This window comes from Numenius arquata, chromosome 5, assembly GCF_964106895.1.
Source record: "Numenius arquata chromosome 5, bNumArq3.hap1.1, whole genome shotgun sequence".
Lineage (NCBI taxonomy): Eukaryota > Metazoa > Chordata > Aves > Charadriiformes > Scolopacidae > Numenius > Numenius arquata.
In genome coordinates this window covers 34,317,919-34,374,276 of record NC_133580.1, presented here as the reverse complement: position 1 = coordinate 34,374,276, position 56,358 = coordinate 34,317,919, and the positions used below count along the sequence as shown (strand labels likewise).

At 40.1% G+C, this 56,358-nt stretch overlaps 1 protein-coding gene across 1 annotated transcript; it reads left to right on the top strand.

Annotated features, from left to right (window-relative positions):
* Nucleotides 1-7,759: 7,759 nt before the first annotated feature.
* On the top strand, nt 7,760-54,217 carry SMARCAD1 (SNF2 related chromatin remodeling ATPase with DExD box 1). Its single transcript, XM_074148320.1, has 23 exons — nt 7,760-8,036; nt 15,488-15,662; nt 18,869-19,046; nt 21,107-21,170; nt 25,590-25,678; nt 27,718-27,807; nt 28,467-28,551; nt 30,500-30,891; nt 39,973-40,175; nt 41,417-41,507; nt 43,175-43,274; nt 44,816-44,875; nt 45,060-45,135; nt 45,557-45,692; nt 46,775-46,912; nt 47,229-47,324; nt 47,942-48,059; nt 48,303-48,424; nt 49,601-49,789; nt 50,692-50,810; nt 52,355-52,537; nt 53,252-53,361; nt 53,670-54,217. The coding sequence occupies exons 1-23, from the start codon at nt 7,817-7,819 to the stop codon at nt 53,729-53,731; spliced, it is 3,096 nt and encodes a 1,031-aa protein (XP_074004421.1). The 5' UTR covers nt 7,760-7,816; the 3' UTR covers nt 53,732-54,217.
* Nucleotides 54,218-56,358: the final 2,141 nt, after the last annotated feature.

Below are 56,358 nucleotides of genomic sequence, written 5' to 3'. Positions count from 1 at the left end.
TAATAGGTAACCAAACTTCATTAACTCTACTGTTCCCAAATAAAGTTGTTTACCTTCTCACTGAGCCACCACAAAGTAAAACAATGGCATACAAATGCATGTAAGTCTTTGCAGGAGGAGGGCAGCATAGTGTGGAAGCACGGAAAGTTTTGCATATTAGGCTTGAGCACGCTGCCATTTCCATCTTTGGAGAAATAACCACCATCTTTACTGGTGCAGAATCCACTTATTCTATGATTAAGTACTGAATCATATTGCATATTTCTTCCAGAGCAGCATGCTGGAAAACACGTGACAATAAACCTCAAAATATGAAAAAAAAAACAACCAGTGGAAGTATCATAGATGCATAGTTTCTGACAAGACATAGCCATTTGAGAGCTGGTCAGTTTTTAACATACTTTTAGCTTGAATTCCAAGGTGGCGTTTGCCCAAGTGAATGAAATGGGTGACAAGCAGAGTGTCCTAAATTCTACAGTCAGTGTTCCCCTCTCTTGTTTCTTAATCAAATACATATAAAACCTAAAAGAGCAATTGACTACTTCAGAGAAGTGGAAGAAATTAAAATAACTAAGTTGTGTGTGGGTTTTTTTACAAGTAAAACAAACAAAAACCCATTTGTTTTCTGTAAGATTAATCTTGAAATAGTAATGCTTGAAATAAACTATGTCAAATAACCTCAGGTGAGAAAATAGATACTGGAATAACACTTTCCTAGTAAACATGAACCACGCTAGACACTTTTAAAGTAACTTCAGACATAAAAAAATGAGATTCACGTAAAGTAGTATCATAACAAAACCAGTCATATTACAAAACCAGTCTTATCCTCTTAGTCTTCCCCAAAGGGTGTTCTTTTTTATTGTCTGCTGAATAGAATAAGCTGTCTATTCAACGGACAATAAAAAGGAACACCCCCTTGGGTAAGAGAGAATAGAGACAGCGCTGGGACAGTTCCGACCTGAGGCCTTAGCCTGTAATCGCTGTGCAGCTCACACATCAAAATAGTTTGGATATTCATATATTTAGGTATGGTGAGGTTGCTACAGCAACGTCATGTACCACGTACAACTCCCATGGCTTTTCCAGCTGCAGCTGAACTAGTTTCAACATTTTATTAGATTTTTTTCCTTTCCTTTCCTTTCTTTTTTTTTTTAATTTCTAATCAAGTACAAACTCATCTGCATTTGACAGCTTGTCTTGTTCCTCACAATTTATAACAAAGCAGAAACACTTCCCACCAATCCAATCCAACCCAATTTGGGGGCAAGTCCCAACAGATGCGCTATGAGGATCTATCTGTGCCACAGACCTTGTTGATTTTATACCGCTCTACAACTTTGGTGTGTTCTCACATTCTACTTGATGTAGACTTTCCCCCCCTCGCTTTTTTTTTTTTTTTTAATACAAAACAGCACCCCTACCAATATTCCTTGAAGTGTCAGGGCACAAAAAGGGTGTAAATCAAAGGCGGAAGAACAGTAGTTGAAACAAAAGAGACTTGTTAGGAATGGCTATACGCACATTTTATCTTAGCTCCTTGTTTACTAATGAACAACAATTTTACTAGCACCTTATCAACTTGTAAAATGTAACATAAAATGCGACCCTTTGTATCTGGACAGATTTTAACTCCTATTATAAAACCCTTAAAACTGAATTTACTTCTACTACAGATAATGCAAATTCAATTTGCGTGAATTTCAAAAAGAGTAATTTTAGCCCAATATTTTTGTTTTCTTTTGCTCCTCTTGGTGTTTGGGCCATTATTATATATCACTGCTCTACAAACTTTCATAATTATCTCAGGAGGCCTACATACCATCTGGTATGCTCCTCTTTATCATCAGCATAGCAAGAAATCTGTAGTTTAAGTAAAAACACAACAAATTTAACAGCTGTAACGTTGCATGTAAAGCAATTCTGTATATAAATAGACTCTTTTCAAATTTCTGCTACCACTCTTCCAAAAAATCTCACAGATCAGCCTTCAGAACAATAGCAGACAGCAATCTGTCAGTTCTTCAGTAAGCATGAGCTGTCTAACCGGTGTCATTAGCACCTCAAAAAAGAAGTTTTGCCTGCCTTGCTTGCCAAGAATTCACGATAGCTTGTTAATAATACTAATACCTACCAATTACCTAGCCTTTTCAAGTTCAAAGTACTGTAAAAACCTTAAATAATCTGCTGTAGCATTTTCTAGGTTCATGCTAATTCCTGTTAACACAATGCTTTTACGATCTGACATGTTCTGAATTGAATCCCTTTAATTTTCACTGTTTTCTTAGCTTGTACTTGCTTTCTCTCAAGTCCTGGAATTCTTTTTTTTTTTTTTTTTTTTTTACCCCAAGACTGGTGGTCCTGACTGCCTTGTAGTGTCACAAATCAACTGACCTGAATGTACACTCCCATTTACACTTGTTTTCTCCAGTTTCATCTTTCTTTTCTCAACTCTCCTATTATTACTCTTTCAGCTTTTCAGCTTCACAGCCTATTCCTCCCTGAATAGTTACCATCGTTGTTTGACTGTGTCCTTGAAATCAGTCAAGCCATGTGGCTGTCCTGGTTTGAGGTAAAACAGAACCAATTTTCTGTGCAGTAATTCTGCTTTTCAGTTGGGCCTCTTCCAACTAACTAAACTCTGAAATTAACGGCATGTTCAGAAACTGTTCACTCTCGCAGTGATAAGACCTAATTATACCAAGGAATGGTATGCAGAGAGGCTCTTGCTTATACTTATTGCTATAACAACCAAGGTCAGGTAGCTTCCCTGTTTGCCCCGTTGGAGGGTCGGAAGCGGGAAAGCATAGAGGGGTCACACCTGTAGGGAGGAGTGGACAGGACAGGTGACCCAAAACTGACCAACAGGGTATTCCATCCCATCCGCATCACGCTCAGTATAAAAGCTGAGGGATCAAAGGGTCAACTCTCTTTCTTCAATGGCCAATGTCCGAGGAGGACCCTGTCTGTTCATCTGCCTTTGATCCTGATCCATGCGTTCCTGACTCCAGATCTGGATTCAGCTCCTGTCTGTCGTTGAGTCCAGTCTGGGGCTTTTCCCTGTGCCTGCTGGTGACATGATGATCATCCTGGGAGCTTGATATGGTTCTGTATATGCTGTACCCTTTTTTCTTTCCTTTTTTTTTTTTTTTAATTTTCTTCTTATTATTTATTATTTCATTATTTATTAATATTTTCATTAAAGTAGTTTAATTTTTTTCTAAAGTCACAAATCTCTATCTCTTCCTCTCCTCTCTTTTTTTTAGAGGGAGGGAGGGGCCATCTGTCATTCTGATTGGTCAATCCAGCCAAAACCACGACAGTGGCTTAACATCTATCACATATATTTTGTTATCCTCTCCTCATGAAAAGAGTAGTCTAAGTCTTGTTAGGATTCTTAAATTATGGATTTTTATACGTATTGCTGTAAGTTTGTCTGAGACAATCGCATCAGAGCTGTTAACATCAGTACTAACATTTTGCCAAGAAGCTGATGAGCTTTGTGATGGTTATCGGGTCCCAGGAAGGAGCTAAACCCACGTGCTCAAGTGAAAGCATCCTCATGGTTCATTCTTTTTCCTCCTGTAGCCCTCACCCAGCTTAGCTTCCAATGTACCTACAGACTGCTTTATTCCCAATTTGGGCAGGTAACTTGCCTCTCACATGAGTGGACTTTCAAGTTGGTAATAGCCCGATCCCGTGCTGACAGGCAGATCCCTCTCCCCTTTTCAGACTGACTTGCTGTTTGCATTATTTATCTTAGATATGAGTTGCAATGCAGAATTCTCCTATGAGAGCCCTAGACCAGTTGCCTTTTTATTTGTCAACAGTGTCTCTAGCCCAGGCACTCATCCTTCTCCAGCACAATGTAGCCCTCCTCAGAGGATAACCTCAGAGGATCTATGCAGCATCTACTGTTCCACCACCAGCCACATCTGCAAATCCACCTGTGCCTTGGCATCCACATCTGGGTGGGAAATCCGTCTTCCGTTCAATGTTCAGCTGCAACTTACTATTTGAATTTGGGATTAATACAATGCAGCTTCCAACCAATTTCCACTTATCTGCTATCCAAATACTAAATTAGTATTTGATTTGGAGGCAAGACATCTTCACTGAAGCTTGAGTTGGAAAGGGGTTCCTCAACATCTTTCTGCTCCTCAAAGCTTATCTGCCTGTTCAGTACTGAGTTTTATTTTCTTTCTCTAGCACAGGCCAAAACAGCAAAGTGTTCTGTGTTCTGCCGCAGCCCTGAGACTGGAGTTAAGAGGAGACACTACTGATAAATAAGAGGGATGGGTTTGCCACTTAGGTGTGTGAGATGGAAAAGCCCTTTGAAGGGGCAGGGGAAATGGAATCGGGCACAAATGAGTCAAACCAGCTGTTCATGCTGGTTGAACGCGGCTGCCAAGCACCACGATGTGTTGTAAAAGGCGCAGCGGCAAAGGGAGGACCAAACAACTTCCATGAGAGCCCCCTTCAGAAAACCAAACTTTATTCTAACAATGATGATGACGATGACAATTCAGCATGAAGTAGCTGAGACATAGATTTGCTGACTGCTGGCGCTAGAAACTAATTTTGATACAAAGAAATTTCCAGGTAGAGGAAATGTAGGTGTAGGTGGCATTTCTGGAAATACCTGGATCACCTCCAGCTTTCAGGCTGTAGCAAGTTTCTCAGACAACAGAGTCTGCCCTGCCTGCACGCAGCTTGGTCGTAAGTAAGTAATGCTGGCAGCGGCACAGCACCTAGCACAGCACCACCATGACCCTTCCTTGGGCATTTGTGCTACTGCAATTTAAATGGACAATAACGTCAAGGGTGAAGGAGCTCTCTGCAAGCCCGGTGCTACCGAGCTGGCGTGACAGATGAGGAAGTGGCTTTTTTTTTCTGTTTTTCTGTTAGCTAGCACAACCTTTCCAGAATGTTTTACAGCTGCTGCACCTGGCCCCCCACTATAATAATTATTCATTTCTGCCAGGCCTTGAAGCGCTTTACTTCACAGGTGGCCAGCAGGTGAAGGCCAGATGTGCAAAGGCAGTTTCGGTACCTCTCTGCCAGTTAACAGTATTTAAGGATGCCATTTCAGCCCTGGCAACATTCTCGGTGCGACGCCAGCTGACCCCACGGGCCTCTGCTTGTGCACGCTGCCCACCCACCGCTACCACACGGCGGTCAACCGAAACCCAGAACCTGTCCCCAGGTCCTGACCCAAGACTTCACGAGGAGGTGGCTTTCCATCTCTCCTGCTGAAGGGACACAGTCTTGTTTAATATCTTTATCGATGATCTGGCTAAGTGGATTGAGTGCACCCTCAGTAAGTTCGGAGACAACACTGAACTAGATGGGAGTGTTGATCTGCTTGAGCGTAGGAAGGCTCTACAGAGGGACCTGGACAGGCTGGATCGATGGGCCAAGGCCAATTGTATGAGGTTCAACAAGGCCAGATGCTGGGTCCTGCATTTCGGTCACAACAACCCCAGGCAACGCTACAGGCTTGGGGAAGAGTGGCTGGAAAGCTGCCCGGCAGAAAAGAACCTGGGGGTGTTGGTTCTTAACATGAGCCAGCAGTGTACCCAGGTGGCCAAGAAGGCCAACAGCATCCTGGCCTGTATCAGGAATAGCGTGGCCAGCAGGAGTAGGGCAGTGATGGTGCCTCTGTACTCGGCACTGGTGAGGCCTCACCTCGAGTGCTGTGTTCGGTTCTGGGCCCCTCACTACAGGAAGGACATTGAGCTGCTGGAGCGTGTCCAGAGGAGAGCCACCAAGCTGGTGAGGGGTCTAGAGAACAAGTCCTACGAGGAGAGGCTGAGGGAACTGGGCATGTTTAGTTTGGAGAAGAGGAGGCTGAGGGGGGACCTCATTGCCCTCTACAACTACCTGAAAGGAGGTTGTAGAGAGGTGGGTGTTGGCCTCTTCTCCCAAGGGAATAAAGACAGGGCCAGAGGAAATGCTCTGAAGTTGCAGCAGGGGAGGATTAGATTAGATATTAGGGAGAATTACTTTACTGAGAGGGTGGTCAGGCACTGGAACAGCCTGCCCAGGGAGGTGGTGGAGTCACCATCCCTGGAGGTATTTAAGGAACGTGTAGACATGGCACTTCAGGGCATGCTCTAGTGGCTGAGATTGTGGGGGTCTTTTGTGTGTATGGTTGGACCCGGTGATCTCAGAGGTCCTTTCCAACCACGAAGATTCTGTGATTCTGTGAATCCTGGGTGCATGCTGAGGAATATGAGCAGAAAACTGCCCTAAATCTTGTGTTTTATGGCTGCAGAGCTTTTCTGATGGTCTTGTCACAGTCCCCCACCTAAACTTTTTGACTCAGTGGGAGAAGAACACGCAATCACTCAGTATCACGATGGCATTCATGCAGTGCCAGGGGCTGGACAGAATCACAGAATGGTAGGGGTTGGAAGGGACCTTTGGAGATCATCTCGTTCAACTCCCTGCCAAAGGAGGTTCACCTAGAGCAGGCTGCACAGGAACGCATTGAGGCAGGTTTTGAATATCTCCAGAGGAGATTCCACAGCCTCTCTGGGCAGCCTGTTCCAGTGCTCTGGCACCCTCAAAGTAAGGAAGTTTTTCCTCATGTTGAGAGGGAATTTCCTGTGTTCCCGTTTGTGCCCATTGCCCCTTGCCCTGTCACTACTTAGAACAGCCTCACCTCATCCTCTTCACACCTGCCCCTTAGGTATTTATAAGCATTGATGAGGTCCCTTCTCAGTCTTCTCTTCTCCAGGCTAAACAGAGCCAGGTCTCTCAGCCTTTCCTGTCCCTTGACCATCTTTGTAGCCCTCTGCTGGACTCTCTCCAGAAGTTCCCTGTCCCTCTTAAACTGGGGGGCCCAGAACTGGACACAGTACTCCAGATGCGTCCTCACCAGGGCACAGCACAGGGGGAGAAGGACCTCCCTCGACCTGCAGATGCACTGTCAGGTGGCGGAGCTGCTGCCTAGGGTGGCGCAACCCCCGGACGGGGCAGGCCCAGCGGCCCTGACGGGATACCTGCCGCTGCTGCCCCGCCGGCTGAGGCCCCGCGGAGTGCCCACGCGTGGACGCCAGGCCTCCGCGGTCCCGGAGGCCTGAGGGGACCCTCAGTGACCACACGGGACCCCCCCTGAAGCCGGCGCGCCGCCGCCACCTCCTCCTCTTGCCCCCCGCGGGGCGCCCCACCCACGTGGAGAAGGAACCATCTCGCGCCAGTCGCGCGGGAAAAGGCGCGAAGGCGCAGGCGCTCGTGCGCCCCGTCCGGGCCAGCTGATTGGTGTGTGGGCGCTGACGTCATAACCGAGCGCCGACGCCACCGCGCAGCGGGTCTGAAGGGAGCGGGTCGTTGCCGCCGCCGCCGTCGTCGCCGCCATCGGGGAGCGTCGTGGTCCCCGTCGTCCGCCCGCTAGTCCCGCCTGCCCCGCCGCTGGGGGCCGGCCCGCCCAGCATCGCTGCTGCTTCTCTCTCCTCCCTCGCCCGCGGCCCCCGCGCCCCGCCGGTGTCGGCCCCGGTGCGCGACAGGTGCGTGTGGGGCCCGTCGCCGGGGTGCGGGGGGTGCAGGCCGCCGTATGTGGGGGAGAGGAGGAGGAGGAGGAAGAGGGGGTCCGTGGGAGCGGGCGGAAGGCGGTGGGCAGGTGCCGCCTCGCCGCCTGACAGCGTTGCTGGGCGCACGTTTCCCTGGGAACGGGGGGAGCCGGTCACTCGGCCGGCGTCTTTCCCAGCTGTGCCTGACGAGCCGCTTCCCTCCCTTTTCCTGGCTTTTCCCGCAGAAACCGCCCGGTCGAGCCCGCCAACTCTTCCGCGGCCGGGCGCGGTAGGCTCAGAACATGAGCCTCTACAACTTGGACCGCTTTCGCTTTGAGAGGAAGAGGAAAAACGCGGAGCTGCAGGGACCCGCATCTCCTCCGGCAGCCCCGGTGCGGGCAGCCAGCTCCGCTGCGGCGGGCGCGGCTGCGGCGGCTGCTGCTGCTGCAGGGGAGGAGGATGAAGCTACAGACGACGGCAGCAGGCCAGACACTCCAGCTTCGGATGTGACAGAGGTAGCAGGTGGGTCAGGTGTTCCGTACGTCACATAAGAACAGTGTAAGGGCTTCATTTCTAAAAATAAGCGTTGTCTTCTGTTTTGTTTTTGGGTTTTTTTTCCCCCTCTTTGCTTGTTTTACAAATGTTCTTTTCTGTATACGCATATTTCACAGGAATTTCCACAAAAATATCCTTATTTGTAGCAGTGCTTGCTCTGATTGAACCTGTGCATTTACAATCAAATAGGAAACCTGTTGATAACTAAAGCTGAAATGACTTTTTTCAGTCAGCTAAGCAAGCTACAATTTAAATGTTTAAAGTATGGTAGGCTTTCCTATTTCTGAATTATCTATACTGATACTTATTTTACACTAATACAGTACCTCAGGGATTTCAAAGGATAAAAAAACCCCACCTTTTAGTTGTCTGATAAATGCAACACTGCATAGACTTAACTTTTTTTCACTGGAGTCCTATGCTAATGCAATGTGGAATATCACTGATAGAACGGAAAAGAAAGAAAACTGTCTTTTCAGTTGGGCCTGGTCTTGTAAAGAGCTGAGAAGCCTGCTGCTGATTCTTGTAAGCCAATTGTGCTAATAGTTCTGTAGCAGTGTTTGTTCTTTTCTGGCAGTAGCTTGTGGTTTTCATGGAAATGTGAAAAACTTGCTTGTGTAGTAATTTATTAGTTTGTTTGGCTGGTACACTAGAGATGTGCTGTTTCTGGGTGGAATCACGGAATTGTCAGAGTTGGAAGGGACCTCTAGAGATCATCTAGTCCAACTCCCCTGCTAAAGCAGGATTGCCCAGAGCACATTACTCAGGCCTGCATCAAGGCGGGTCTTGAAAAATTCCAGAGAAGGGGACTCCACAACCTCCCTGGGCAGCCTATTCCATTGCTCTGTCACCCTCACTGTAAAGAAGTTTCTCCTCATATTTGAATAGAACTTCCTACGTTCCAGCTTGTACCCGTTACCCCTCGTCCTATTGCTGGAAACCACTGAAAAGAGTCCGGCTCCATCATCCTTCAACCCACCCTTTAGGTACTTCTAAACATAGATTAGGTCTCCCCTCAGCTGTCAACTGCATAATCCCATTCACCAGCAGCTTCTCTCTTACTGAAGCAGTAAGAATGGAAGATCATTGTTGCTGATTATTTTATACATTTCAGATATTCCATATAACTTCTGATACAGTTGTCAAGACACAAGTGTTATTGGAGAGATCAGACAGACTTTTGACTACGCATTTTGGCAGTAACGGAGCAACAATATCAGTTGGTGTTGTTTAACTATGTTTGTTTTGCGTACAACCTTTCCTTGGTGGAAGGCAGTTTATCATAGTACCTTACCTATGCAATAACAGAGAACCTTTCCGTGTACAGGGCGGTCTTCCTCTTTTAAAGGTGAGCCAGATTAATATTATAGCAGATTAGTATTTACTGTTACATAAATCTGGCTTTTGTGCAGGTTGACTGGTTTCAGTTGACTGGCGAGCTCTTGTGTTTACAATAGTAAATATCAATCAGTGCTTTATGTTTTAAAACAATATAATCTCTGAATCTTGGCTTCCGAGTTGCCAGTCTGGAGTCAAGTAGCCTGCCCACTAGCAGAGAAGATGTTTTGGTGGCAGGGAAAACTTAACAGAAGAAGCAAGCAACTGTTAGTTGTGGCTTCTGCATGTACGTGCTTTGTAATGGATTAGTGGATTGCATGAGAAAACTGGCACACCGGGGAAGTGCGCTTTGGAACAGATGTTGTCTTCCTGTTTGTGATAAGTCACTGTCTTGCGCGGTGTAGGAGGTCCAGAAAGCAGGTACCTTTCTGGAACTGTGAACACAGGTGTGAAGTACTGGATGGGGCTGCTTGTTTTGTGGTTTATTAGTCTTTGTGGTTTTTTTTTTTAAGGTATTATATTTTTTCCTTTAATATGCCTGTGGACTTGAGTTTGTCAGTAGAAGCGTCTAGGTAGGCCATAACTACTGAGGCCGACAAACTTTGGAGCTGCTTGTTTTTCAAAATACTGGGCTCCCATGGCTTGTATTCTACAGGGGTAGGACTGAGGAGGAGAAGGGATGTAACATCCAATTTAGAGGCACAAGTATGAGTTTAGATTTGAGGTAATAGAAGGAAAGATGAAGGGCAGCCTAAAGGAGGAACTGTTGTGGAAGGCTAAGTACTTGTGAGGAAAATAGAGGGAGATCACAGTAGCTACGCATAGAACAGGAGTAGAATAGAAGTGAAGACAAAATTACAGCAAGTGGTCGACTTAAATAAGAGTCCATAGACACTGATGCTAGTGTAGAATTGGGGTGCTAATAAACATTTAAAATTGAGATGTACTTATTAGTACTTTGCATTTACATAATGCTTCATCTTTCACAGATATTCAGTGTTTAAAGAAGATGGAGTGGTTTGGTGACTTTTTTCATTTATTTGGGCCTCGTTGTTATGTAACCCGTTTAAAGGAACTAATTAACCATTTAAAAAGTCAAATAACATTGTCTACATCTATAGAAGTTAATAAAACTTCTATAAAGTTAATATATAAAATATATAATCTTCTATAATAAAACAGAAAATAAAACACTCAGAATTTTGTCTGCAGGATATGAGGCACTTAATTGTAAAAGAGGAAACTAGATTTGATTAACGGATGCCTGTCCTCCTTGTTTCCTAATTAGTGACAAGACAGAAATTTTCTTGCTTTGGGTCAAATAAAACAGCTATTTGGTTTTTCTCTTGTATTATCATGGAAGAGGTACCGAGATGACTAGCTTATGGCACTGTGTGCTTTTGCTACTGCCAAATACGTAAGTGAAAGTATTGAGTTGTTTTGTACAAGAAGCAGTTTACACCAGGTTACCTTAAAATTACTTGCCGTAACGCTCAATAAATACTGTGAGGACAACAATTACTCTTATTTCTTCTGAAAACAAACACAGTGGATTCTCAAAATACTGGTATATGAAACTGGTGAAATAAGAGGAGAGTGTTCTTTATTTCACTTATACAAACAAAAAAAAATTATTAAATAGCTGATGACTTTTTTGTCCTGTTTCACTTGGTATCATGCAATCATGTTGTGTATATGTAAAAGAGTTTTTAAATTGGACATTTTCCTTCAGGAGAGTGGTTCAGTATCATTTCCTAGAGATTTCTGTTTTGTCAAGTGTCGTGAAATATGCACCTAATGAGAAGGTATGATTGTTTTAATTTCGTTCATCTTAGAAAAAATAGTCAGATGGTACCTGTTGTGTCATGAAACACTATTATCTTTTTAGCTAATTCTTTATTTTCCCAGAACAAACTAATATTGGTTGACTGTTCTGCACCCTGGGTATGTATTTATGTAATGCTGCTTGTTGCTTTGTGTCAGAATGTGCATACTTTACACTTTATTAAGCAATTTGTAGTATGATGACCAAAAGAATTGGTTGTCTTTGTACACTTGTGTATATTCAAAATTACACAGGCTTGCAGTGACTTTGCAGCCAAGTTATAGGTGGCAATTCTGAACACTACTGAACTGAGGGGCATAAACCAACTATGGGGGCAGTTATGAAATTATATCTGAAAGATACCTCTCTAAAGAGTTGGAAAAATGCACTGGAGTGGCTTACTACAGTTTTCTGTAAAAATTGGTATTATTTACTAAATGATACACACATTTGGTTTCTGTTAGTCTTTTAATATAACAGTGAAGATATCTTCTTAATTTTCAAATTAGGTGTATTTAATTATGTAAATAGCCTGGTGTACTAAGATAATGACATTCTAATTGTAGAAACGGAGCAGAACTGTATTAGAACTATACGAATTAGAATAATGATGATCATGAATTTCAAAATGCGATTTCTATTCAAAAAGCATGCTTACAAAGCCTCAGTGATGAACTGAAATAAAAGTGTGGATGAAATTGAACTGCTATATACAATCCTGTTGTTGATGGTTAATTTTGTTGATATCCTCTCTGTACTATTCAAATATGTAACACAAATGACTGCACTTTCAGATCCTGTCGTTGAGAGTGCCGCATGTTTGCTTGCACTGGGACTGTTCCTTTTGTTCTGATCTGTTGTCACTTTCTTTATGATCTGAGAAAGCAATGTCTTTTGCTTATGTTGCAGTTCATAGAGTATAATTCTACTGAAAACACTTCTGGAAAAAAGTAATGACTGCAGTACCTAGTGAACTTTTCTGAGGACTCATGGGAAGATATGTTGAAGTAATCATCATTTTAAAATGGTCTGTTTAAGAAGCAGCCTAGAGTAACACTGATGTTCAGGATTATTTTAGCAAGTGAAAAAGTCTTTCCTTTGAAAATTATATTAATATTAATTTATTAATATTAATTAGCATGTAGACTTGAGCAGCATGCATTTGATACTGCTTTCCACAAGTGAGTGGAAGTTACTTTTCATTTGACAATGTTTGCTGTGCAGTGTTTGTAAATGTGGTGAACCTCTAAGTATTACCTCAGTTTTGTTTTTATTTTGGAGAGAAGATGCTGGCTTTCTCCGAGTATGATGCATGGTTTGTGTAGAACGTTATATTTAGAATTATAGCTCTGCACTAGGTATATGCTTCCCAAAAGACTATAGTGAGTATGACTTTGGTTTTTTTTTTTAAATTTCAAGGTGAATTTTTTTCAAGAGCAGTTGAAGCTGTGTGTTTACTGACCAAACTGAAGAAAATATTTGCTCTATCATTATAAAAACAGTTGCATTTGAATACCTTCACCCATAACTTAACACTGTCTCCATAAATCATAGGCAGTTTGAGCCAGTTATTCTCATAGAGTCTCTTTGTCTGATAGCAAAAATCAGTTGCTGGGTTTTGACTTTGTTGTTTACATCTCTAGTTAGGGATACTTCTGTGTTTTCTTATTTCTGGCCTTAGAGTCAAACACTGGTCTTATGTTATGATGGCAGGCATTCCTTAGTAGTCCTTTTTAATCGCCTACTATCAGGAAATTCAGCCTCCAATAATAACATGCAGTGGCAATAACTGTTTAATCTGTTACTGCTCTGCAAGGTTAAAATTTGCTCTAAATATGAGGACTCCTTATTGCATATGTAATTTCTGCTCACCCTCTCCCTCCCCCCACTATTAATAAGGGATTCTGTGCAGTGGAATAGGTGGAGGAGGGGGAGAAGGAAGTAACTGCTTTTTTGAGGAGAATGCTCTTTCCTGGCAACTCAGCATTTCATAGATATAGGAGTTGTCATGAAGATTGGACAGTGATTGCTATTTAAAGTAAAAATAAAATGAGAAGTCACCGTGTGAAACAGTAAATACTCTTTTTATTTAAATCTAAACTTCTTCCAAGGCTTCTTGTAAAGAATAAAATTATTTTTAAGACCACATTATTTTTGTAAACTTTCCTTGTTGTTTGGTGTTGTCTTTTTTTAAAATCCACTAAGGGTGCTGCTTGGCAAAGCTGACATGAGTACCTGTCACTTGCGTGTCATGCTGCTTGCAGGAGGAATGGTTTGGAATATAGTCTAATCTACAAGGCAGAGATCATGAAAACTGGCTTGATCAAGTCTGTTAATTCAGTAGAAACGTGAACTTCTCCTGTTTCTTATAGACCTGTTTTGATATTTCCATTCACATCTTTCATGGATCTCATATTTCTGTCCTGTTGTAATAGCCCTTGCTTGACTAGCCCAACTTTATAACCTTCAGAATTTTCCTCCTTTATTTTCCTTTGTGAGAGAGGAACTGTTGAAATACATTTGCCCACATCTTTATGTTTAATAAAAAAAATTGATACGTTCCCAAAGGTCTCTCTCTCTCTCTTTTCCTGTATTCATCTTAGACAATTTTCAGATATAGTAAAGCAACCATGTCAAGGATATGTCTCCTTCCAAACATGGGTAGATAGAAGAAGGTATGACTGAGGAACTTTCTACTGCCAACATGTTGGTCTTGGTTGCAGGGAGGCCTGTTCTGCGACAGTATGTTACTGCTTCAGAACTAGTAGTTTTTAGGAAGGCTAAGTTTACACATGTATAGGCTGTTCAAGATAAGAAGATAACTTTTCAAAGTGAGACTTTTGCCTCTTGTCAAAATCATTACCCTAATCCTCTATCATCTTTTGAAAGTGATAGAAAAGGTTTAGATTTTTATGGTAACTTAATTAAAATTGAGGCCTTTTATAACAGACGAAGGAATTGGATACCGTGTAGCTCGCTTCTGCATTTGGGTATCAGGTGAATTGATTCTAGCTTCTTCTGTGTCTATTCTTTGCTGGCAAATCAGCTTTGAAAACTGACATTTTGCTCTGTAGTACTTGACTCAGCAAGTTTCTGTGTTAGTCAACCAAGGCAGAAGAAAGTACCTTTATTTCCAGATGAAATTATGGTTCCACAGTTAGGACCACTGGTGTTTGGATTATAGGCATGTAAGTTTTAAGAAAGAATTGATGCGCTAGCGGGGAGAGGATGCCCATGATGCTGTATTTGCATTAGGGCAAAGTCTAATAAAGTGTAGGCTTTTTGATTATGTTTTTGTGTTCTAATCCTCTCTCTGCTTTAGCTTCCAGACCTGTTTAGTATGTCAGGTTGTCTGTAGATTTCCCTGTGTGGTCATATTTTCCTCATCTAGATATATGCATGGAGTTGGTCTCAGGTGTAACTGACATTGAGGGACTTAGTCATGCATTTTTCATGACTAATTCGGGAATTATATGAATAGACTGGCTGCTTGTGCGTTTGGTTGTCTTATAAGCATGTTCAGAACTGAAAAATTATATGCGCTAAAGCATGCGTAGTGGGTCAATTTTGCAAGTGTCATTGGAGGTCGTGTATGACTTGATGTCTTCATGGTGCCATATCCTGATTATGTATAGATTCTGTATATCCTGATGGTTCATATATAACACAAAGCATGCTTCCATATGCTGAGTTTCCTTGTTAACAACCAACTGGAGCATAATGTGGAAAAGACTGGCTAAATAGATTATATTTCTATAGGAGTTGCAACTTACCTGTTAAGTTCCTTGATGCAGCTTCCTAATTTTCTGCAGTATAACACTGACATTCCCTTTCTGAAAAGCTATCAAGACAAGCGGATCATAAATCAGCCATCAGATACACCAGTATGTTTCTATCCATGTCCCCATCAGCCTGGAAGTATTTTAGAGGATTTTGCCGATTATTCCTTTTTCCAAAAATAAAAACATATTTATAAGTAGCTACGAACCTAAAATGCATGATCTCTTACACTTTGTGGTATAAAAATTGTTTGATGTAGAAGGGCTTAGGATCCTTTGCCAGGTAAGTTACCACTTTAAGGAATACAGCTTACAAGAATTTTCCGTGCATAGGGATGTGAGCTCTGTTTAAGTGGTTGCTGTGTATAAGAAAGAAATCATAGCTATCTGATTCTCTAAGTACAGATAAATATTTGAAGTCATAAGTCACAAGTCATTGTCTCCTGTGTTTTCTCCTATCGAAATGGCTTGCACAGGGTACTCCCCCATCCCAGAAACTCCTGAAGCCAAGAGGACAAGGAAACAATCTTATTTCAAGCATCGAAGAGGAGTACAGTTCCTAAACGTGTCATCAGACAGTGAAGATGAAGAACCAAGAAACTTCAGTGCTGCTAAAGAAAGCAGGGCTCCAAGGAGAGATGTGGTTGTAATGTATGCTTTAAGCTAGTTTCTGTAATGTTTGTGCAACTTGATGTCATGTTCTAAATTGAAATACTGAATTGAAAATCAAAGGCTAGGTTCTGGCTTACTGGTTTGTGATTTTCCTGCTCATAACTAAACTTTACTGGCTTTCCAGGGAAGAACCACCCAGCTCTTAAGCCTTTTTCTCAGAGAAGACACTTAAAAGGGAGGAGTTCTGTGATGTTGAGTGATTCATGTGATGTTCGTTATACTTTTGTACCTTTGTCCCTCTGAAATCCTTTTAATGGCACTTGAAAGCTTAACCATAAAATAGTTGCTCTATTAGTTTTAAAGTATATGGGAGTTGATTTTAGCTTGTTTCACTTTTTTTATGAAACCCTACTGGGCAGGAAATCAAGTAGAGCTTCAGTGTGTATTATAAGAGTTTTGAACTAAAGTTAGGTATTTGTTGCATGATGTGTTTCCCGTGCTTAGTGAAAACTTTTTCTTTAGTGATTTGGAAGTTTATATTTTTGAATAAGATGGAAGAGAAAAGAATAATGTGCAAGAGTCACTTGTGTGGGTGCTAATAAGGCAACATTGCGAGTGCAAGAGAGACAAGATGTAGACAGACATCTTGCACGACCAGTTGGAATAGTTTTAAGAAAGCTCTGCTATTTATTACCTGCTAGTTTTATGTCTGCGTGACTGAAATGTGGTAGTTGTCTGTGCCCCTTAAATGTTACTGTGTTAAGCAAAACAAGATGGCTTAACCTGCTTTTTTTGATAGCCTGTGGAAAATTTATGGTAATAGTAACCTTAACAGGTGTAGTCTCTTCTCAAATTTTCAGTCCTTACACAGAGCATGGAGTTACCGGAGCTTGTCAGCAGAATGAAATAATGCTTTTCTCTGCTGCTACTACCTGAAATTCTTGATTTATTTTTTTTTTAACACATGTTCTCCAAAGTTTCAGCTTGAGGCTGATACTTGGTAAGAAAGAAAAGTGATTAGTAGTTAGCAGTGCAGCTCCTGTTTCTGTCTATGGTTTACGTTGTAGATTGTGCAAGGATACAGAGACGGCAAGCTGGTTGCGTGCACCAAACTGGCCTGTGTGCAGTCCTGTGTAAATGTAGTTACATTGCTTTTGGGATCAGCCTGGTTTGGAAGCAGCACGAGGAGTTTTGTACCATGTGGGACTGACGCTAATAAGACATACAGGATCCAACTTGAAGAGCGCCAGATTGCTATTCCTAGACTGTATTCCAATTGCTGGGAATGAGAGATGGACAGCAAAGTGGCTTCTAGTAGGACTGATGAGCATAAGTGGCATCCTCTTGTACTCTTCATTATTCTTCTGTAGCCACTGGTCTCTTATGCACCAGGTACCCCAGTGCCCGACACTTTGGCACGGTGTGTTGGCTCAGGTGCTAACCGATATGTACTGAACCCACTAGGCTGTCTCACAAGTGGCGTTCTGGTTGAGCTAATAGGCAAATTGAGAGTGTGGCAGGAGTTAACTTGGACCTGACCAGGCTTACGAGCTCTGGCTTGTGCTGGATTTAGCCTGGCTTTGCACAGAATCAGTCAGTCGAGTGTCTTTACACTGTGCATTTTAGTGGACATGTTACCTAGTGTTTGTGGTTTTGTGAATTTTTTTTCTTTTTGCAGGGTATCCCAGGCCCCCTTATCCTGAATAAGGCATAGAGCAGAAAGCATGACTTTCCTAAAAGGAAAAGTGCCACAAGCTTCGCTACCAGAGTCACTGTCTGGACTCTGTTGGAAAAAAGCAGAACTCTAACATGAGGTTCTGTGGGTCAGTCATACTCATTTAGCACTTAAATGAGTGTTTCTTTATGCTTGATAAGAATGTGATTATACAGAGAGGAAAAGATTTATCATTTGTGCAGCTCTAGCTTTGTTGACCCGTGTCTAGATGTTAATCCCTGATGGGAAATGATAGGGTAATTGCAGTGTTACCATTTCCATTTGGATTGATTTTTCTATTTTAAATGCAGTTTATAAAGAAACTTCTTTCCTTATCAAGGCAAAAAGATTTGAAACATGCTAATAGAATTTTAGTATGCCACTCTAAAAAAATTCAGTGAAATTCAGTGAAATTTTTTTTTTTGAAGTGGATGCTGGATTCACCTTCTGAAGCTTACAACTAGACAGCTTAGTGGATTGTAGAGGAATTGGGCTTATTTTTTTGTTTTGACGATTTTTTTACTCTGAGAGTCACAACCACAGAGTCCATGTGGCTGTGTGTGCCTTTTAAACAGGATAAGGAGAAAAGGATTATTTGTTGCACAGTTGTTTCAAATTAGTGTATAGCTTCTATGTAAGTGGCACTTTACTACTTTTTTCAGAATTTATTGCAATTTTCCTGTTGCAACTGTTAACCAAAGATCTAGTGAGGAAAAACAGGTTTATTTTTTAACTATATCTGGGTAAAGAGACCTGCAAGCAATCCTTGTTGATGGTGAAGTCCTTATGAAATGGCAAACTCCATACAGTTCAGTGAATTTTTCATTCAGGGAAGGACATTTTTATGTGTCTGTGGAGGGCAGCAGGATGGGAGACCTGTGCTTACATTCGGTCTTGTCCGTGCTTCTCCTGCAGATTAGCTGTAATAATAAATCTTCCCGTAAATTCAGGACTTTGCTTTTTTTCAGGAATGTTCTTCCCATGTTTAAGATATTGCATAAGGATCTTTAAATTTTCCTTCTCAGTGAGCTGAGAACTGGGACAGAGTTGATACTACGCTTGGAAAGTTTTTACAAAGAGCTTATACACATCTGTTTATCTGTTGGGCAAATAAATACTGGCAAGACTGAGACAGACTTGATGGTCTGATGTAATTCAGGTAGCTGAAATGATGAAATGTATGAAGACGGTTAGTGCTAAATTGGCAAGTAACCTTTTATAAGCTCAATACAAGGGTAAGTCATGGTATTTCCCTTGTCTGTTCCTCCTTTCTTCTTCCCTTTGCTAAGCTGAAATGTGTTTACTGCAAACAGAACACTTAGTCGTATATGCTTTATTTTGTCCTGAATAGGAGGTATCACCTTGGGTACAAGTTGGTTCCGTGTTACTGAATGCATCTAAACACATTTTGTGCCATCCGGTTGTTTTTGGTTTACAATAATGTTCTGGTAGAGTAAAATATTCATGAGTTAAAAAAAAAAAAAAAAAAAAATTAATTCTTTTTCTCTCCCCTCTCCTCGTCTCATTGTAGCTCTGAACAGTCTGATGATGATGAACAGCCTGAAGGTGAACTACCCCAGTTGGCATACGTAAATGGTGGAGATCAGCTGCCACCTGTGAAGAAGGATGCGGAGGAAGACATCAGAGATGCAAAGCTGGAAACACTGAAGGAACTTTTTCCTGAAAGAAGTGACCAAGATTTACTACAAGTAATAATGCTCTGTTCTTTTGTTTTATTTTGATGACTGTTTTGTAGGCAGTATTCCTAAGCCTCTGGTTTTATTAGAGGGAACAGCCTTAATTCTTATTAGTAAAATGGTATATCAAAGTAATACAGTTTAGGGGGAACTACAGCCATGTAGTGTTTCCATATACACATGCATATGTACACTGACACTTGTGTATATATATATAAGAATATATAAATTTACACATGCACACTTTTTATGTATGTGTATATATATATAGCTTTAGATCAACTCAGCAACAGTGAATTCCACTGTGTAGAAAATTTGTCTGTTGCTTCTTTCTGTTGGGATGTTTAATCTTAGGTGACGTTTAATCTTAGTTATAGCTGTCTTGGTTGATAACTGTTGATAACTGCCATTGTTGGAGTGCAGCTTACTGATTAAATGCAGAAAGAGTGAAATCACTGACATCTTTTCCAGTAGATGAAACCCTTGGATTTATGAAATTTAACACTCAAAGCCTTTAGTACTTCTAGTGACACAAAAAGAGAGTGGGTTTGAACTTACTATAATTTATTCCGATTATGCTGAAATGTAAACCAGAGATACTCTTGGCCATTGTCCAATGTATGGACAAATCTACAGTAATGTTATGGTAACTTATTGCAGTAAAATATCTTCAGTACAGTAAAAGATATTTTTAGGAAGGTTACTTTTCAGGGCTAATATATATCTATTTTTTCATTAGCTTTGGTTTTCAAAGCTAAATGTGTTTAAATTAATCTGTTAAATTTCCTCAGTGTTAAAATATCATTAAAGAAATATAGAGATTTAACTGGTGCTCTTTGTTGGGTGGTTTTTTTTCCCCAGTGCATCAAGCTTTATGTTTAGGCTTTCTACTTTTAAGAAGAAAGAAGGGTTTGCAAATAACAGTTTTGGAATTTTTCTTCTGGATGATGTAATAAAATTTACATTGTAGATGGCCAGAATATATGAAGCTTTAGTTTTTGGCCACGTAGACTGCATTTAAACTAAAGATGTCATTGTAGCATAGAAACTAGCTAGAAATGACATGTGGTGTGTCTGCTGTTTTGTGACTTCAGTGGTGTTTTTAACTACGCAGTGGTGTGTAGTACTGATAGTATTTATTCTCGGGACAGTGTAGGATAGCTCCTGTATCAGCAGAACTTTGTAGTACGTGGAGGCTGTGCAAATTTTTGTCCACAGTTACATATCCACAACATTTTTTGAGGAAGATGAAGGAATATTAGGCAAATCTATTGTTCCTCCATGAAGGATCTGGAACAGTCTGTCCTGACAGTCTATGCAACTGATGAAAGCTATTAAGAAAAAACGAGCCTTTTGAAAACGAAGTTATGTGTTTATAGCAAAATTATAAGATGCTGTTTACAAATGTGGACAGATACTTGGGAAATGTGATTCCTCATAACTTCATTTTTTGTGTTTTTTCAGATTTGTAACCCTTAGTTCATTTGCTTCTGTTGCAGTTATCTCACCTGCAAAAAGCATTCTAAAAGTCTCATCATCCATTTAATTTGTAAAAATTATCTGGTTTGAGATTACACATGAATGGAGAAAGAATCTAGGACTACAAGAAAGTATAGATAGACTTTGAGGCATGTTCTAAATTTCATGCATGTACTTTCAGGAAACCGACCAACATAACATGACAGTATACAGACATTTTATGAGTTAAGAAGTTAGTTTTCTGGATTTTCTGGGGTTGTGATAGTAACATTGAATAGCTTTTTGTAAAAAAGCTTTTAAGTAAACCTGCACGGTATGTTTGTGAAGTAGGAAAAAAAGTGATAATAAACGAGACTGCATTAAAAATGTTTTCCAGTAGGTTTTTTGAAATGTTTCCAAATACAGCTTATATGGTCAGTTTAGCCAATTTGGTACCGGTTAATTTTGTCCTTGGATTTTATAATGCATGTATTTTTGGGATGTTTTTTAAAGTGTACTTCAATTGCGCTGATCTATCACTGTCTTCCTCTGTTCAACTGGATTAAATCTCACCACTTAGCAGTTGACTCTTTTTTTTTTTTGTGTGTGTGCAGTTGATAGAATCAACACGGTCAATGGATGAAGCAATAGCTGCTGGCTTGAAGTTCAATGATGGAGGTATGTTTAACAAAAAGAAAAATAAACCAACAAAAACAAACTTAAGAAGCTATAGCTAGTCCAGTGAAGTAAACTTGATTGGGAGGTATTTAAGAAGTGCTAAATGCATATGCTAAAAGTTATACTCTTGTTTGCTTATTATAATAACAGAAAACTGTAATTACGATCTTTGCAAGGGGAAAGATGAAAAGAGGATGCGGACCAAAATCCAGAAATAGAACAAAAAAGGGCAATTTGTTCTGTGAAGCTCAGGATTGCTTCACATGTGGGTCGTTAAGTGATTTCTGTTCTTGCTGGTTCCTTCATTGCCCAGAAGTTGAGGCAAATGGTAAAGGGTTAGCAATAGTAATTCTAAATGTTGTAGGTGAGAAATCCAGTGGTATGGAAAAAATATACTGGAGTACATAGCCATACGCAGTGTAGCCTTGTGTCAAGGCCTATCACAACTTTCTCTTCAGGTTGACTTCAAGACTTGCTTGTAATACTGAATAAGAATGATTAGTCTTAAATATTAGACAAATCCCCACAGTTCTGTAGCAAAACATCTCCCAAACCTTGCCTTTGAGCCCTCAGAGTTTATTTAGGGGTTTTTGTTCTGCATCTGAGCTTATAATCTCATGGTGTTATCAAAAAAAAAAAAACAAACAAAAAACTAAACAAAAAAACCAAACCAACCAACCAAACCAAAACCCCCAACCACACGAAAACAAACAAAAAAACCCCAGTACATGATGTGGGAGTATGTAGAGAGTGGTAAGCATATGAAAGGATCATCATTCTTGGCTTGGGGTTTGCTTCTTAACATCACCTAGGTCCAGGGTTAAATCTCTTGTCTTATATTAACCTTTTGACTGATTTACTATGGTTGGTGGGGGAAGAGTGGAAGGTTGTTATGAATATTAACATCATTATAAAAAGCTAATCCATTTCAGCAGTCTCCATCTGTTTGCAGTTCAGCTGTCCGTGGTTTTCCTGAGAGATCTTCATGGTTTAGATACAATGGAAAAAGCTATTTATGATCACTTTTGTCTAAAGTAGTTTTTAGTGTCTTTTCATGCAGTATCCTATGGATTTGGAATCGGTTTGTCTAGAAAGATCATGTGCTGAGAGAGAACGGTTTTACGCCCTTTGTAAAGTAAAAGATTTTTTTGCTAATTCAGTTCCCCCTATTGAACTTACCGTATTTTCATCTTCTGATTTTTATATGCAACTTCAAAGATTTTTAACAATTACCAGAAAGCTTTAAAACATCGGGCTAATCTTAATGAAGTGTTGCTTTTGTATTTTGTTTTGGGTTTTCTTACCCAGCCAGACCAACATTTGAGGTTATCACTGTGAGCGTGATCAAATTCTACAGATAGAACTTCTTGAATGCTGGCAATAGAAAACTAAAGCTGGCAGATTTTTGAGGAACACAGTTCTTCTGAGTGCTGCTGCTCCTGAAAAAACCCTTCCTGGAAGACTATAATTACTTTTCCAAGGGTTTTGATTAATATTAAACTAGTTTAAGCTAATATATGTCCTTAAACTTTGTTGCAGTTCACAGTGTTTGAACTAAACCACTTTGATTTCTGGTATGTAGGCCCTGCCTTTTGGCCATTTTTGTGTTGATCTAAGAATGCTGCTTCGTATCCTTTCAATATGAGCCCACAGAAAAAACTTCTTGGCAGCAAAGTTCTCGCTAATCACAGCTGTTATATAAAATATTCAGTTAGGAGTAAGCATGCCTGAAAGTGATGGTATAAATCACCTCATTTTGGACACATTTTTTAAAATGTGAGAGACATTACTGAACATCTGCTTACCTATGTCAATTTATGATACGCTCTACTTGTTGTGAAGTGTTAAGCATGTGAGAGGCCAGGGACAAGATACAGTTTTGTGAAGCACGGCTTTGCTAAAAACGTGTGGCCAGATCATCTTCAAATTTTTCTGTTCTTTCAGAGTGACAAGAACTTGTATTTATAGCTTAAATTCAGTAGTTGGATATAGCTAAAACAAGGAGCATTGCAGATGACTTATAGGTTTGAAGATTAGATGTGACACACTGAGAACATGTGTATGCATGAAAGATGTGAAGTTATGATAAAACCTGCTGCTTGCGGTTTGTTTCTGGTGGTGTTTTCTGTACATCGTGAAAACCATGAAAGCAGTGAGAGTGATTCTGAGCTGCAGCCTCATGCAAGCCTGTCTGATGGTCACTGCTTTTTGAACAGGCAAAAATGACTGTTTCTCTTGTAATGGTGGGGAAAGTCACAGTAATAAGGTTTTGTGTTTGGTTTTTTTTTTTTTTGTAGCAGTGGCAGCAGATAACAGTGGCAGTAGTTACAGATGCCTCTCTAAATTTTGAAACCCTGGAGCTGCTTTTCTCATTGCTTATTAATCATAAAATTTATAGAGAACAAGGATTCCTCTGGAAGGCCTGATGTGCCCTGACTCCTCTCCAAGGATGGTTCCCATCTAGCAGTAGTAGAGTTTCTTCATCGCCTCAGCTGTATGCTCCCTTAGAATAGGAAGGAATAATTAAGTGTACCTTGAAAAGTGGATGTCTTCAGGAAGTTGGGATTATATTTGTCATTTGCAGATGATAAATGGCATGGTTTCAGAAGACTACAGGTTGATTTCTAACTAATTATGTGTTGATAGGTTCCTGAGTCCATGGTTATCCAGATCCTTTGCTACAGTTTATTGCCTCTAAAATTGCTTGCAATTGGGCTTTCTTCAAAGACTATTGAGCTCAGCCCATGAGTTCAAAGCAGGAAGATCTTCAAAATACTCTTAAATAGAACCCATGTATTTTTTTAGGGCAAAGAGGTTTGAGGGATCACTATTCGTATTCAGAATTATCCATTCCAAATGTAGTTTTAATTGAACTGAACTTAAGCAGTAATAGTGTGAGGCCTCCACGTGCTTTACCCGACAAGCAGCCTGACAGCCCTTAACTTTGATATCAAGACAAACACACATTTCTCAGACTATTGCTTTTCCTTGTTTAAACAGTATTGTTTAAACAAGGTTCTTGGGCAGAAAGGTCAAGGTCTGAGTGGTGAAGGAGAGCCACCTCCCCTCCGTAGGCACATTCTCTGGATGCTTTGAACTGTGATGCTTGTATATATTTATGCCTATATATAGAAATACATAGATTTTGAAAAAAATCTTAGCAGTGTTTTCTGGTGTCTCTTGCCAGATCCTTCATTTGAGGAAGAATTACTGATGCTTTACTCTTCTGCCTTTGGGATGTTTTAATGATTTTTTTTTTTTTTTAATACTTGCATGTCACATCTCTGTTTGATGTTAATGAATCTAGCAGAAAATGTATTTAAAGAATTTCCACACAAAATGTCTTTTTGTGAAAAGATGTGGCTACTTCATTTTCCACAACTAAACTATTTTGATCATCCCGGCAGTCTTTTGGATTGGAGGGCAAGTGTGTGCGCGTGTGTGTGTGTGCGCGCACGCATGTGTGCGTTCTGGTTCCCTGGCCTCCTTTGTCAGTCTGGGCGGTGAGGTTGGCCTGAGATGCTGGTATCGGACATCAAAGCTCTACAGGCAGTTATTCTTCCGAAAAAGCATTTAACTTGCAGTACTATTTCAGATCGTGGACTAGGAATTTTTACAGTAATTTCGTCTGTTAACAGTTGCTGCTTCAAGCAAAGCTAATGTACAGAAATAGTGGTAATGTGTTCTTGCCTTCATGAGCTGCACGTGGCAGCAGTCAGACAATGCACCTCACTGGGCAGGTCTTAATGCTAAGATGATAGTATCTTGATAATCACTAGGGCCCAAAGATATTCAGAAAGTTCTGGCTCGTATGAACTATTTGTAGGTAATATGGTTATCACTGATATTTAGTTGTCACTGATTTAGTATGCATAGTTTTCTTTCAGACATTTGGACTTAATGTTGAAAACTGTTTGGTGGTAACCTCTGCGGTGTGTACCTGAGCCAGAAATCAGTCATCGGCACTTCCAGATTGGCAGTGATGCACATACTCCAACTCACAACTGGGGTTCAGCCTTGATTAAATACCAACTTTCCAAAAGCAGTCAGCTTGAATAAAAACAGACAGACATACTTTTATGCAACTTGTGTGTGAAACACTTGGCAATTATAAAAAAATAAGAAAAACCCCAAGCTATTTCAGTTGTTATATATGAGAGGCAATTACTTGATCAATTGCCGAACTACTAAAAAAACCTTAAAGGTAAATAAACATGTACTTTCAAGCAGCTGCTTTGCTTGATGTTTCAGTGTCTGTGGACTATAATAGGAAACTATTATGGAGATTGGTAAATATCTTGCGCAGTTAATAAGATGCAGTAAGTTAATAAGATAGTATTGGTTGAATGACCCTACTGTTTTGGGGTGAACTTAATGAAAGTAATTAATTCTTCTTTTCTGCCTTGATTCTTTTTAAAGCTGCCTCTCGTAAAAGGAAACTAGAAGATTCTCCCTCAGATTGCAAAAATAGAAATGAGCATTTCATGAAAAAGCCAAAAGCTAATCATGTAAGTACTGTTTTTTTTTTTCTCGTTGTGCATTGTAAAATAAGTGGAATTACCAGACTTGATCAATGACAGTGGTGTCATGAACTTGGTGTGTTTTATCAGCAAATTCAAATCTTGCCATCTGAATCGGTATTTTTCTGCTTTCTTCTCCGTGGCAGTTCTGAATGGAATTACCTGCTTTGTTCTTCAGGGTTTCTGGATTTGTATCCCAATAGCCTGTTCACTGCTTTCATGGAAGTGGTTGGTGGTAGGTAGCAGTGTGTGAGGCACTGAGTACCAGTCAGTTCTTGTGAACGTCAGTGGGAGTTAGAGGCTACAAATCACTTTGCCTCGTTAGGTCATGCCTTGTGCTTTCTCAAATAGGTGAAGTTTAATGTCAGTTGATGCTGTTCTTCTTCTGTGTTATAGAAATAATGTTATTTACATATATATTTGAAACTGACTTAGGGAAATCTTTAAAAGGAATGAATTGGTTACGTTTAAAGAAGTGATTACTCTGACCTCTGCTAATAAATAGGAACTATGTAATGATCCTGGTGCATTCAGGTTGGTATTTGGCAGATCTTGTGCCCAGTCCTACAGAGCTGTCATGAGGCCAGCTCCCAGGCATCCCAGTGGACATCCTTGAAAACCACTTATGGTAGAGAAAGGGAATTCTGCAGTAAGTACGGGAGGCTGGATGGAGGATGGTGACTGTCTTTGTGTTGAAATTTAAATGTTGTCATCGGTCAGAACAAAATGAAGAAAATGCAGAGTTTTCCATGAAAGCAAAAATAATACTATTCTGATATTCCTACTTCCTGGGGTGAGCTGTGAATTTTGTGTGGCAAGATGTGCTGGGGTTTGGGTTTGTTTCCCCTTGCTAAACCCCTGCGTTAGGTTACAAAGGAGACTTTACTGAATTATTACCTAGTCAGCCTAGCAAACAGTCCTTCATTAGAGCTGGCTTCATGCAGCAGATTTTTTTCTGTGCTTAACAGTTCCATTACAGTTAAAAAGGGAAGTATTGGGAAAAATAAAGCTGAAACATGGGTTGTTAGAATTTGTAATAGCCATTCGTTGTGAGAAAACCTGCAGGGTTTTATTTTTTTCCCCTCACTCCTGGTTTTCCTCTGGTTCCTAAGACTAGAGCATACTTTGTCAGCTATTGTATGTGCTGTAGCTGTACTCCTAATGATACCAAAGGCTCATTGAGGAAAGGAACAGTGTCCTCTGTTACTCAAGTGCTTCTGGGTGATCTGGTTTGTGCTTTTTCAGCAAATAGCATCATTCAGCAAAGTAAAAATTGATCAAACCTGTTGGCATCTCTGCTGTAGAAAAGTAGATCTGTAACCACTCTGCATTCAAAGCTCTTTGAAGAAACTTGCATAATTCTTTGTGGTGAATACATAACAGAGCAGCTTGTGGCATGTAGAAGTTTTGGCAGTCATTCATAAGAAACCTCCCTTTTTGCAGGCTGATAGTAGCTATTAGTGAAGCTATTGTTGAAAAGTGTTGCCAGCTTTTCATGTGACTCCATGGTGCTGCGACACAGTATTTATGGATTTTTTTTTTTCCCTTAAATCTTCATATAAACACAATATTTGACATGTTTATAGACTCTGGTGGGTTAAATACTGCTTCTTAGGTAATCTAAGCTAGCTGTTAGACTGGCTGTTAACCCTGCCATCTTCTGCCTTAAATATCATCCAGAGTAACTACTAACTCTTTATTTTAAAGACATACAAACTAGATAGTTCTAAATTTATTTATATTTGGTGTAGCTTTGCAATGTATGTGTTTATCAGGTAAAGAATGCCAGTATTTCATGACTGAAGACATTTTTTATGCTTATGAAAGTTTTGGTGTTATTTTGATCGTTGGCTATGTATGAGGAATGACTTCTGCAACTTGGATTTGTCTTAAGTGCCTTTGTCATTTGGAGTGGCTCTTTAAGGAAATGCAGTATTGTTTAGGTTTGATTGTTTTTAATATTTTTTTTCTGTTTCTATGCTTGTGATTTATATTAAACCTAATAGATTTCCTTTTTTTTAACATAGCTGGATGAGTCAGAACCCCAAAGACAATGGGAGAGGCAAGAGATGCTTGTGAAGAAGCTGCAAAATACATTCCCTGGATTGGATAAGGAGGTGAGCTCGTGTCTCCTGATGGCACTTCAGGTTTTGACTTCTTAAGAGAATTGGAGCTGTTGATAGTCCAAATGAAACAGTCCTTACACCAGCAGTGCTTTTGGAAGAAGCCCAGGGTAGGAAAGTCTTCGCTGTTGCTGCTTTTGGAATGTAACTTGCCCTAAACTGAGAGCAGTTGGATGTAATCAGGATGTATGGAACTTCTCATCCTACTTTTTTGGTCCCATGACAAGCCTGACATAGGCGCAAATTGGATGGCCTATTAAAAAAGTCCATGGGGAGATTATCCTTCCCACTCTCTCACACTTTTCTCCCCTGGCAACTAGATATACTGTGCGCTTTGTATTAGTTTAGTACCTGATGATATTCAGCAACGCATCAGGGCATTTTAATACTGTGCGTTATATTGTTGGAAGCAAAGCTTTTTTATGTGTGTTCTTGACCTTTTGAAAAGGGGAGTGCAACTCTACCTAAGCTTGAGTGTATAAGGATAAACTGAAGGTGTTTCTCCTTTTGATTTCCTTTATTTTGAATCATCTGATCTGCAGGCGTTTTCTTTGCTTTGTGCGATTAAAATTGTTAGTGCCTTAATGTTACTATGCACTGAAATTTAGTTTCTGCTTACCTTACCACAATACAAAATTTTTATCTTTTACTAGGAACTGAGAGATGTACTTCAGGAACATAACTGGGTGTTTCATGAAGCACTGGAGGCCCTGAAAGTATTTGCAGAAGATGATGAGGGTAAAGGCAGATTTATAATCCATTTTATCCCAAGATAAACCAGACAGAATCTTAATACAAATCTTTTCTAATGTCCAGCAATGACAGTCCTGACAGCACTATGCTTAGAAACTTGCACTGATACTTGAAATTAGTTTTATGGGGAGGATGATAGAAGGAAACTCAACTTTTCTGTATCTATAAGTGTCACGATTATTTCTTCTTTTGCTCTGTAAGTAGAGACAAATATCTTTGCCTTGCTAATACAGATTTACATGAGTTGTAATTACCTGTGAGTATATCTTAAAATATATTTTGAAATGTGTCAAAGCTGACACCTGCTTCCCTCCTGCTTGTTTAAAAATAAGTTTTATGTTTTAACTGGAGTAATTTGTAAATCTGTAATTGCAAATAACTGCATAAGTGACAGCTGACATATGCTATTTTTTCCTTTTAAAATACATTGTAGCAGAGAAAAATACTAGAAATGTGACTTAAATTATGCAACCAATTTATAAATACCAGTGCATTAACTGTGGTAGGGAGCAAGAACCATGATTCCATGTAAATCTGTGAGTTATAACTTAAATAGTACTTAATGAGTTGATTACTTTTCAGTGTGTTACGCAGCTGTCAGCTTAGTATATATTTTGCCTTATCAGCTATTTAAGTATTCTTGGAATAGGATAGTATTCTTAATTGGATTCTTTACAAGGGGAGAGAGCTATTATGTATGCATGAGGTTGGGTCCTTGCTGCTGCTTCTGAGAAGGCAGACATTGGGGTTGGAGTCAATCAGCAGCAAGCTGGGATTGGGCAGAAAAGAAAGCATGCTTTCTTCCAAAGAAGGAAGAAAAACCCATACAAGTAACTTCTGAAAAGGACTTGGCTCACACTCTGTTAAATAACCTCTATCTTTAAGACAGCAGGGTTATTTTAGTCAGAAATGCTTCAGTCTTCCGGTTTCTTTAATAAGTGCAAGTTTTTGTTGTCCCATCTCTAATACTTTACTGAGATGCATTAAAATGGGAAAATATATAACTTTCATGGTGAAAGTAGGCTTGTTTTCTGAAATCAGCAAAATTAATATCTCTGCAGTCTGGTGGAGTGGGACCAGTATCTCATCCCAGCTCTACATCATTAGTTCTTAACTATCTGCTCTTACCTCAGAGCTTCTGCAGCTCACGCTTATTACCGAGCATTCATCATCTGTGTTTTAAGACAGATATTTAAAACCCTCTGCTATTTGAACAGTGGATGTGCGAGCCAGTGCAGGCAGGACACAGGAACAACCACAAAACCACAGATCCAAGACAAAGAACGAATTTAATCTCAATACCTCATGGATCAGGGAATCTCTGAAGCAGCACCCGGGCTGAGGCAGGCAAGCAGGGGACCCAGGCACTGCGGAGCGAGAGAGAGTCCTTGTTAGCAAGGGAGTGAGAGAGCTCACACTTGCTGTTCTGGCCTGTATTTCAAGGATTCTGGCAGGCAGAGTTTTCCACTGTGCTTTGATCTCTTCAACAGCAGGGCAGGAATCTCAGGCGTGTTCGATAAGGTGCCTCTGAGTCCATCCCAGGCCTACGTTATCTAAGTGCAGATGTTCTCACTTGTTGAACACACAAAACTAAACAACAATTAGTGTGATATATGTGTTTTCCAGCACCCCATATGAGAGTCACTCGAGCATGTTTACGGTCCTCCTCGCCAATTTTCCGTTACTTTCCCACAGTATACAAATTAGCATTGCTCATCTTCTACTCACAGGTGGTACTATTTACACATTTTAAACAGACTTGCATGCTGTTTGCTCTTCTTTGCTCTTAGTTACACCTGCTATTGGGTTGTTGTGTATTACGTACTAGAATTGTGGTTTATATCTATACAGTTTTATTTTGGAAGAACAGTGGATTTAAATTCACCCTTAACCAGTATGCATTGACTTGTTGCCTTCTATATTGCATGCATAGGCATGGAATTTCCTCCCAAAAGTGAAGCTGCTGACTGGACTGAAGCCTCCGCCAAGAGCAGAAGTGAGGAGAATAAAGAGAAGCCAAAGCAGAAATCTTCCGGGAAAGAGCAGAACGGCTTTCAGAAAAAGGACAAAGGCAAAAAGAGTGTTTGGAATACTAAAAAAGAAACAGAAGACTTGGAGGATGAGTCAGCTTCTGAAGATGGTGGTAGCTCCCTTGACGAGGACTACAGCAGCGGCGACGAAGTGATGGAGGATGGCTACAAAGCGAAAATCCTCAGCTTCCTGCAGGATGCTTCCCCGAGCGAACTGACTTTGATTCCCCAGTGTTCTCAGAAAAAGGCTCAGAAGATAATAGCGCTCCGGCCCTTTAACAGCTGGGAGGCTCTGGTAGGTCTGCATTCTTCTCTTCCTATCCCCAGCCTGCCTAGAGTCAAGGTGGCTTCAGCCTAGGGAGGCTTAGATGGGTGGCCTTAGCCTGATTAGGCTAAAATGCTATGTTCCTCCTAAGCCAATAGCATTTCAAATAGTGTCATATGACCTGATTTCGAATGAATTAAGGGGTGATTTTCCTGGAAAACTCAAGCTGATTGGCTGACATTACTGTCACTCACTCTGTAGCACAGAAAGTTGGTTGATTTCACTGCAGAAGAAGAAATTAGAGCTTTCACTTGGGAAGGTGGTGTTTGTTAGCCTGTTCTGAGCTCTGGTAGCTGAAAACCCATGCAGCAGGCAAGAACGTGGCAGGACCTTTACTGCAGACACTTGAATAGAAGCAGCAGCAGCTTCCAGGGTAGCTCCATGATAGAAGGTGCCAGCATGGATATTTTCAGCTTCATACAAGAAACAATCATTGTCTTTTTTTCCTTTTGCCTTTTTTCTTTAATCTACTGCATGGGTTTGCTACCTGAGCAATGCAGCCATTTTTTTAGTGGAGTGAGCTGCTGTGTTTTTATTAATAAAAGGTAAAGCATCAGAAGGCTAAATCACAATCCATAGCAGAAGGGAACACGATATCTCTTGGTAAGTAGATTATCTACTGTCACTGGGATGTTACTTTCAAATGTTTCCCATGGTTTGTTTGTTGCCTTAACGTTTCTTGCAGTTTCAGTTAACTGCAAGACATCAGACCTGGTAAGAGCAACGTCCTGGTAAGAAATTTGAAGTGCATTACGGCAGATTTTCTTGGTTTAATGTATTAGCGCTTTGGATTTTAAAGCAGTAACTGTGCGTAGGCCCTCTGACAGACTAATTGTTATGTTTTTTCATCAGTATGTGTTCTGATGCCTCCCCCACTGATGTGTGCAAGATCCGCTTTTATTTTTCAGAGCAGAATAGAATTTCTCCAATATGTGTAAAACAATAACACTTATTATTCATTGTGTGAAATGTTTTACCACAAAACAGTAAGAGATACTAAACACCTTTTTTAAGGAAAACAAAATGATCTTTGTATGTCGTGTTGCAAAGGGGGGAGATAGAGGAGGATATTTGAAAAAAAATACAAGGTGCAGGTATGCTGCAAAAGAAATCCGTTTTGCCCCAAGCCTTTGGCTTCTCACAGAACATCTGTCATACGGCTATTCCTTTCTAAACTTGTTGGATTTTGCCTGAGCTTAATTCTTTGCAGAAATATTTGCTACAGGGCTGTTCTCCTTTTCTCTGTGTAAAATATTTAACAGAAAAAAAAAAAGCGCACTGCATGGGCCTGTTTGCGTTCAAAATTTGGCTTTCATAAAGATTGCTGCTGTCAGCAACCACATGTTTGTGTAGTATTGTGAATACTTGCCCAGAGTAGTAGTAGTGTGCAGCAGATTTTAGCAGATGTTTTGTATCAGCATGGATTTAATTGTTTATAAAGATCCAGTAACTCAGTGACCCAACGTTTTTCCTATTAATTAATGAGAGTGGTAGAATAATGGAGAGAGCTGATTCAGTTTCAGCATTAAAGAAATTGGCTCGTTTTTAAGGTCTCTTTTTACTGTAATGGTTTCTTTTGTAACACGATGCAAAGCACTAGAAATTGTTACCACTTGTTCATTACTAGAATTGAGGAAGGTCTTAAGTCTCTCAGTCTGAGATTAAGACTAAAGCCTACTTATTTGGAAATTGAACATCTTTTTCCAGGATAACGTAAATTAAAATGTTTTTTTTATTCTAGACAAGCTTTTTAAGTTGGGCTAAGATTTATTTTTTTTTTAGGTGGATTTAAACGAATTTCAAGCTTGTGAAATTATTAAGAATGCTTGAAAATACTTTTTCTATGGAGCAGATATTTAAGACAGATGTTTAACTTGATCTAGTAACACTTAAAATACACAGGAAAAAAATTTAACATAGTTCCTAAAAATTAAATTGAGAGAGCTTGCTCACAAGGATTAATGCCTCTGGCCATTTAGAAATGCCCATACTGTGGATCAAATACATTTTCCAGGAGGGTAGTTTTATCCAGTCTCCAGTGCTAGAGATGACTAGCTGGGAATGCCTCCTCTCACACGCTAACTTGCATAAAGAGTGCTCGGGGTATGTCCTTGAGGCTTTAGGTGTCTGTCTTCTCATTTGGAGAAGTGTTGCTTCTCTGTGTGAGGTCCTGTGGCCTCTCTCCAGGGTATGTTGTGTGCATAGGGAGAGTAGCAGGTAACAAAATAGATTAGGATGTGTGCTCCGAGAGAGCGCTTTTCTGAGTGTTTCTCTTATTCACAACTTAAAATTGCACATTGGTTTCTGAGGGCACACGGTTTGGAAGGGTGGTTCCAGGTGCCTGTGCTGTAGAAGCAAGCCCAAGCATGGAGCTGAGATAGAAGAGGAGGTGCGATGCCCAAATGGGAGATGCCAGAGCAGAAGTTCATGAGGAGCAGCTCTCCCTTGCTGGGAATTGGGGATTATAACGCAAGGGGAGCAGATGGGGATGCAGGGGTAGGCAAACTAAAGGGTGGTCAGCAGAAAGTGGGGCTCTGAGGGCTTGGAGGAGAGGAATGATGGAGCATCAAGAACATGGCTGGCTGTGGAGGGCAAGGCAAAGACAAGTGTTAGGTCGCTTTTGTGCAAGGGGCCAGTGTTGAGCGATGTTTTCCTCTCATGGTGCAGGCCTGCTCTATGCCTCCTCAGAGTGGACATGTGTTACTAAATGGACAGTGGTCAGAGGTACCTCCCCTCCTGGTGGTTTCTTTTCAACGTAGGCTTCCCACCATCCTCTCCTGTTTGCTCCGGGGTCCTGGTGACACCCTACTGGCACACACTGCGGGCTGGCAGACAGCAGGATGTCTTTCATTGGTGGAAGGACTTGTGGGCACCCATTGCCCTTCCTCCTCACCCTCACTCCTCTAAAAATCTCATTGGTGTTTAATTATATTTTAATAGTGCTCTCTTTTCCAGACTGTTGGAACTGGCCGGTGTTGGAAACGGCAGCTCTCAGCACTGTTTCCTCAGCAAACAGTCTGTAAACACGGTCACATAACGGCAATACCTGCCTGTGTTCCGTGCGTGCCGAGAAACAAGGGCAGAGCCAAGGCTGGCTCCCGAAGGAGCCCAGCTCAGTTTTTGGGGTCTGAGGAGGTGTTCTGTTCCTTGGCCTGTTGTGTGGGCCCAAGGCAATTTCATGCTGGCTCTGGTAAATGCAAGGATACAAACTGGAGGGAGTTTAATGCTATTCAGCTTCTTGTTTTTAAGGTTTAGAATTGTTAGCTGCTTGAATTTGCTTTTAGTGTAGTAACTTATGTACATATCTGAGATTTGCTGTATCCTCTCATTTCTGTCATTCGCGGTATTATTCTATCACAAAATAAGCCATCTCTTTTAGCATTTAAAGCCTTTATGTTAATTAAACAATGTCTATTGTTTTTAAAAATTACAAATTATTGAGAACACAAGTTACTGATGCAAAGTATTACGTAGGAATTCTGACATGGCATATATTTGGCTTATCACTTTTTAGGGGAATGGTAGAACTGAGCAGTCAAAGGTGGCCTTACTTGTCCGTCATGTTCTGTATACTGCAATAGCATATGAGTTAGGAGATACAAAGTCAAGGGAGGGTAGCTTCGGCTTTTTTATTATCTCACTTTGTTTGGCTGCACATGTGCAAACTGCTACAAAAAAACAAATTAGTGGGAAATCCAGAAACATCCTGCACCAAAGCAAACTGAAGGGAAGCAGCAAATGCATCAGGTTAGAAATGGGAACTGCTTAAAGTGGAACCGGGATTTGTTGGTTGCAGTTGAGGCTGACTTTCCCCCTTAAGCAGTAAAGTGAAATGCTAAATCACCACCAGCACTGTGGGGCACTGCTGCAGCCTGGGACTCCACTGGACCTTTCTTCCAAGCGTGCTGTTCAAGCTCATGGCTCAGTTGTCCATGCTGGTTTTGCATTTTTGGACCTTATTTGAAAAAAATGAACCTGGGAGGATGTCAGAACCTCTGGTAAACCAAAGGCCACCTGAGGATCTGCTTTGTGTTCTGCATGACTATGTAACATCGTGTGTTTCACGTGTAAACCAGTGGCTAAAGTTTTTCTTGTTGTAACTTGGAGATGAATGCTAATGTGCTGACATGAAACAATACAATTTCTGTTAATAACAGATGGCTTCATTTTCCACGCCCTTATTTACAGATTACAGGATTTATATTCATGCCAACCAAAGCTTTAGGCATCAAAACAAATGTTGAAATTTTTTAATCGCCTATTAAAAATCATGTTCATGTTCTTTACTTCTCTTTTTATTTCTGAATAGAGTTGTCTATTTAGAAAACTTCTTCGCAAGTGTTGACATGTGTGCCTTAGCCTGGTTTAACCTACGAGTGTTGGTAAGCTTCCTGGGTTTTGTTTAAAATGGAACAAAACCACAAACAAAACAAAACCCCCAAAACTGTAAGGGCAGGCTGTCAGTAGAGGGCATCACTCCATATTTTTTTTTTTTTTTTTGGAGTCAAAGCATAGCCTGCTTGTATACTTCAGCATTACTCTGCAATGTGGCAATATTGATCAGTTACTTAAAGCATAATAGCTGGATAATACGGCCCCCATGTTCTTACAGAATGTAGAAAAAAGGACTAGCCACTTGGGAGGAGTGTAGGAACATCATCAGAGTTTGCAGGAAAGCAACAGGAAGACCAAAGGCCACTTAGAATTAAACCTGGCAAGGGATGTCAAGGATAATAAAAAGGGCATCTTTTAAGTACATCGGTAGCAAAAGGAAGACTAGGGAAAATGTGGGCCCACTGCTTAATGAGGTGGGTGCCATGGTGATGGAGGATGCAGAGAAGGTGGAGTTACCAGATATCTTTGCTTTGGTCATTACTGCTAAGGCTGGTGCTCAGGAATACCAGATCCTGGAGGTAAGAGAAGAGAGCCTGGAGAAAGGAAGGCCTTCCCTTGGTCAAGGAGGATCAGGCTAGAGATCATTTAGGCAAACTTGACAACCACAAATGCATGGGCACTGATGGGATGCACCCATAAGTGCTGAGGGAGCTGGCAGATGTTATTGTGAAGCCACTCTCCATGATCTTTGAAAGGTCATGGAGAACAGGAGAGGTGCCTGAGGACTGGAGGAGCCAATGTGATGCCAGCCTTCAAAAAGTGCAAGAAGGAGGATCCAGAAAACTACAGGCCAGTCAGGCTCACCTCTATCTCTAGAAAGGTGATGGAACAACTCATCCTGGATGTCATCTCTAAGCATGTAGAGGCACAGAAGGTTGTCTGGGGTGGTCAACATGGATTTACCAAGGGGAAAATCATGCTTGAACAATCTGATAGCATTCTATGATGGCATGACTGGTTGGATAGATGAGGCAGTGGACATTGTCTACCTCAACTTCAGCAAGTCTTTTGACATTGTCTCCCATAACAGCCTCATAGGTAAGCTTAGGAAGTGTGGGTTAGATGAGTGGACAGTGAGGTGGATTGAGAACTGGCTGAGTGGCAGAGCTCCGAGGGTTGTGGTCAGCAGTGCAGAGCCCAGTTGGAGGCCTGTAACTAGCAGTGTTTCCCAGAGGTCAGTACTGGGTCCGGTCTTGTTCAATATATTCATCAATGACCTGGACTAGGGGACAGAGTGTACCCTCAGCAAGTTTGCTGATGCCACAAAACTGGGAGGAGTGGCTGACACACCACAAGGCTGTGCTGCTGTTCAATGAGACTTGGACAGGTTAGAGATAGAGAGTTGAGCGGAGAGGAACCTAATGAAGTTCAACAACGGCAAGTGTAGGGTTCTGCACCTAGGGAGGAATAACCCCATGCACCAGTCCAGGTTAGGGGTTGACCTGCTGGAAAGCAGCTCTGCAGAGAGGGACCTTGGAGTCCTGGTGGACAAAAGTTGACTATGAGCCAGCAATGTGCCCTTGTTGCCAAGAAGGCCAGTGGTCTCATGTGGCACATTAAAAAGAGCATGGCCAGCAGATTGAGGAAGGTTATCTTCCCCCTCTACTCTGCTCTTGTGAGGCCACATCTGGAGTACTGTGCCCAGTTCTGGGCTCCTCAGTTCAAGAAAGACAAGGAACTACTGGAAAGAGTCCAGCGGAGGGCTACAAAGAGGGTCAGGAGCATGGAGCCCCTCTCTTATGAGGAAAGGCTGAGAGACCTGGCTCTGTTTAGCCTGGAGAAGACTGAGAGGGGACCTCATCAACGCTTATAAACATCTAAAGGGCAGGTGTGAAGAAGATGGGGTCAGGTTCTCTTCAGTGGTGCCTGGTGACAGGACAAGGGGCAATGGGCACAAGCTCAAACACAGAAAATTCCATCTCAACATGATGAAAAACTTCTTTACTTTGAGGGTGCCAGAGCACTGCAACAGGCTGCCCAGAGAGGCTGTGGAGTCTCCTTCTCTGGAGATAGTCAGAACCCACCTGGATGCTTTCCTGTGCAACCTGCTTGGGCAGGGGTGTTGGACTAGATGATCCCCGGAGGTCCCTTCCAACCCCTACCGTGCTGTGATTCTGTGGTTCTATTTAAGGAAGGAATTCTAGGAGGATATATGTCTGTGAAGTCTTATGCTAAATTTTAACAGATCCCTGATTTAAATTTCAGAAAAATCCATGGAAAATTATTTCTGTTTTAACAAAAGAATGGCAAGTGCAAAGGATCTTCCATTCTGCAAATCCATTTATAAAAAGGAAGATGTCTGTTCTTTACAGTGAAATAACTTTATGCATAAATACATGTGAAAATACTATGATTACAAATATGACTCCAGTTACTGTAGAACTAAATTTATTAGGTTTTACGCTTTCTGCAGATGGCCCTGGATGGAATCCAGGGGAAGCTACAGGGCCTGTTTTGACACAGCTTCAGGCTTCTTGGCTCTAAAATGGAGAATATACATATAGTAGTGAAGATATGAAGTTCAGAGGAAGGAAATATAAATTAACTAGTGTGAACTTGAGGAAGAAAGTGGTGGAAGTAAGGCTTCTGTGTGAAAATTAATAATGCTTTACAGTTTAAAAGGAAAAGGAAATTAGTAATTTTTTTTTTTATTAGAATCATAGCATTGTCTAGGTTGGAAGGGACCTTTAAGATCATCTAGTCCAACCATCATCCTAACTCTGATAAAAAACCCATTGCGAAATCATGTCTCTAAGCACTATGTCAACCCGTCTTTTGAACACCTCCAGGGATGGTGCCTCAACCACTTCCCTGGGCAGCCTGTTCCAATGCTTAATAACCCTCTCAGTGTAAAAATTTTTCCTCATACCCAATCTGAACCTCCCCTGGTGCAACTTGAGGCTGTTTCCCCTTGTCCTATCGCCTGTGACTTGGGAGAAGAGACCGACCCCCGCCTCTGTGCACCCTCCTTTCAGGTAGTTGTAGAGAGCGATAAGGTCTCCCCTCAGCCTCCTTTTCTCTAGGCTGAACAATCCCAGGTCCCTCAGCCTTTCCTCATAAGACTTATTCTCCAAATTAAAGACACAGTGTCACATGGCAGGTCTGTTGCTGGCACAAGGTTGTGTGAATGAGACGTGTTAGTAGCAATTCTCACAACAAAAAGAAATGAGAACACAACAAAAAGAAATGCTTTCTTGGAGAAAGCATGTGTTCATGATTGACATAGGAAGGATTGTGAAATGGAGCCATTATTTAATAACTAAATAAAAATGGATGCTAGATTATATGTTTCTTCAAGCAAGCGTGAGTGAAGCAACCTCTGCTCTTAGTAGTAGGCTCAGAGTACAAAGCAGTGGAGGAAGTAATCCTTGGTCAAGGTGGGAACTCGTGTGTTTTGAGAATATGAGGACGTGGTGGCAGAGCAGCTAGAGCACTTAAAAGATCTCTTCTCAGCCAAAATGGGAGGGAATACCCTGTTGTGAGGTAGGGAGACATGGTGTTACTGAATGTGGGCTGTCCACATGGCTCAGCTGCAAGCATTTCATTGAAATGCTGGTGTGTTTCATCTTTGTTAACACAGTAGACAGGCCTTGTGTTAGTTTGTATTTACATTGAGATTCTGGTATCTTGCTTGACTTGTCCTCTGCCGGCTTGTTTGCTATGACATTTAGAAAACGCATTTGTGTTTATCTTGTTTGTCCCTCTGTAAAATGAGGGTAATGCTGACTTGAAACATGCACATGCAAAAAAACGGAGAAACTGAAAGGTGCTAAAACCTTTTCAGGGTGATAGTATTACACATGAAAATGTATCAGCAAGTGCAATTACCTGATATATTTGTGTAAGTTTGTCTCATAGATTTCACAATTTCACAAGAAAAAAGAGTTTAGGTGGATCTTAGCTTGCTGAAGAAATTCTTCTCCAACACTGAAGTGTGAAGAACTGAAAAGAACGAACCAACTCTTGGTGATATTTTGGGCCTGTCAGTATTTGGAGACCACAAAAAACCTGACATAGTTTTAGGAAACTTCTTATCCCTTAAATCTTTCTCTCTTTTTTTTTTTTTTTTTTTTTCCCTTGCAGTCTGCCTAAGTCCAGTTTGACTGTGTTGTTTGTGGTACAGTCAGAACTGGGACTGAGTACTGCTGAACTTCAGACAGATTCATAACAAAATCCTAATAGGCTTCTTGATAGGCTGGTTTGCCTTGATGCCTATGTTATGCTCATATCTTGTATCTTTAGTATATAATAGGGGTTGCTTAATAGGAGATATAATGGTAATCATAACATATTTTTTTTCTTCCTCTTGTGATTTTGTTCTATTAGTGGGCCTGGTCTTCAAAGCTTGGCACTGTACGTTGCCTCCCCTTGAGGTTTTTCAGAGTTATTTTACATTAGACAGTCTTCAGAAATTGTCTTATCTTAAAATAGGTTTTACAATGTGAGGAGCTGTAATGATGACCTTCAGTATGGATTCACACAGTTTTACATTGGATTAAGCGCATAAGGAATATCTGAAGTTTTGAGAGGAGATTGGGATGCTGTTGCTGTCTGCTACTTGAGTTACTTGCTGCCTGCAGCAGCTGTGGATTTTCACCGTAGAGCCTTTGCTGCTATTACCAGTGCTCATAGTCTTTTATTATTATTATTTTGCAGTTTACAAAAATGACGAAGACTACTGGTTTGTCGGAAGACATAGTGTGGAACTGCAAGATACTGCTGAAGGAGAGGGACGTGGTTCTAAAGCTCATGAATAAATGTGAAGACATTTCAAATAAGCTGACAAAACAAGTAACCAGGATTACTGAAGATGGAGGATGCGGATGGAATATAGAGCAACCCTCCATTCTGAATCAGAGGTATATTTCTCTTTTTTATGCTTAGAGGGGTGTTGGATGATAAGGTACACTTGAAGACTGGGATTTTCAAAACTGTAGTCTCTGAAAGTAGAGTTGCAAATGTTTGACACTTAGCTGCTCTCAGTGAGCTAGATAGTGATGTGCAACACTTGAGGTAATCCAACAGATGTTTTTAGTGTATCAGGAAAACTGGTAAGGAGGATAAGAACATCAAAAACTGAAAAGATATAACAGTGCTCAATACCTTGTTTTACTTGCTCCAGTTTTTGATGAATGTAGAAGCCAACCTGGAGTAATGGGATCCTGAGTTGAAAATTTACCTCAAACAGAAGGCCAAACAAAGCCGCTTCTGTAATGGGGGACCTTATATTTCAAAGATGTTGAATTTAAATTAATCTGAGCAAACCTGTAAAGTTTCTCAGCTGAAATGAAAACCTTGGTCCAGAAGTTCAGATGTACAAAATGATCTCAACTCTGTCTCCAGTAGGAGTGGCACTGGGGATGTGTTGGGGGAAAGGATTTACTTCAGAGAGGTACCCTGGTAAAGATTCCCAAATAGATATTGGGAATGAAGAGAGAGTTTAGGAGGAATGGAAATGGTGTGGGGTCCATTATCCGAAGGGTTAGGAAGCATAGGGGTGAAGTGGGAATGGCCAGAGTAGCAACCTGGATTAGACTTGGAGGCTGTTAGTGGTAAATAACAAAAGGATATTCAGCTGTATCACAATGAAACTGGAGAGAGGAAGAGGAAACTGTGTGGAGGGAGCTTATCAGTGATGTTTCTTCTTTGCAAGAAAAAGTGCTGTTGAGTGTGTTTTGTGGGTTGTGTGTGGTGTTTGGTGCTGGCACCAGCAGTAATTGTACAACAGAGCAACCTAGTCATGCAGCTGCTAAATGCAACTTAATTTTTTGTGTATTTTAAAAATTAGCAGTTGTATAACTGCTTTTAACTGCTTGTGGATCACTGATTTTAGAAGACAGTTATTTATTGTAACTTTCATTTTAGTCATTTAAGATGTGTGAAAACTCAGATAAACTGCTTAGTTCAGAAATGCTCTTTGGTACTCAGGTGACTGATTAAATAAAGTTTGATGTGTTTTTCACAACACAAAGAGATCTGGAGTGTATTAAAATGTGAGCAATAATAAACTTACCATTCTGTGACTAACATAGGTGTCAAGTTGTGTTTCATGGAGAAACAAATAAAAGATGGTAACGCATTAAGCTTGATTTCTTAACAGTTTGGAACTCAAGCCGTATCAGAAGATTGGTTTGAACTGGTTAGCACTGCTGCATAAACATGGATTAAATGGCATATTGGCTGATGAAATGGTGAGTGCGAAACTGATTATTTAAGAATCATTAAAAGTTTTGAAAACATGACTTTATTAAATTCTTTCTTTTCCTAGAAGCCCCAAGCAGATTGTAAGTAATTTGTTTTAGCTAATATAACTTCAATTCCAAACAGTTTCTCCAAATGTTTAGAAGCTGCTGAGCTCATACTTTCAATTTGAAAGTCAAAGGTAGCCTAAGATTCATGGATACTGATAACTACAAGTCACATGGTGTCTTCTGATGCAATGGAAGCAGTTTCTACCACAACAGATTATTCTCAAACTATTCATTTTAATAGCTCCTTGCCCATAAATATAATTCATTCTACTTAGAATCATAGAATCATAGCATGGTTAGAGTTGGAAGGGACCTTAAAGATCATAGAGTTCCAACCCCCCTGCCATGGGCAGGGACACCTCCCACCAGACCAGGTTGCTCAAAGCCCCATCCAGCCTGATCTTGAACACTTCCAGGGATGGGGCATCCACAGCTTCCCTGGGCAACCTGTTCCAGTGCCTCACCACCCTCACAGTAAAGAATTTCTTCTGAATATCTAATCTAAATCTCCCCTCTTTCAGTTTAAAACCATTACCATTACCCCTAGCTAGATAAAGAGTCCCTCCCCATCTCTCCTGTACTGGAAGGCTGCTGTAAGGTCTTCCCGGAGCCTTCTCTTCTTCAGGCTGAACAACCCCAACTGTCTCAGCCTCTCTTCACAGAAATGCTCCAGCCCTCTGATCTTTTTCGTGGCACTCCAGCATTTAGTTGTAGCAAGCCCCTATCTTCACATTTCTGCATCAGTTTCAAAATGAGTAGGTAACAATACAGAAAAAAACTAAGTGGGTAGAAACCTTTTCTGCTCCTGCAGCATTTCAGCCACCTCTTGTCATGATGCTCCCCGTAAGTTTTGAAACAGGAGAGAAAAGTCTATGGATTTGAGGTTTGGTTTGGTGCTGACACCACCAGTAACTGTACAGCAGAACAAACTTACTGTTGCTGCTGCTAAATGCTAAATGTGTTGTCAGTTGCTTTTAATCCTGGCTGCTCTTCATCTTGTGATGAACCGTGAGTGAATGGATGGGTTTGCTTCACTAAGACTTAAGGCAGTGTTTCTCAGCTTCCACGTGTTCTGCATTTGTAAGAACTAACTTATGTGCATATTTTCTGATAGATAAGATAATTTTTTAAATTCGTGATACAGAAGACAGGAAAGTGAGTATTGGTGGACACACAGACTTATCTTAAAGAAATCTGTTTTCCGTATTAAAGTCCACTTCAGAAATAGCTGGAATATTCTCTGTACAACTGGCTCCAATGGAAAAAAACAAGTAGTTTCCACGTGATCGTTTGTCTGCAGCACTGTTTAAGGAAGGCGAATTTTTGAAGAACATTTGAGGGATGAACTTGAACTAAAACAAAATCTTCATAAATGGAAAAGACTAATTCCTGATACTCAGATGTTGAGCTGAAAAGATAATTGAGTTCGACTGGGCTTAAGAAGGAGTTGTCTTCTGTAAAACAATGTGGTTGAACAGAACAATTCTTCTATGTAGATTTGTAATCTTTAGTTAACATTCACAACACTGTGATTGTCTTATGAGTACAAACCACTATTACGTTCTACAGATTGTAAATTTTGTTTAAATGGATTTATTGTCTTGTAGGGCTTAGGAAAAACAATTCAAGCTATCGCATTTCTAGCTTATCTGTACCAAGAGGGCAATATGGGTCCCCATTTGATAGTTGTGCCAGCTTCAACGTTAGGTAAGTTACAAGCTTCAAAATTATTTGTTTGTTTAAAAAAAAAAAATTGTGGACAGAGTATGAAACAAAGATAATTTTGTGAAAGAAAACTTAATTTTCTTATGGTGATATTCAACTCCTTAAGTAATTTGAATTAGAATGTAAATGATACTGAAGGCATGCTTGTTCTGAATTAATTAGACCTTACAGGGATTTTTTTTTTTATATATGCTCCGTATGTTTCACAAAAAAAGTAAAGCTGCTTGTTACAATTTGAACTTTAGCAAAGTATTCTTTTTACTTGCTGGATATTGACTGAAATTCCTTACCTTCAGGCTGTTCTTAGGATTAGGTTTCATGGCATTTAAGACATTAAGTCTTCTTTGAGTCTGAGACATAGAGTTTTTTCCTCTTTGCTGCACAGAATCTTTCAAAGCAGATCAAAATCCTAAAATGATGAGGCTGACTGTCTTTTAGTCGTGTGTTTTAATTGTTTAATGACCTCGGTTGAAAGCAGGAAGAATATGGTGGAATAAAATATGTCAGCAAAGCTGTTGTGTTTGAGCAGAAACTAGTTCTCCGTGGAGTTAAATGTGGTTTTGTTGAATTATTATAGAAAGGAGAAAGCAGCAAGTTTAATTTAGAAAGAAAATGCTGCTTTTAATATAAAATACATTTGTTGGGCTTCAAACATTTTCTCTTAACACATCAGAAAAGCTTCAGGTTATTCAGCATCAGTTCAAGATTTTCAGTGTTCTTTAAAAATCCACTATAACCCATTTTTTTAAGTAACTCTTAAGGATGCATGTTACTGAAAACCTGAGGTGTACATAAAGGTGCCAACGAAGGTGCTTTTATGAAGTGAATTGTAGAGGCTCATGAATTGTAGTAGTAAGCCATCCAGCACGGGGATGCCTGGGAAGTGCAGTCCACCTGCAGCTTTCCTGACACTTTTCTGGAAGTGTCTCCTCAGCCCTGTTCTGAGTCCAGCCCAGGTCAAGTGGCATTTACCAGAGACCCCCTTCTGCTGGGGTTTAGGGTCAGCGTTTGTGTTGGCTGTCAAGCAGCTTCCCCTTGGGCACGGTAACGTCGCTCTGCTGGCTGCACACCTGGAGCTGGGTCGAGCTGTCGGGCTTGCTTGCCAAATCCCAGAGGCACTGTCTCTCCTGATTAAATGCTTCTGGATGCAAGTACTGACAAATGAAGTGATTTGCTTTCTGAGGAGTTAACTATCTAGGGAAGAAATGGGGATGAAAAGTTAAGCGTTGTATTCTTTTACATGGTGGTTAGAGACCACGCAGGTTCTATTTCTAGAAACAGAGGAGTTGAAAGTGCAAGCTGGTTAAGCAAGAGTTACCTAAAGCCCACTTGTGGGTTGTTTAATTTCATTAAATACTATCAGTTTTCCAGCATCTAGACAGAAAGTTTCTTAACCTTCAGGAGAGTTTAAAGGGGTTTGCTTTAAAATCAGATGTTTGGTTTAATGCTGAGGTGTGTCTGAAGTTATATAAGATGTAATAAAGTATAACTGACTTGGTTTTTATTTTAATGTTGTCTCACAGATAACTGGATAAGAGAAGTTCATCTGTGGTGTCCAGAATTGAATGTCCTGTTTTACTATGGTGAGGAATGTAGTTTAGAAACGAAGCCAATAATACAGTTGCTTGCATGGTTGGAAGCATTGTTTTAAGACAGGTTAAATACGTATCTATTGTTGACTGTATTTCTATGTACTGTCTTAATTTTTATATGCATATAAATTATATAAAAGTAATTGTGCTCATATTATGCTTTGTCCTTTCATAGGATCCCAAGAAGATCGGAAACATCTGAGGGTGGACATTAATAATAAAGTTGTCGATTTCAATGTGATTATAACTACGTAAGTACAGTAATTAAATAACAAGTGAGATTCAGTTAGCTACTACTGACCTCTAGTGGTACAACAAAACAAAGTTTGGGTTTTGGTCAGGTGGGACAGTAACTTAATTTTTTTTTTTTTCAGGCAATTGTTAACTAGGGTTTCATTAATCCTGTAGAAGATACTATGTAACAGATGCTTTAGATAAATAGTATCTATCAAATAATAAATACTAATGGATACATATTAGTTTGTAATAGATTTGCACAGGTTTTTGGAAAGTTACAGAGCGCACTGGCTCATCAAGTAAACTGTAATCATTTGTCAATAGTAAACTGTGTAACGGTTGGTTACTTCTGGACAGTTTGACATCTTGCCCCTCATGTATTCTGCCTTATATATTGTCATGTATGGTGTTTTTTACAATATCTTTCCCTGACAGATACAACTGTGCAATTAGCAGCTCAGATGACCGAGGGCTGTTTCGCAGGTTGAAGCTTAACTATGCAATTTTTGATGAAGGTCATATGCTCAAGAACATGAGCTCTGTACGCTACCAGCACCTTATGACAATTAATGTAAGAGGTTTATTGTTGGGTTGGGGGGGACAACTCCTGTTTTTTCTGGTTTGCAGTTACAGGCTGAGGGACAATTTAACTATTAACTGTAAAGTTTATATACACATAAAGTTCTAGAAACTACAGTGTGCAAGTGCATATAAGCGTTGGTGTGGCCTTAGGAGTGGATCATGCATCATGAAATCTTTCAGGGAGGCAAGCTCCCAAAGAAGTGTAATAAATTTCCTATAGCATCATTACAATGATGCTGTAATTACATTGATGGTAGTAGTTCAGTTTCAGTATTAAGCGATTTTTTTTTTTTTTTTTTTTTTAAGCAATCCCAGTTTTATCCCACAGTAGTAAAGACTGTAAAAAGCTACGCTGATGACTTGTACTGAAATATTGTAGTTTTTAAGGACCTACTATGATAGAACTGTGCACGAAAAGCTAGCTTTAAAATAATTTTTCTTTATAGCTTCCGGCCTGAGTCAGCAGCATTTTGAAAAAGAGAAAATTTGAGTACAGTTCTTTTTCTAATCATTGTGATTTAGCACTGTATATTATTACTGTACCAATACTACTTATGATCACTTATTACAACTAGTTTTTCAAGACCATATTTTCATCAAAAGCATTTTTAAGAAGGTGATCTTTAAGCAGTTAAAATATGGCTTGTACTTGAAATGCAAAACTTGTGTGTAAGTACTGTAGGACACTAGAAAAGATGTGATATGGGAGCAACAATTAGCACATTAATTCAAAAAAAACAACCAAACAATAAAAACTCTAATAGAGCCAGGAAGGCTTTTCTTAAATCCAGATTAGGCTTCTTGAATTGTCTTACGTTGATATGTTCTCAGTTCCCCACAGATCTGTAAACCATTTTGTTGACTTAAGCAGGAAATTATTCCATGAGATCTGAATATATTTTAAGGTTAAATAGGTATAATTTAAACAAAGCTCATTTTAAGGTTAAATAGGTATAATTTAAACAAAGCTCATTTTCTCAGTTCTCAATAGCTGTGTTGTTTCTGCCAATATTAATTTGTAACCTGTCTGACTAATGTTTCTCACTGCTGTTTTCCCCTTTGGACAAATAGGCAAAGAATCGCTTACTGCTAACGGGGACTCCGGTTCAAAATAATCTGTTGGAATTGATGTCCCTCTTGAATTTTGTCATGCCACATATGTTCAGCAGTAGCACAAGTGAAATCCGAAGGATGTTCTCTTCAAAAACAGTAAGTATTGTATATTCTCTTCTTGAAAGTAACATTTTTTTTTTTTTTTTTGCTAGAACACTGCTGTTGCTGCTTAACTTCTGTTTTGTATTGCTATCTTATGGAAACAGGTAATGTGATTATGAAAATCTAGAAAATGAAACAAATAAACCACTTAACATAAAAATGTGTCATAAAAGGATATCTTGGAATACTAATGGTCCTGTTAGATCTGTCAGTTCTGTCTGGTTTTTTCATCAAGTTATACTAGTTCAGGTAGTGTTGTTACAGCTGAAAACTTCATACTGTAATTGAATTCTTACAATATCTTCCGTAGAAGAGTGCTGAAGAACAAAGCATATATGAAAAGGAGAGGATTGCACATGCGAAGCAGATAATAAAACCATTCATTTTGAGAAGAGTAAAAGATGAGGTAATGTTTTATCTTTAAAATAATGGTTTCGTATTATCAAAAAGCCTGACAATCTGAGACCAACAGTAAAATTTAATGTCAAATTTTGTCAGTGTTAGTTTTACCTGTTTGTCTAGGAGGAGCAAGAAAGTTGAGCTGTCTTCCATCTTTCAGGAGTTTGCAAGTAAAACTGTGACCTGCTGCAGCTTTGGGTTTTGATGCTCATTATTTGCTGACTATTTACAATTGGGAATTTTAGTTAGGAAAGATCACTGAAAGATGATTCGGTGCACTGCTAGGCGGTGAGAAGCGAGAAATCCATTGACCACAAAAATATTTGTCACTTCATAGTATTGACGTTTTATTTTAACTGAAAGGATTAAGGCAGTGAATGTGCACTTATATACTCATGCATATCTATGACTAAAAATGTAGTTTGTTTTGCTATCATCAAAATGTTTTGTTTTCATTCTAAAACCCAAAACCTATTTAAATTCTTGTGTTTAGAATTGCAGCTGTAAAAGAAAAGGAAAAATGAATGGATAGAGTAGCTTAAAAGCAGGCCTGTACAATAGGGTCAGAGTTACTGTCCCTTCACTACAGTGGCATTTTTACCTGGTATCTTTTTATTTTGTCAGGTCCTTAAACAACTACCTCCCAAAAAAGATCTCATTGAATTATGTGCCATGTCTGAGAAACAGGAACAACTATACTGTGATCTCTTAAACAAGCTCAAGAAAACTATTAACAGTAATGGTATGTGAAGGTCTTGTTTCCTTTTGCTGCATTTTTTTCATGCACAGGCATATTTTAAATGTGAATACAAAGCCCTTACTTTGTAGAAATGGCTAACACTCATAAGCTGATGATATCCGTTTTTTCCCTAAGTTCAGGTGAAATGTCAAATTCAATCCTTATAAAGTTCTCCTGAGAGGTAAAGATGCATCAGATAGGCACCTATGTTTTACTTCTGAATATACCTCATTTCTTTGTTTACAGAGAAAAACTCTGATATGGGAAATGTAATGATGCAACTTAGAAAAATGGCTAATCACCCTCTCTTGCACCGTCAGTATTACACAACTGACAAGCTCAGGACAATGTCCATGCTTATGCTCAAGGTAAGGTGGTGAGATTCAGAAGCAATCCTTAATTTCTAATGCTATTTAAATAGATTTATTTTTTTTTTATTGTCAGTCCTCTGGTCAAAAGTGTGTCTTTGCAAAACTTAATTCATTGTTGCTGCTTTTTATTTCTCTGCATCTATCCAGTGGTCTAATCAAGCTCTGTATGTGTTTAACACTGATTTTTTTTTTTTTTTTTTTTTTTGTGTGTCAGATATTAGAATGGAGAGAACAGTAGTGGGACTGCAGTCATCTCCTTTTCATTAGCTCCCCCTTAACACCTCTTCCCTCTGCCCCAAAATTTAAACCCAAAGTACTTACGAAAAAGATTTTGGCTGGGCACTTGAGTTTAGTAGTATTTTCTGAGTAGCAAGAAACCTAGACTGTACACAACTAAAATAGGGAAGGCATAAGTATTGAACTGTTGAGGATTGGTTTTTTTCTTTTTGTAATTTGGCTGGGGTTAATGCCTGTGGAGTTTGGGGAAAATGGTTGCTTCTTTCTAAAGTATAAAAAAAAAAATAAATCTGAATGTGCAGCATGTGCTCCAAGAAAGTTGCAGCTGGCTTTGAATATCTGCAGCTTTGTTTTAAAGTAAAGCCAGTCAAGGTCGGGGGGAAGGGAAGAAGTCACCCATTGGTTTATGAAGGATTTTTGTCCCTTTTTATTCCTACTCATACCATCATACTCTCCAGATGTGGCATTTCTTTTCCTCTTTCTTCCAGGCATGACATCCCTCTACCCACCCTACATCTTAGGCTGGGCTTCCCATGTCTTCTACCATCTATCCAAGGATTGGACCTCCCTTTTAGGGAATGTGTCTTCAGGGGAAGAGGTCTGATACAGGGGTAAAAGGTCATAGGGCTTGATGGGAACTAGGTAATTGCTATGGAGGTTGAGCATATACTTAGTTTTTGGTAGTACAAGTTCTTGTTAAAGCTAAATTGCAAAGTAATCATTCTCTACTCTAAACCTGGGGTTGCAGAGTTCATCTTTTGTTGCTTGCATGAGCCATGCTCTGGCATTTGTCCATGTCTAGTTGTGCTACTTTGTTCTTTCAGAAATTTTGGATGTTAATGTGTGGTGGTTTGTTTTGTTTTGGTTTTTTTTTTTGTTTTGTGTTGGTCTGGTGAGACTGTGTATTGCATTATTTCCCTTCATTTTTGCTAACAGGAACCCACACATTGTGATGCTAACCCTGACCTTATCTTTGAAGATATGACAGTGATGACAGACTTTGAGCTGCATCTGCTTTGTAAGCAATATTCTCATGTCAGTGACTTCAAGTTAGACATGGATCAGATCTTGGATTCTGGAAAGTTTAGAGCACTGGAGCGCATCCTTTCTGATCTTAAAGAGAAGGTTGGTACAACAGATGGCTGAAACATCTTTTCCTCTCCATCTAAAGGGTGGCTCTAAATAACTGGTTAAATTAACGTCTGCTAGCTGTATATGCAACCCCATTGCTTTTCTGTGGACTATTGCAATGTGATTTAGTGCACGTGCAGTATTGCAAGGCAATGCTTAGAGCTTTTAACGTACAGTCCCGCCTACACACATTACTTCAGAGACAGCTGAAATATGTGTTCCCATTTTTCCAAGTTTCAGAATATTCATCCGAAGTTAACACTACTGTCTGAATGTATGGAGGCCTAGTATCATTTTCATAACTCATGAACTTTAGCCTTCTTTTGCAATCGAGAAAGACATGATTATTCTAATGTTATACAGTCTGTGTTAAGCCAGTGTAAACATGAGAAGAGGTCACTGCTTTGAATCATAGATTCAAACTAGCTTATTTTACAAATAAGCATGTGCCGTAATACTTCAGAGTATCCTGAACTTGCACAAATGTGTGCTGCGCATCTGTTCGATTATTTCAGACAACAGTGCTACTGCTCTGTATGATGTGGGAAATAGCTTAAATTTAAGATTTTTAATGAAAATACTTTTGTTGATGTTTGTACATGGAATAGATTTGTCATTTATGTATTTGACATGTGATTTCTAGATTGCTTGAGTCACCTAAGTACAAAGCAACTGAAAAATTACTGCACTGACAAAAGGTGGGTTAATACAGCAGAAATACTGGATAAGACATTTTTACTGAAAATCAGTCCTGACTTGATGAATTTCAGTTTAGTCTTTGGTTTGGAAAATAGACACTCAAAGTAAAATCACTGCTTTGCACCAACAGTGTATTTATGTATTTTGTTATCTGTAATAAATGTCTTACAACTTTTGTTTTGCTTTGTCATTTCCAGGGCGACAGAGTTGTATTGTTTAGCCAGTTTACTATGATGCTGGATATTTTGGAAGTTTTCCTAAAGCACTGGCAACATAGATATATTAGGTTGGATGGAAAAACACAGATTTCTGATCGGTATGTGAGTTTTGTACTGAAGATGAGAGAGAAAAAATGGATGTGTGCATGGGGCGGGATGCGATTTAAAACCCTTACCTTTGTTTTCTAATGTGTAGAATTCTGTACTCAGTGGGCAACATCCTGGTTGGAGGTAAAACAGAACCAATTTTCTGTTCAGCAATTTTACATCTTAGCTAGGCCTCTTCTAACTCTCTGAAATTAACAGCATATTGCAGAGAAAACTCCTTGTTCTCAGAATGATAAGACCAATGTTTGTACATCATGCCAAGGAATGGTATGCAGAGAGGCTCTTGCTTATACTTATTGCTATAACAACCAAGGTCAGCCAATTTCGTTATTTGCCCCATTGGAGGGTCGGAAACGGAAAAAACATAGAGAGGTTTAATGTTGGATTTCAGATCGCCTTAGTAAGGATGAGGCTGAAAGCTGAGTTTTAGATGGTTGGGTTACAATCTTAGTGATCAAAATGGAAAACTTTTGTTTTCAGCAGTTCATGGTGTGTTTGATTTGCTGGTACGTCAGCATACCGTAGCAAAAGCTCACCTGGAGATACTCCGTGACAGTATAGTATATTTCTGTTACAATAAACAGATAAGACCCTTTGTTCCTGTAGAACAAACCATTTACTCTGTCCTTCACAGCTGAAAATGTTGCAATGCTTTTCTTGTATTTGAGCTGTGTGGTTTTTCTGCTGTTTCCTGTTTCGTGATTTTTCTTAAAATTTTTTTTTTAGATGCTCTATTCTTCATTTCAAAAACCTGTCTTTCTTGCTGTGGTATTATTTCCCACTTACTGCTGAAACCTATTACTTCCCTTGTATGTGCAGTTAGTACAGAAGACAGTCATGAAGCTAAATTCCTCCCTCCCTCGCTCCCTCCCTCTCCTCCCCCTCCATTTTTGTTTCATGTACTCCAGCCTTCCCTTGTCCTCCAGCTTGCTCTTTGTATTCTATGATCATCCAAAATCTTCTTCCAAGCCACTTTTTATTCTTTACTCAGAGCGACAGATCGATAGCATGTTTTTCTGGTCCCTGCTGAGGACTGTTGGTACCTGTTTTCCTTCTGCATAATGTCCATACTTCTCATAGAATCATAGAATGATTAGAGTTGGAAGGGACCTTAAAGATCATTGAGTTCCAACCCCCCTGCCATGGGCAGGGACACCTCCCACTAGACCAGGTTGCTCAAAGCCCCATCCAGCCTGATCTTGAACACTTCCAGGGTTGGGCCCCCCACGACTTCTCTGGGTAACCTGTTCCCGTGTCTCACCACCCTCACAGTAAAGAATTTCTTCCTGATATCTAATCTAAATCTCCCCTTTTTCAATTTAAAACCATTACCTCTTGTCCTATCGCTACACTTCCTGACAAAAGAGTCCCTCCCCATCTCTCCTGTAGGCTACCTTCAGATACTGGAAGGCTACTTTGCAGTGCCACTGTTCTCCCTTTCAAAAGATCATCATCTTAATTCCTGTATTCAGCTCTGGAGCCAGTGCAGTGTTTTTTTCAAGGCCTAATGTGTGTGTCTTCTTGTGTTCTTCAGGATACATCTAATAGATCAGTTCAATACAGATATGGGTATATTTGTATTCCTCCTGTCAACCAAAGCTGGTGGCTTGGGAATTAATCTGACCTCAGCAAATGTTGTTATTCTTCATGACATTGATTGCAACCCATACAATGATAAGCAAGCAGAAGACCGATGCCATAGAGTAGGTCAGACAAGGTAAGTCTTTTAAAATAAAATGCTTGGCTTCTCTTAGAGGCAAACTCTCAAAGCAGGCTAGTATAGTTTAAAAATTCCATTTTAAGCAGAGACTTGCGTAAACCAGCTCTGGGTTTTATGGGACCTAGGTAACTGAAATTATCTTAGCACATGTTGCTGCCAGAACAAACCTTATTTACACGCTCATCCTTTTTCTGATTCTCTATAACTCTCAAATTCTCTATAATTTTCAAATTTCTGGTACTAGGAACTATTTCAAGGCAGATCTGAAGTCTTTGGGACTGTTTGGCAAAGCTGTTTGTTCTCTTCAGGAGACTTTTAAGCTCTGAAGTGCCACCCTATCGTAAAGAGTGAAACCATGGACTGTTTTAGAGTCCTCCATCAGAATAAGCTAACCTGAGCAATAGAATATTTTCAATAAAGTGTTTTTAACTGTAGCATGGGATGTCAGGGAAGTTGAGTTGTTTCTGTTAATGGAGATTTTTATGACCATCCAGACTTTGCAGTGGCTGGGAGCATGGGAGAAAACAAGTTTTCTGCCAGTGTAGAGCACAGCTGGTCCAGATAGAAAAACTGGAAGCTCTTAGTATTGTCCTTTTGTTCATTTCCTCCTTCCTTTAAACCACTGCCAGCTGAACAAAGGCATAGCATCCTTCCCTTTGCACTAATTCAAAGAAACTATAAAAATGGATTATCCTATTTTGTGGTTTTCAGAGAAGTAAAAGTCATAAAGCTAATCAGTAAGGGGACTATTGAAGAATCCATGCTCAAAATCAGCCAGCAGAAATTGAAGTTAGAACAAGATATGACTGCAGCAGATTCGGGTAAGTCTCTTGCATGTAATGATGCACACTAACGAGAATTAAGGTTGCTGCAATATCTTAATCTGAAAAAAACCCCAAGATTCTTGATGCAGACAAGCCATTTGTTTTTTTTTCTTGTTAAGTAAACTGGAAAGTTTTATTTTTGCTGATTATTGTTCGGGTTGACAGGAAGCGTCCACTGAGTCTGATGCACAAATCAATGACAGACTCATACAAGCAGAGGATTTTATACAATTTTGGGGATCTAGACTTCAGTCTGTTCACGTGAAATATTTTGAGCTGTACTAACGCCTGTTTTTATTCCTCAGGAGAAGAAGGAACTATTCCAGCAGATATAGCCACACTACTAAAAGCTTCATTAGGTCTCTAAAATGTAAATATGTTGTGAAATTCAAGAAGAAAGGTGATGTTTTACCCCAAGGACTCTTATGTTACTGATGACAACAAATTTTATGAACATTTATAACTTTTTGTAGTTCCTTTTATTGTATTCCTCATGGTATTGAAAATTTTTAACACCAATAGCATTCTTTTGATGCTTAAAAATGTAAGTGGCCCAAATGTGCCAACATCAGTTACTGAATAAACATTATTTTACAGATCACTTTTCAAAATGGGGACCTAAGTAGTAATTGTTTTAACAAATCTGCTACTGCTTAAGATTTGTCAGTATTTTTGTAATTATTTCTACCTCCAAATATATATATAAACTGTCTGTTTCACTGGATTATGCGTGTAGATTTTTTTATATGTGCCTTATTTGACAATGCTCGAGTCTGTTTCTGCTTGTTTTGGTTCATTTGATGTACCGTACTGGTTTTGTATCAACTTGTTCAATAAAATTCCATAGATTAACAAAATGTTCTCATTTCGTGGTTATTTGGGGGCAGTGATAACTTGCATGTTATAAATCAAATAGGCAGCTTTAAAAGTAGCTGAAATTTTCCAGTTGACAACTGACTTGGCTTTATCCAGCAGTAGTTAATTACTAATGTTTCTTTATACTCCAATCATGGTTGTGTTAGGATATTGATTATAAAAACCGAATTCCTGCCAAGCGAAATTTTTCACCCAGGTTGCAATTTTTTGGTCAGTCCTTGATGTAGATACCAGAGCTGCACTCTGCCAGTCAAGTGCCCTGACTGCACAGCTTACGTCTTGCTCTCTTCTTCCACTTTCAGTGAACGATGAATTCATCTCAGTGGAACGAAGAGCTTCAGTGCTATCAGTGATGAGGTGTGCTTCCACCTGAAGTTTATAATCTGCTGGCAAGGATGTGATTTGAGGAGGCAAGAGAGGAGGATGCCTATTTCTTGGGACAGAGGAAAAGACCAAAATCTGGTCTTTTCAACTCAGAGTAGTTAAGATGTAGATTGCTGCTTTGTTAGAAGCTGGGGGAAGGCAGAGAACGGGGAAGTTCTTATTGCCCCTGCCCTCTGTTAAAGCTTCAGCTGCTCTGTGCAGAGCTCAGCAAATCTGTACCAGGCTGAATCTCTCAAGAGGACAGCATTCTAGAATTCACTCTGGTTTGCAATATGGGGTTGGTAGTTAGTTAACACGTTTCTATATGTGGTTATAACAGATAGAAGATACTTGTTGGGTCTTTTGAAGGAACTTAAACAATTTTATGCAGAGAGTGGGGAAGAGGAGCTGGAGTCCATGGCCGCTCAGTATTTCAGCCTGTCTTTGGATGCTGCTCGTTGAGTAGTCAGGTGATCTGTGAGGTGGGCATCAGGATTTTTGGTTGAGTTATGGCTGTGGGCATTTTTTCCAACTGTGCAGGCTTTCTCTAAGTACAAAATGGATCGAAAATGAAAGCTTTTAAAATATTTTCACGGTTTGAACTAAACTTTACTTAGCTATTACTAGACATCTGTGGCTGTGTTGTACATTCCAAAATGCACAACTGGAATAGGGTGAATACACGGGAATGTCAGCTCTGCCCTAGTATAAGGGAGAAGGGTAAGAATCAGTTTTGCCTTCCATGCTTCTTTAATTCCACCTGTTTTGTTTGGGTTTTTTTTTGACTAAATAGTGGGATTTAACAGACAAACACAAATGTTTAAATGCTGCAGTTGATTAGGTTGCCTATTTCAACTGTTATCCTAGCCCAACTCTTACCCCATTGTATTTGCATGTTATGACCTGTTTGCTTCAACTGTGAAATGAAATAAAATGTCTGCCCTATAGGTTGGTTTGAGTGGTGTTTCGGTATGTAATCAGTTAATGTAGTCTGGCTGAGCAGTTGGTTACTCAAACAATCACACCCCTGGGGTCAGTATCTGTCTTTAAGTGCTGTGAAGCTCATAACATGTTTCTGGCTTTTTTGTGTTTACTGTAACTGTTGTACCCTCTTTATTTGGGAGTTTTAAGAGACTGTAGAGTCACCATCCTTGAAGATATTCAAAAGCTGTCTGGACACAGTCCTGGGCAGCTGGCTCTTGGTGGCCCTGTTTGAGCAGTGGGTTTGGACGAGATGACTTTCAGAGGTCCCTTGAACCTCAGCAATTCTGGGTTTCTGTGTCTCTGGTTGGGAAAGATGTACAGGGCCAAATAAATAAATAAATAAATACCTGTAGCCTGTTGCTGAAGAAGAGAGGACAGTGGAAACTGAAAAAGGAAAAAATCCGTAGAGATGGAACAAAGCATGCCAGGAATTGCAAAGAAGGTGGAGGTACCACATTGGAGTAAGTAAAAGATTGGACTTTGCTTTCAGTTCTGCCAATACCTGGTTTGTCTCCGAACTGCTAGTGGCTGGTTGGTGTCACTCGTATGATTCAATGAAATAAGACTTATGGTGGGAGGGAAAGCAAGTGGCGAGGGAAGTACTTTCCCAACAGTGGCTATGTTTAGCCCAGGGGATTACCCAAGTTCGTTGTGGTTTATCTGATTACACCAGACACCAGAGTCCTCTTGCAAGCACTTGTCTCCCCTTGAGTTTGTGTAAACTCCTTGCATCTACGACTGTCCAAGTTGCTGGGATATCCACCTAGCTGT

What these genes read in the sequence shown, in the direction of transcription:
- SMARCAD1 (XM_074148320.1), top strand. Translation starts at nt 7,817, where the DNA reads ATGAGCCTCTACAACTTGGACCGCTTTCGCTTTGAGAGGAAGAGGAAA. An exon ending in CCCTCCATTCTGAATCAGAG is followed by an intron (nt 40,176 to 41,416) that starts GTATATTTCTCT and finishes ATTTCTTAACAG; the next exon opens with TTTGGAACTCAAGCCGTATC. An exon ending in CATAGAGTAGGTCAGACAAG is followed by an intron (nt 52,538 to 53,251) that starts GTAAGTCTTTTA and finishes TGTGGTTTTCAG; the next exon opens with AGAAGTAAAAGTCATAAAGC.